General features: G+C 48.0%; 1 protein-coding gene, 1 long non-coding RNA gene and 2 pseudogenes across 2 annotated transcripts in view; 2 read left to right on the plus strand and 2 right to left on the minus strand.

Moving 5' to 3' along the window:
- LOC149356190 (uncharacterized) overlaps positions 1 to 94 on the minus strand; it is a 4,188-nt gene extending 4,094 nt beyond the window's left edge. Inside the window, exon 1 of the mRNA XM_089584133.1 lies at positions 1 to 94. This exon is cut by the window's left edge and continues 250 nt beyond it. The gene's annotated coding sequence lies outside the window, so the exon portion shown is untranslated.
- Positions 95 to 13,917: 13,823 nt separating this feature from the next.
- Positions 13,918 to 37,637, minus strand: LOC149356191 (uncharacterized; annotated as a pseudogene).
- A 7,002-nt stretch (positions 37,638 to 44,639) lies between these two features.
- Positions 44,640 to 47,880, plus strand: LOC149356192 (uncharacterized; annotated as a pseudogene).
- A 21,451-nt stretch (positions 47,881 to 69,331) lies between these two features.
- The window catches only part of LOC149356193 (uncharacterized), a 3,839-nt gene continuing 1,081 nt past the window's right edge, over positions 69,332 to 72,089 (plus strand). Inside the window, exons 1-3 of the long non-coding RNA XR_016289797.1 lie at positions 69,332 to 69,678; positions 69,901 to 69,990; positions 71,077 to 71,188. This is a non-coding gene — a long non-coding RNA (uncharacterized LOC149356193). The remainder of the gene's footprint in view (positions 69,679 to 69,900; positions 69,991 to 71,076; positions 71,189 to 72,089) is intronic.

Raw genomic sequence — 72,089 nt, forward strand, 5'->3', positions numbered from 1 at the left:
CGCAACGACATACACGCCGGGCGCTTCTGGGCCGCCTCACTGATTGCACTCGGGATCCGCTAGGTGGCGCCACATGTAGCAGTAAACTTCATTGCAGGGTGCGCGCAGGAGTGACATTGCACATTGTGTACCACTGCTTCATGTTTGTACTGGGATGTATCTTTTTCTTTTCTCGACATCCTGGAGACATTTTTTGGAAACCTTACAACTTGTCAGAAAGAATCGCGGAAAGCATCGTCGCCCCCTCAAGCCATTCAACAAGCCCGTCAACCATCTTGCCTTTTCTGTCCCCTCTTTCTCTTCCCACTAGGCGCCCTTCTCAGTATCCGACTACTGATCACGCGTTTGTCAGGCGCGGAGAAGGCTTCACGCCGCATTGGTACTTTTCTTTCGCCCGCAGAGCCCTTCCTGCTCCCCCTCCTCCCACAATGTTGAAGGTATTCCGAACAAAAGTTCACCCGACTCCCCCCCCCCCCCCCCCCCCCACCACGCCGTGTTCCCTCCCGTCGGCCCGCGAGCGGCTACGCGATGCAGGAAAGGGGAAAAGAAAAGAGAGAGGAGGAGTTCAGGGTGAAGCGGCCCGTGGTGGCAGTCTGCCGAACTAAACGGCCATGTCCCGCAAAGCTGGGCTTGGTACATACTGTGCACTTTCAGACGGATGGCATGGACTGTGAAGCTGTCATTCTTGACTGTTCGCGAGCTTGAAATCTTCACGTCGCGAGGTCTTTTCTTCGGAGACGCCACAGGCCCGCACAGACGCTCCGCCTTGATTTTGGCAACGGTACGGGGAGATACTCCGGTGTCCCCACTCACAGCACTCAGTACTTCCCGAACAGACTTCTCCGGAAAACGGATCCTGGTACGGGAGTGCCTTGACAGCTTGGATGTACGAAGCTTCGCGAAAATGCATACAGGAGAGGTGGCCGCGGCCGCTGAGCAGGACGCATTTTCTCAAAAGTGAAAGTGAGCCGGACGGAAAGAGTAAACACGGCCAGGGTAGCCAGGGTTGCGGAGACAGCGAAAACGGGAAATGGAAAAATACGACAAACGCAAAATACAAAAAGCGTTTTTTGTCACGCTGATGACAAAAGTATTATTCACGAAGCCTGGCGGCAAAGCATTTGTTATTTTTCGCTCACCACAAGCAACGCACTCTTTTGTGTCACGGATGCAGGTTGAGCAGCAAAAAGGAGCGCTCTAGCTTTGGCAGCGTTGCACCTGATGTATGAAACGGAGTATAGAAGCCACTCTCTGCGCCTGACCAATGGGGACACGCGCCCGGCGCGAGAAGGAGATACCGTAGATCATGCCGTAGATACTTTGCCAATCTGCGCGCCTGCCTTGGCACGGAGAACGAACAGACGCGGAGCTCGGTTATATAAGAAGGGCGTTGACCGCTGTATGCCTACCCGAGCCGCCGTTTAGGCTTCCGAGAAGGGCGCCCGCTCGACTCCCGGGACAACACCACTCGCCCAGCCACCGACCAACGAGGCAGCGCGAACCATTCTGCGGGACGGCACTCTCGTGTACCTCTGGTCGTCGGACTGTCGCAGCGCCCGTTGAACCTTTTAGTTTGTTGCCTCTCTGTTGTGTTGGTGCACTTTAGGCGCAATAATTCATTTGTATTGTAATCTCTCTAGAGCGTAACTTCGCACGAGTTGCATTGTTTTGTTAATCACCTTGTATATGCTCGTACGAGTGATTGTGAAATCCTCTATATCGTCTGATTGTTGTATAAGTTTTGGTTTGTTTGTGAACCTTTGGCTCGACCCATTCTCTGGGTTGCGACCGGCGAAAGCTGGGCACCAAACGACCAAACCCCTTGTCACTTGGTAGCGGGTCTCTGGCTGAGCTTGCCACGATGAGTAGAGGGCACCTCCTTTGTGTCCGAAACCGCTACCCCCACACGCTCTAAGCGTATCTGAGAACGCACGCTTGAGTGCGCGAAGTGCTCACACAGGGGATGGCGTGGCGCTGCATTTCCTGAAAAAGCTATATAGCCGCCGGGTGACAGATTACGGGGCGGAACGTATGCCCTGATTTTTTTCCGGGGATGCTTTGCTGTCAACGCCACAGGAAGCAGTTTACTAAGTAGAAATCGCAACGACCACTGCAGATTAAATAACCAGGCTGCGTCGATAGTTTGCGGCCATACTTAGAGCGTATAGTTATAAAACGCGATAGTCGATAATCTGACAGCACGGCGAGTAGTTTGATGAGCAATGCTCGCAGAGTTTCCCCCTCTAATATGGTGTCGAATGAAAGACACATGAGTTTGACTGCTGGCCGCACGCTTTTGAGGATATGTCGAGGCTTGCGTGCACAATTCACGACAGCACACAACGCACCGAAGGCCTAATGCTGTTGCCGTCGTAGCCGATGTATTGACCTTACGTGTGCGAGGGCGATCAGCCATTTTACGTATTGTTAGAAGTGGGGCCACAATCCCACCGCTGGAACCAGTGTTAAAGATGGGGCTTCTATCCCACCGCTGGAACCAGTGTTGGAGACGGAGGGTTCCTGGAGATGACTAACTCGTTTAGCCCCGCAGGTACCGGCTCCGAATGACGATGTCGGACTGCGTTATCGAGGAAACTGTACAGAAGGGTTTATTCTACATATTTACAGATGAGAATCGAATCGAATGCGAATGCTCCGATCACACAACAACATCCCGTTAAATACGGTTCGCGTTCCCCAGATCCCTGACTGGGGAACTTAGTTCGAATAACGTTGTCCAATCGGATGGGCCATTGATGACGCTGGCGGTACCACCCGCGGCACGGGGCGGTGCTGAAGCTCTCTCGCTCTCTCACAGCTCGGGGGATGAGAAGGGGAAGATAGTCATCAAACACAGATGCGTCACCTTCACCACTGCCGCAAGTTTTCTGTGCGTTGCCTCCGTGGGAAAGCAGAATCCCGCAGTCTTCTCGCAGGTGGTTGAACCTCCTCGAACTCCTCCGCCGGATGGCCTAAGCACGAGACCCCTTCGACACAGCGTCTTTCAATTAGCAGCCTCGCTCAGCGTGACCATGCGTAGCATCATCCCGTCCGGTGACCCGAAGGCCGACTCGGCCAACGTATACCGCTGCTTCCGCCGTGCTTCCTGTGCATGTCTGCTTCCAGCGTTGCTGCTGCTGTCGCAAGCTCTCGCCGCATCTTTGCCTAACGACGACACTCGTCTGACAGTAATTTCTCCCAGGCCCGTGGGAGACAGCGTCCTTCGATCGGTTCGGAGGTTCGGTGATTTGGAGTGCAACAACCCCGTCCGTCGTCGTCTATGCTTCTGCCGCCGGCGCCAGGCCTCGTCATATCCCTTGCTTTGCGATGATTCACACCCGGCTCCCAGGACCACGTTGTCCACTCTTAACAGTATGTACAGTCGTTTTCAAAAATACACGGCCCACGGCTTCAGCCGGCGGAGCGGCCGCGGGGCCGCACCGCGGCGCTGCTGTCTTCCGCCGGCGCTTGCTGCGGCGCTTGCCCCGCGTGACGACAGCCTTCAGCCCTCACTCTCGAGCTGTTACGTAACGCGCCTGATAAAGTCTGTGTGCGGCGTTCGCCGGTTTCGCCGCTGGGATATTCCCGGGTATTCGCGGGTGTCTGCGCGCGCCGTGTGGGCGCGAAAATCGAGTGTCATGGCATGTTGCTCCCGCTTTGCCGCGCTCACTTGCCGCTGCTTTTGAACAATTATAGGCTCGCGCAGCGCTGAGATACTGCGGTTTGCGGCGGCGAGGCTTTGCTTCTCTGTTCTAATTGCACTTCGCACATATAGTTGTGCCAAAAGTACGGTTTAAATTTTTTTCAGTTCGCTTTAAGGCGCTTTAATGGCCCATTACGGGAAAAGTCGGTCGCGTCTGTGTAGGCAGATGGTGCAAAAAGGAGGGTGCCCTCATCGGCATTGCCTACATCAGAAAAGTAAAGCTGCATTAGGGTGGGTTATGTTTTATTGCTTTGGAACAGTGGATTCTACTGTGAATTACGGATTAAGTTGCATTACGGGCGTATTGCGGTGAATTCTGGCGGACCGCAATGGATTAAGGCTCGATTATGAGATTAGGTTGGATTACATTGAATTGGGTAATTAGGAGTGGGTGATGTGAGATTAGGTTTGATTATGGTATATTATGTAGGGCTTGTAGTGTTAAATTTTAAACTATGCTTTTGACACAACTATACGTGCGAAGTGCAATTAGAACAGAGAAGCAAAGCCTCGCCGCCGCAAACCGCAGTATTTCAGCGCTGCGCGAGCCTATACTTGTTGAAAAGCAGCGGCAAAGCGGGAGCACCTTGCCATGACACTCGATTTTAGCGCCCACACGGCGTGCGCAGACACCCGCGAATATCCAGGCACCCTGTTTCGAAGCGAGCCCCAGCGGCGAAACGGGCGAACGCCGCACATAGACTTGATCAGGCGCGTTACGTAACAGCTCGAGAGAGAGGGCGAAGGCTGTCGTCACGCGGGGCACTCTCGCAGCAAGCGCCGGTCGTAGACAGCCGTGCCGCGGCGCGGCCCCGCGGCCGCTCCGCCGGCTGAGGGCCGTTTCACATGCATGCGATTCTCGCCTGCGACGCTGCGAATTCGGTCGGTCTGCGACTGGGGAGGGCCGTCGGTCTAGCCGCAGACGGCCTGCGACCGTTCCGTCCGGTTGGAATCCAGTCGCAGCGTCGGTGTGGTCGCTCTGCGACTGACCAATGGGCAGCGCCGAGTCGGCACGTGGCGTGACGTCACGCGGGAGCAGCTGCCGCGGCCACGACCGGTCTCCAGGCGCGCGAGCGAGAGCGCACGTGCGTCGAGACCTGCCGCGGCAACAACTCGCACGTGACGTGACGTCACGCGCCGTCTCGGCGTGGGGTCACGTGGGAGCTGTTCCCGCGGCGTAAGCAAAACTGTTTATTCTAATCAAAACATACGAAATATTGCCTTGCATCTAAAAACAAGCTGGTCATTACATCATCAACACATTCCGTGCAGTGTTTCTGTTGGGTTTAATCGTGGGTTGCCTATGCGAACATCGAGCAACCTTGCGTGTCCCTCCGACCGAATTCGCTGGGTACGCGTTGCATGTGAAAGCACTGTGCGAAAATCGCACTGCGGCGTCACCGACTAGGCCGACTATTTTCGTTCTAGTCGCAGCATGTGAAACGAGGCTGAAGCCGTGGGCAGTGTATTTTTGAAAACGACTTTACCTGCTGTCTGCCGGCCACCCAAATAAGTTCGTGTCGTTGCTTCGCTCCCAAGGAGCGTATTTCAACCGTACGCGTGCGTAGCAACGAAACGCAGTAGAACGCGAAGCAACGTAGGGCATCTGCCTTTGCGTAGGGCTGAGAGGTCGTGCGCTCGGATCCCACCTGCGGCGTATATGGTTGTTTTTTCTTCTGCTTTCTAATCGGTTATCTTTCAGCGATACAATAATTACACTATTATTCTCCCAATGATTAAGCCAGGAAATTATAGCTATGCTATTTGGTTTCGCTGACTGTTTGCTGCCTTAATACACTATAAAGCATAATCGGGTCGTTTAGTCAGTCGAGCCCGGATATATAGAACCCGTCTATTCAGAATTATTCGCTATACCAAACACAGAAATTGTCCCCTTGCAAATCTTATGTAAAAGCATGGGAAAGTCGCAGAGTATTCTGAACTTCCGCCGCACCTCTGCATGTGACGCAGTTCTTCACTCACTTTTCGAGCGCGGAGACGGGTAGGCTGCTAGTCCTTGGGCGCGTGCTGGCAGCCCTAGCGCTGTGAAACCACATGGCGAGGTGAACGTGGGATCTGCCTGAGGGCGGCCTTCCGGCTTTTGTACTCGTTTTTCAAGCCACATAGTGGTAATGCAGTGAAGCCTGCCTAACTATCAAAGGCTTGCGGCGACGCTCGCATGGCGTCCTTCGATGCCGAAGCCATTGCGGAAACCAGCTCTTCTTTAATTGTAATGAGATTACTTTATTTACACTCTACTTGTAACAGGATCCCACATCTCATGATCGGCAGTGGCTGGTCACAAAGCAGTGTCCTCTGCGGCTTATATGAGAAGGAGGTTAGGCCTAACAACGCCTAACGAGCGGTACTTGCGCTAAATCACGCCGATGGGCTGCACCTAGGTGCAAGAAGCCCGTCACTTGCGTGGATGCACAGTAGTCTTAATTCTAGGCTAAGAGTCGCTAGTATATCCTATGATCGACGCGCCGCACTATTCTGTGATTCCCTTGGAGCTTGATATATCCGGGTTCGGCTGATTCAGTTCCGGGTGTTCCGTTCCGAGCATGGTAGCTTAATAAGATTACAACCTTATTACTCTTCTCAATGCCGCTGACCAGGAGTGGGCGCCACAGTAGATATACCTACTTATAATCATGTTCTAATTGTTGAAAACAAGATTTAACCTCATAACTATGTATTGGGTGGGCTTCAACATAAAATGTTGGCATATTACTGCAAGCTAATTATGTTCCTCTTTTTTGATTTGAAGGGAAGGTAATACCTCACGCTTGCGAAAAAAGCGCAGGGACACTGACATCAGAAGCACAGAGGGAGGACGCTGAAATTATGAGCTGAGTTTTTTTTTAGAAATTCGCGCATTTCACAAAGGGTGTTTCTGGGAATCCATAGGCTAGTTAAAGGAAAGGTTTTTTGAGGCAACATTTTTCTTCTTGCGTGGTCGTGACCGTGGCCCATCTTGACATTATAAAATCGGAAAATTAGCATAATAAGTTATCAGCATCTGTTTACCTTTTAATTGTGGCAGTTACGTATTTTGTTGTAATGAGAAAATGGGGGGGGGGGGCATCAGGTTGGACGCCGTCCAGTGGGCAGGTTGTGATGACGTCAATGGGTCACGTGACCTCTGTCAACCAACCAGGGAATTTCAGCACATTTTATGGCGAGTTTTACTCCTGACGAACTCGAATGCCAATTCTTTAAAATGGTGTCGTTGCATGCCGATACATATCTGCTCCCACAATTTCACTGCACGCACACAGCAGGAAATCATTTCGTCTGCAATACTGGCTAGCGCTGTGGTAATTCTGTCCTTGAGATCCTGCAGTCTTGTGGGCACTATGTGATACACATAATTTTTTATTGAACACCAAAGTAAAAAGTCCATAGGGGTCACGGTGGAGACTCGTGACCTCGGAAGCCATGAATGGATGGATGGATGGATGCATAGGAGCGCCCCCTTTGAAACGGGATGGTGGCAATTGCCACCATGCTCAGCTTTTCTTCTTTATTTTTTTTTGTTTACTGTGTTAGCAATTCTCATTAAGAATCGCCACCATCTTTACCTACGGTTTCCTACAATTTTAACCTCATGCCACATCTCTGCTTTTCAGCCACCAATCCTCCAATCGCTTTTTGCTGACTTCCACTGCAGATTTATTTACATGACCATTGTTATCTTTAAACCATAGGGCCTCAGGAAGAGTGACTGCGCCTGCGTCGACATCCGGATGGATACCGTCACATTTGATTATGAGGTGTTCAATTGTTTCCACAGATCTACCACACACTGCACATGTGTCATCTTCTTCGTTAAATTTCTTTTTGTAGCTGCGCGTTCTAAGACACCCTGACCTAGCTTCAAAAAGTAGGGCACTGCCTCTTGAGTTATCATAGAAAAATTCTTTCCTGATCTGCCTTTTCCAGCATCGATATAGCTCTACACTATGTTTCCTTTCCATTGAATTCATCCAATTTTTAACTTCCGCGTTTTTAACCTGTCGTTTAATGCTCTTTCTTTCTCCGTCCTCATGACCGGCATACTTACTGGTTAGTTTTCTAGTTCTTTTCCGCCACTGTGAGTCAACGCTCTTTCTGTATAAATATTTAAATACCTTAGCTGCCCACCTGTTATCGTTCAATTTGCTCAGGCGTTCTTCATGTAGAATTTTACTCTTAGCTTCCCGTGCTTCGAACGATGCCCAGCCCATATCCCCTTGTACTGCCTCGATTGTGGTTTTGCCGTGGGCACCTAGTGCTAATCTTCCAAAAGCTCTCTGATTTACGTCTAATCTGGACTGAACTTCTGCCCTTAAGCACAGAACCTCATTGCCGAAAGCAAGTCCCGGCACCATTATTCCTTTCCAAATACCTCTTAGTACTTCATATTTGTTGTACCCCCATAATGCCCTATGTTTCATTATCCCGGCGTCTCTTCGTCCTTTTGCCCTAAGAGCCTCTTCGTACTTTTCCGTGTATATCTGCCCTTCGTTTAGCCATATCCCGAGGTATTTGTATGCGGCCACTTTGGGTATTTCGTGGCCTTCTATTGTAAGCACCTGGTCAGTTGTATCGTTAAAAACCATCACACCTGATTTAGTTGCGCTAAAACTGAATTCTAGAGCGTCTCCTTCGTCTCCACAGCAATTAACCAAAGTTTGTAAATCTTCCTGGCTATCTGCTAACAGTACAATATCGTCCGCATACATTAAACCCGGGAGTCGCTGCTCAACTACATTTCCGCCTAATCTGTACGATAGATTATAACCTAGATTACTTTCTTCTAGCCTTCTTTCCATATTTATCATGTAAAGCATAAACAGCAGCGGTGATAGAGGACAACCTTGCCTTAATCCTTTGTGCACCCCCACAGTTGTGGTACTTTTTTTCCCTTCCCATGTAATTTCAACTTCATTATCTCGGTAGATTTCCTGTAGAAAATCAATTACGTCATGACCGATACTTAAATCTTTCAATATGCTCCACAGGAGTTCCCTGTTCACGTTATCGTATGCACCGCTTATGTCCAGAAAGGCTAAAAACAGAGGTCTGTTTTCCGCCTTAGCTATTTCTATGCATTGGGTAAGCAAGAACAGGCTATCATCTAAACGCCTACCCCTTCTGAACCCATTCTGAAGTTCTCCGAGTATCCGATTACCTTCTACCCATGCCTGCATTTATAATTTCACTGCCTGCATGGCCAGCCTGCACATAACAGATGTTATCGTCATCAGACGGAATGATTTTATGTTCATCTTATCTCCTTTCCCTTTATAAATCAAATTTATTTTACTCTGTCTCCAGCTGTGCGGAATTTGCTTAATTGTTACGACTATCTTCAATGCTTTTATCAGCGATTCCTTGCTTCTTGGGCCAAGTTCAATAATCGGCTTAATTGGGATTTCGTCTATCCCTGCGGATATGGTTTTAGAAATTTTTGCTTCCGCCTTTTTCCAATTAAGACTAGTCAGTTCAATGCTGTTCTCTATTGTGCTGTCCTGTGTTGCCGCCTCACCTGGGGAGATTACCCCATTGTCGTTGCTAAAAGACGCAGCTATAAATGACGTAATGTAGTTCGCAGCACCGTCTCCCGCTAAACATTTTTCCTCAGCATCTTTAATCTGTTCCTGCTTTCTTTGATTTGTCTTCCATCACGAGCTTATATGGTTCTAGAATTTTCTTGGCCCCCCTTTATTTGCCTCGCGAACTTCAGCCAGCCATTTATCAGAGGACTGCTTCATTTTAGCCTGGACTAGGGCCTGAACTTGCTGTTTCTTTTGTCGATGAGATTCCCATTTTTCGCCTATTTCCTCTTCAGATAACTGCGCCTTCTTTGCTTCTCTGTGTTCCCTTGAAGCCACACGTCGTTGTTCGAAGGCCTCCTTAATTTCCATATTCCACCAGCTTCGTGGCTTCCTCTTTCCTCTCCAGCGGTTTACTCCTTTCACTTGTTTCATTTTTGTAGCGATGAGCAGTTCTAACTGATTATAATCCCACTTTGCCATGGGGCGTTTCTCGATTGCTTGTTCTATTTCGGCTGATATTAGCGCTATTTGTTCATCGTTTAATTTTGCGTTGTCTTTTTGACTTCGCTGCATTTCTCTTTTGACTAGGGCTCCCAACTGTAGACTAATACGTTTATGATCACTTCCTAGGCTGTACTTCCCCTCTTCGTCTATTTCCATTATTGCGAGCTTGCTATAGATGCCCTGCGACATTAGACAGTAGTCAATGGTTGTTTGCCTGTTACGGGATTCCCACGTGATTTGTCCCTCACATTTAGTTTCTCTGTTGACAATAACTAGGTTGTGCCGCTCACACAAGTCTAGCATTAACTTCCCGTTACAACCTGTGTATCCATCCACATCCTCGATGTGGCCGTTCATGTCTCCAAGCAAAATAATATCGACACCGTCTCCAATCTGCTTTATATCGTCATTGATGCATTTAACTAGATCCTTGTTTTCTTGCCTGCATTTGTCCCCGGTCCCTAAATAAACTACCCCTAGCCATGTCCTTTTGCCAGCAATTGTACCTGATACCCAGACATGTTCTTTGCAAGTTGATTTTATCCTTTGCCAATTTGTTCCTTGATGTATCAGCATACCTACTCCTCCTCCCTTCTTCTCCGTTGTTGTTCTGTTGCACCCTTCCCAGATATAGCCATCGATTAAAGGTGGATCTTCTAGATCCCTCAGATGTGTCTCGCATAGAGCGTACACACCTACTGCTTCGTCATTTAACTGCTGTTCTATTTCTAGCCATTTCGCTCTCTTTCTACCCCCTTGCATGTTTATGTAACTGATCCTGGCGTTAATTTTCTTTTTCGTAGTTTTCATTCTGGGCCTCCTAGTGGCCACTTTTTTGGGCTCAGCCGCCATTGTTACATTTACTACATCGCTTCTACCTACCCCTACCTACCTCTATGGAACCTACCCCTATGGAACTGGCCCGGCGCATCCCATCTACTGGAAACTAAAGTTAGAGTCCAGAAAGCGCACAGTATCGGAAGGCGAATGGGGCGGCGCTCAATCGCGTTGCTATTGTATCGAACGCACAATACTGTGTCCAAGCGTCTCCCTACCGCAAGCATTCAAAATGCGTTTTGTGTACCGCTTTCCTGTAAAGTATTTTTGAAAAAAAAAATTATTGACCAACAATGCGGCGGCGAAACATTCCGAACTGCACTTTTGCACACCATGGCTTCTTGCCCTTTGCTCTCGCAGCCAGTGCGGGTTGCCGACTGACCAGCTATGCGCTTTGTGCAACTTCACTACCGCTCCTCTGTCGAGCTGCGCCTCGTCAGTCCAAAGTGCAGTGAGGCCGGAATGAAACCCAACCACGCACATGTCGTGCTTTTCTACCCGGCAGCGATGTATTCCGTTGCAACCAATTGTGAATGTGTACCTTGGCAGACCGTTTGCCCAGAAACATGACTCAGGTTAGCTGTACAGTGCAGAAGTGCAAGATGCCGGGCTAGTTGGTATTGCATAATGAAATAAAACAGCGCAAGGAACGGGACGAAACACGAAGGAGCAAAACCCAGACACGTGTCTGTGTTTTGCTCCTTCGTGTTTCGTCCTGTTCCTTGCGCTGCTTTATTTCATTCTAGAGTGCAGCTTAAAGTACACAGGTAAAATATTTTATTTTTGCAGGCGCTGGTCGTATTTCATTCGTGTCTGACTACACATAATTTTAGAAATCTTCGCCTCCGTCGCTCTGAATGGAAAATCAGTTCCGGAATCCGCTGGAAGTCGCTGTCGGTGAAACACAGGCCAGTAATACGTCATAGGGATAAAACTGGTGCTTAGAGAGGATACTTCGAATCGAACCGACACTAGCTTGAGATGCGTAAGCGACTTCTCTTACGCTCCCCGGTGGCTTCCAGTCGCTGTAAGCCCAGACGCCGGTCACGAAATGTTCGTCCAGGGCATGGCCACGTCTCCTTTGTGGCTGAAAATATACGGTACTGCGAAGGCGGTTGAACACCGTTTTGAAAGTACGAAGTGATGGTACGCGCCGACAGGTACGCCGTGTTGCTTAGAAACGGTCGACTTCATCATCATCAGCATTTATTGACCCTTCGAGACCCCTGGGTGGTGGGGCATTACATAAGGGGGGGGGGGGGGGGGGGGTTACATCGCAATAATAGATTTTGGTGGGGTTTTCCCCCGCGTTCAAATAACCAACAACCGTGTCGACTTTCTCAGCCGTCGAAAAATGGCCAGACGCAGCTACATTGATTGTAACTGGCGGAAAGAACAAAGCATCCGATACTACTGCACTCGAAGAGATTGACATGGCGCGGGTTTTCATGCCTAAAAAGGGTTTCAATTTTATTTTTTCGTGCTTCGCGGTCGCGCTAAGGGGAGGTGACGAAAGTCACATTTCGGCAGCCGAGGAGATTGCAGCAGACGGTGGCCGCGGCACGCCGCATGCCATTCCTCGAGCAGGAGAAAAACCGTAGGGTGCGTGTGACGCGTGCACTTCCCGGTGACGTCGCCCTGTGGGCGCGGCTCTGCGGCCGCGGTATGTCCGGTGTGCGCATCTGGCAAGCTGGAATTCTGAGCACCATGCCGCTGCAGGCAATTATATTTCCTAGTTCTAACAACGCATATCGGGCGCATCGATCATCCTTACAATTTCCTCATTATAATCAGCCCCGCCGCGGTGGCTCAGTGGCTATGGTGCTCGGCTGCTGACCCGAAAGACGCGGGTTCGATCCCGGCCGCGGCGGCTGAATTTCTTTGGAGGAGAAATTTTAGAGGCCCGTATACTGTGCGATGTCAGTGCGCGTTAAAGAACCCCAGGTGGTCGAAATTTCCGGAACCCTCCACTACGGCGTCCCTCATAGCCTAAGTTGCTTCGGGACGTTAAACGCCAATAAACCAATAAATCATTATAATCAAGCGTCTAACTGCCATTAATAAAATTTAATTACACATGGCAGCCAATTAGTCCACTAGTTATCATTCGTAACCCGTTTGATAACATCTTACACAATACGGTCTTGATCGCGCACGAAGAATGTTACCGTGAAAAGGCTATTTTTAAAACTTACTTAGTCTTCCCTTAAACACCCTAGACAGTACACGTGCATAAAGAAGATAAGACAGCTATCACAGCAATGGCGCATGAATAAAACCTTTGTGTTGTTATTAGAAACTGCCACTCAGAAATGACAGTTCTTTATCGTACTCGACAGAAAACACAGTACTTACCCGCCATGGTGACTTAGTGGTTAAGGCGCTCGTCTACCGAGCCGTAGTACCCGGGTTGGAACCCGACCGCGGCGGCCGCTTTTTGATGAAGGCGGAACGCAAGGCACCCGTGTGCTGTGCGCTGTCAGTGCACGTTTAAGACCCGCAGGTGGTCGAATTATTCTGGAGGCCTCCACTACGGCACCTCCTTCTCTCTCTTCTTTCACTCCCACCTTCATCCCTTCCCTTACAGCACGGTTCAGGCGTCCACCGAGATATGTGCGACAGATACTGCGGCATTTCCTTTCCTCAAAAACAGAATTATTATTATTATTATTATTATTATTATTATTATTATTATTATTATTATTATTATTATTATTATTATTATTATTATTATTATTATTATTATATCAGACTCCCAATTTGGTGCTTTTCAAGTATGCATGCCTCGATTACTTATTTGATTGTTTTGTAAGAGCTAGCTGGTTTCCAAAACTTTATACTGGGTCTAGATAGGCAAGAACCGCACTGCTCATGTTTAAACACTCGCAATCGAAGCTTTCCGCATCTGCCCATTTGCCCATGAGAATCTCCTGCCGCATGACAAAGGCACAGAATATAGAACACGGTGCAACTCACGATGTGCTCTCGGTGTTTCTTCTGGTTATCTTGATCTTAATGCACGAGTTGAGCGTATTGCAGAGTTTTTACGGCTTCCCGACCGCAGAGAACGCATAGCAGGCAACACATAGATCACATAGCATGTAGTCCCACCCTTGTTAGGTTATGGGACAATATATGTATGCGTTGCAGCAGTGAAGTTTTTTCTATTTTTCTATTTATATGGCACAAGCGTAGCGGAGTCTTTTCTTAAGAAAGTTTGCTGCAGATTCTAACAGACATGTGGAATAACCTACCGTTTCGAGCAGCTGTACGTCATTTTGAAAGCCGCTAAAAACTAAAAAAATCAAAAAAGCAACAATTTTATGAAGCTTAACGAGAGCACACCTTGGCGGTGCCCCGATTGTAAGTTCCGAATGGACTGCAGGAAAAGGTGTTGACATTGCACAGTAAAAATCAGACGTACAAGTGTACTCGATGCCAGAGGGCCTAGCTAAAACCAGGTGTTTCGCATCCACTTACATACCTGCGACAAGTGAGGTAAATAGGCGCCGTGCACCTGTACATTTCTCGATTTAGGTCATACGCTGAAATAGCTGAAACAGTGGGACGCCGGAAACTTTGCAACTAAGTAGGATAAAATTCACTCGAGTGAGCAATATTCAGCTGGCCTCTAAAACGGACATTGTCAGAAGGGTTGATTAGGCCTAGTGCTCATTGTTTTGTCCTTCCCTTTCTTCGTACGTTTTTGACTCAGGGGTTTCTTCCGGAAGTCATCGTGGAATCTAGTGAGGTCAGCGCAGTGGTCCACGCCCTGGAAGGCAACACCTTGCAGGCAGTCGCGGTCGACAGACCAAGCCTCATTCCAGACTCCTGCGAAGAGCTTATCGGTTTGCTCGAACCGCGTCCGTCGCTTCGCAAGATCAGCCTCAAACCCGAGCGCCGCTACAACCTCCTTAAATTATGTCAGCAGCACCCGGACGAAAGCTCTGCTCCCCTTCTCTCCCAGAATAATCTGCCCTGTGACACTGTCGCCTTCGCTGCCACCATGAAGGAGGGTCATGCTCAGAATACACGCTTCCTCGTTGTCCCCTCGTCCTTGTGGCAAGAAGAGCAGAGTCCCGAGGCCCCACCAGTCGCCAAACTGCTCTCTTTTGCAGTAAAAATGGCCACCGTTGTCGGCGATCCGGGACAAAACATTAATATTCTGAAGGGTGCCTGCGGGAAAACGTGCCTCCTTATAGTTTTGAGGAAGCATCACTTCCCAGGTGTCTACGCGCGTAGAGTCCTTAGAAAGAACGTCATCAGCATCGAGGTCGAGGGTTGAGCGGTTGGGCTGGTGGACAGAGCGGGGCTAGATGGCTGCGACAGGTTGCGGTGTCTGTCCTACCAGGACACGGACATCATCCTGATGTGCTTCAGCATCGACTCACCGAGCTCACTGGAGAACATCAAAGACAGTGGACGCCCGATGCATGCCACTTCTGCCCTTCACCGACCCACAGGCGCTGCAGAAGCTCGCTAAGAACTCTTTCTTCTATGTATTCTTCTTTTTTTCTTCACATCGGCTTCCACAAGGACCGCATGAATGTGTGCTCGTGTGTGTTAATATTTATTTCTTTTATTGATTTATATCCTTCACAATGCAATGACCACTTGAACATCACGTGTGAGAAGCAGCAGTCATGGTTGCGTGATGAAGGCCACTCAAGACACCACGCCTTTTTTTGCCAATTATTGTCTGAAACATGAAAGGGTGTAGCCACAGTAATGTAGGGCTTTTATTCTATGCTATTCCTAGTCACCAGCCGTGGGCGGCACTTTACACCCCCGCACCTCATAGTTCAAGTCATTGTATTAAAGGTTCAGTGCGAAGTCAGACTTGACGTGAAGAAAGGGGTATTAGACTTATTTCGGCTAGGGGCGAATATGAAAGGAGCCGCACCTCAGTAAAGATGCCAGTGCGTGAAAAATGGACAAAACTTTGATACCCGCACCGTGGCAAACTCTGTGTCCCTAATCAGTTGCGTGAGCCTGCTGAGAAGAAGGTCGCATAATAAAATGCCGTCCGGGGAGTCGGAATTTTGGTGCAGGTGAAGTGAATGCCCGTTTACTGCGGGAGGTGAGCGCGTGCAAAAAGACGCCGTGGCCAACGTTATTCCGGATGCCTCCAGTACATTGTGTCTTGCCGCCAACGCGCAGCTCTGGGAGGTTACACCGAATATGCCACTCCTTGCCACCATGCATTGTTCACGCAACAAGGAGCGTTCACTTCGTAATGTTGAAGGAAGTGAATTCGCGCGTAGGACGTTTGCGAGTGCTTGGACAAGCGTTGCGGGCATTGCAGGTGCACCTGCGGTCGTGTCCCGATAGTTTCTTGCACGCTACAGAACAAGTGAAAGTAGGAGGAAACTACAGTTCTCCAGTTAAGAAATGGTTGCGTCTAAGCCAGGTATATTAGAGCACATTTAGACAATTTTGGGAGCTCTTGCTATGCTGTAAGTTAATGCAACGCTTGGAGCTTCTTTTCGCTACAGGAAATTGCGCTTTGAAAGAGCCTGAATGAGTTAATAAGCAAAAAAATGGCTCCAACTGCAACCAATATTTCATGGTGTAGCCCAAGTCCTGCGTACTTACCAATGATGTCGCCAATTTCATTGTCAAGCGATGATGACTCGCCAACTTATACGGCTGAGCGCCAAGCCGCCATGCGATTGGCTGAAAGGTGGGCGACCGCTTCTTCAGCGCGTGACAGTGCAAGTTCGGCGGCACGGCCACATACCTATCACTCGAGGCGAGGCTCCGCGTGAAAAAGCGTTCCATGCGAGCCGCGCTTCACTTGCTTGAAAAGCAGCGCCCGCTTACTTTCCACGACGCATAAGCAGTTCCTGGCGCATATCTCGCCACTGCCTCAAAACGCCGAACCCTGTACGGGGCAGCGTTGCAAACGCAAGCGGATGTCGTTGCTTGACCGGTCATTTGGGAGCGCTGAAACTGGTTCCCTGTCACGTGGTTCCTTTTGTATTTCGCGAGCTTTCTTTTAAGGCAAATAAATGAAGCTGTATCAGCGGTACCTGGTTACAAACACGGCAAATGGTCATTTTTCTATGGGATCTACAACTCCTGCATTGACACTTTCTTCCTGAAGGCAATAATTAAAAAGTTATCTAATTAGTATCTGCTAATTAATTACTTTTGTATAATGAAAAACTACCGCGGACTAGGACACGCGACTGTCAACAACCCTCAGTTGGTCTCACTGGGCTAGAGAACATCCTCTTTTTTACAATCTTGGGTTACATTTAGCTGGGACACCCCTTATATAGCAGTATATGCGGCATATCAGGCTTCCCATGGTCACATCTGGCCGTATTTACGATCATATATGGACCTATATAACTGTATATGATCCCATATGTAAGTATATACAGCCATATATAAAATATATCCAGCCCATATCTGCCATTTTCGTAAGGGACGTGGCTTTCACGCGTCTGCTGTTTTAACAAGCCTATTGCACAGGTCTGCAAGTTGGCGGCTTGCACCCGTGGATATTTCTTCGTGGCCAAGAACAGTTATTCTCGAAGTACCGCTGATGCGATGCATGGCAGATGCTGCAAAGTGGGCTTAACTTAACAAGAAAACTAAATATTTGTCTCATAAGTGTCTCCATTCCGCAAACTGTTTCCAAGCCTTGTCCGAGCTCTCAAAACTTGGAGCTCCGAATAAGAAACGTCAGGGGCCCTGTCGTGACCTGACTAAAGCAACATGAACTGGCCGTGAGAGGATATCCTTAGTTGAGAGCTACAGCATTAAAACTGAGCATTGCTAAAGCCATGCAGCACTGCGGAAACGAGTTAGTTCCCGTTTACCGGGCTTAGTACAAGTTGTTCCTACTCAAGAGCACCTCACAGTTACCCAGCTTCCTTGTTGTTGTATAGCTTTGTATAGTTTGCTGCCATGATTGTTGAGCTGGTTGCTGATGGCCAATCAGGCGACGAACTAGCCAATCACAAACTGTTGTGCTTTGGACTCTTCCAGTCTGTGAAGGGCTTTGTGCGTTGAGCCTATAATTGATAAACACCACTTCTTGTTTCCAGAGCACTGCATGGTTTTAATGAGACAAAGTATAGAGTGTTATAAGCTGTTGCCTATCGATGAATCCATATCAGTGCATTAAGCTCGAGCTTGCTCTGCGTAAAATGTGCAATGCTGTGTTAGCTGCAGAAATCTGCCAGTAGCTGGCCAGGCTGACTCCTAAAAAACATCTTGCCACCTCCTGGGTGCATCTTGGAACGTTGCAACATGACCCACAGTGATTTTTGCACAAATTTGTAATCGGTGGCTTGCACAACTCTTCCCTTAAGCTCCGATTTTGTTAGCTTTACTCATGTACGTAAATGTTCATTTCCATTGCCACGCTCAGGTTAAAGTTTTCATCTTGCTAACATCCCATCTTGTTCCTCGGGAACCTCCGCTTTCTGATCTCCCTCTAGTATGCACCCGTAAAATCTGCCTATTCTGGATAGTCATTGTACTAGATTTTTTTTGTGCTCTGTAGTTGCTCTATGTGTGTGTTATCGGGGGTTTTTCCCAAGGTGTGATGCGTGTGCTTCCAGTGTCGAGAGACGTATGTGCGTGTTCCGTCGTCGCATGTTTCAGCATGTGAACACTGCCTGTCCATTTTCGCAAGCGCCAATGGGTAAATTATTTGACAAGGGTCAGCGGTGGTACCAAGCGTGCTAGTCAGCCTGCTGCCTGTGGGTGAACTTGGTGAGAGTATAACAAAAACAGTTTAAAGAATGACTTCACCTCTTTTTATTTTTTCCTCTTCTGCAGCTTTTATTCAATCTGAACACATCTAGGAACATCTGAAAGGCAGTTTGAGAATTGACGTTATGTACATCGAAGCCGAATTTTATGGAGGCACACTTGAATCAACTCCGATTCATTTTGAGCTGCATTTGAACTGTTGGCACTATTCGTGTTTGCTTTGTATTGATTTGTTTTGGTACAGTTATAATGTGGGTGAAAACACTGTTTATTGGGGGAGCGAGAGGGTGGTAGGGCCTCCTACTTTTGCTCTAAGTGGTCCAAGAATAGTGTGACGGAAAAAGGAGATAGTCTGAACACGTAGAAAATGGGGTCGTTGAGATGTCTAATATGCACACAAAAAATGGAACAAACAAATGCAAGTGAGCACAAAAGTAGGACTAGAGTGCAGTCTCAGGAGTGAAGCTCTTTTCCTACATGATGATCTAAGTTCTGAAAAGTAAAACTGTGGCAATGAACTCGCCTAATAAATACACTGTGCTGTACCATTTGCCCACACAATTCTGTTATCATGGAGCTGATATGACTTGCTTGCGGAGTAATTGACGGAGCTCAAAAACATCAAAGAATAGCCTTGTTATCATGAAGAGCATCTAATCAGACAGGGTTTTCTTGTAGCACTGTCTTCACATCATGTAAATTTAGAAAACTCGTTCTGTGCCAGCCAAGACCTACAAAACACTAGCTAATCATCATGTGTGGCACATTTTTTTTCTTTTCTCAGCATACCTTAGATATATCTAAGGTAGTGCACTAACATCAGCTGGAGCAGTTGACTTTTCCTACCAATAGTCATGGAAGTAGCATTATGTTATTAGTGCTACCCCTCCAAGTTGGTGAAATGTATTTCAGAAAGGTTTTTAATTTCTGACATCAGCTGACACACTAGTGTAAAAAGGTCATGCACTTACAAGGTTGACAAGCTATGTGGTAGGCTTAAATGGCTTTACATGATGCAAGACATACATGCCTTTGCAGTGTCCACTTATGCCCCTAAGCTTCCCTGCAGTTTCTGGCTAATAAAATAATGCAAAAAAGCAACGACCCAGCCAAAATACTGTTCTTGCAGCAACTTTAATGGCAGTGTGTTAGACTATTTTGTGTAGACTTTATTCTACTACCTTATGATTCAGCTAATGTGCACTTCTGATTACGGGCAGTATGGTACTATGCTGGTTTTACCTAGAATTTAACTAAAGATTTTAGCGTGGGGGAACCAACTGTAGTGAAATTAACCAATAAGTGTTGAATTATCCAAGCAATGCGATAGTTCTGAAGCTGAAATAACTTGAAAAAACTGGCACCTGAACGAGATCTTATAATGAAGTTGCATAGCCTAGGATTTACAGCTAATCAGCTAATATTGGCATATCACAGCGTCTTTGTTGCTGTAACGGTAAAATTAAGCAGCGTTTGCCCAGGCATACACTGCCAAGAGCATTCTACTTGGAGCTCTTGCCATTGCTATTGCGCGGTGTGTTCTTGAGAAGGCCCATGTTGTACGTGTCCTTCGGCCTTTGGGGGCAGTAGGAGCGCGTGTGGCTGTTGTCACCAGTAGCACCGCAGATCTCGTAGTGATGCTCGCGCGGGATGAGGCACACCACGGCGTTGTTCAGCGGGTCACGTAGCACGTGAGTGCGGGTGAAAGGGTGTGTCTCGCTCAGGCCCTGCTCTTGTTGCTTGTGGTCACCATGGTTCAGCTCGCCAGGCCTCTGGTCACCATGGTTCTTGTGATGCTGTCGTCTTGGCAAAGTGGCCTTCGGCCTCTTGCTTGTTGCTTGTTCTGTTGCTTGTTGCTATATGTTGCTTGTTCTGGAGAACTGCCCTTTGCGCCCATCTCGACCGTGTGCTGCTCACCTGCAAGGTATCAATGGTTCAGGTAAAGAATGGCGTGTATATATCGGTCATGAATATTACAAATCAGTCATTCGGAATGGCGTGCTTTTTATTTGAGGTGCTGTCATTTAAATAGTTAATTCTTGAGGTGTTGATGGGAAGATGATTCAGATGGGCATTGTACACACTACACATTACACACTGAAAAGGTTATGTCTCTAACAGTCAGAACATTAACAGCGTCAGAAGTGAGGTGTACTGCCAGACCTGTATCTGGGACTGCTCGATTGAACGCAACCGTGATGTCAGAGATCAGGTGACCGCCCCTGCACATAGCCAGGTGCTACCAATGTTACCACCTTCATCTTGGGGGCGGGGTGCACACTCTCGGGTGGTCATGTGACGGACCTCTGGAAGCACCCTGCACCACCCAAGCCTCGTGCTTCAAGCAACCATTGTCCATTGCCATCGGGTGGGACGCATAGTCGTAAGGCGCCGCCAAAACACTTTGAAGCACCTCTCAAATGCTGCACATTGCCGCTAGGAGAGAGCCCGCAAACATGCCGTAGGTTGAGCCTCGACCGGCTTTAGTGCAACTGAACACGGAGAACACACCAGATAGCAGCGAGCATAGAATAATGTTATAAAATTATGTCAAAATTAACAATGTTATACTTTGCATCGTAAACATGAAATTATACAAAATGGTGATGCTGTGTTCAAAAATGTTATGTTAATGTTAAAACATAACTATAAAAACACCAGAGGGCACGTCACCAAAATGCTTGAACTTATATCAACATATTTCAGTCTTTATTGAACATGTCCATATCAGCAGCGAGCAACACAGTTTCCGCCGAGGCCTGTCAACTGTAACGCAACTATTAGAAACAGTCCATGACCTTGCTTCCTGGACTTTGTGAAAGCCTTTGATCACATATTCCAAAAGAATCTATTTCCTAAAGGCAATCTTTAAAGGATTATAAACGCCAATTATTAGTTGCATTTTTCTTCGTTCAAATGATGCATTAAAATTTACATAATTCACCACATAGTGTTCACTAAGGACTGCTAAATATTTTATGACTGAATTTTTTTTTGGTGCTGTTTTGGCTTCATCAACAATACAATCTCTATGACATATAGCTGATGTGTAGTTCACGTGAGACGTGAAAAGAACTGCAATATAATCGTTTATGCGTGGTTTTAATTCACTACAACTCTAGGTAGCCTGCTTCAATAGCTGGAATGACATAAAAAATGCATCTGTAGTTATACTGCTCTGGTTTTTGCATGCCTCATGCGACATAAACATCAACTACACATCACAGCCGTGATTTGATTGATGAAATCGAAACAGCAGCAAGAATAAATTCAATTGTACATTATTTAGAGGTCGTAGGCAAATAGAACTCCATGTATATCAATGTCTAATGCATCATTTGAAAGAAGAAAACATGCAAACAGAAATTTCATGTTTACACTCCTTTAAAATGACTCCATATTTGCATGGATTAAAGCATAACTTTTATAGATACCATACCATTAACATCAACAATGTGCATTCAAGATTTACTCCAGTAGAATCGGGCACAGGGTTGAGTCCTGGGTCCAGTCCTGTTTCTGGTTATCATTAATGACATCACTGCTGACATACCTCTAAAAATGTGGCTTTTTGCAGATGATTGCACAGTCTTCCACAAGATATCTACTTTAGATCACCGAGCAAACTTAGAAACGTCACTCACTAAAATACAAACTTGGTGTTTTATGAGGCAAATGACCATCAATGCAAAAAAAAATCAAATGTTGCGTTGACTAACTCAGAACAGTCCCTAAGCTTCAGATATCTAGTCGCAGCACCAAGAATTAAGTTCCAGTGGTCATCTTAGTTGCAATCAGCATATAGATAATATTAAAAATTACGCAATCCTGATGCCTCGATATCTTTGAAGAACCCTGGGAAGTCCCTGCCCAAATTAAAATTGTTACCATAAAAAACGTACATTAGATCAATATTAGAATGTGCTACCATTTTATGGGGCACTTTTAAGCTGAAGGACATAGCGTAACTAGCAAATGTTCAGCACAAATCTGTAAGTTTTGTTTGCAACTGTTAAGGCTTGTAGGAGTCCCCCACCTGTCTTTTGCAGTCTGCTAACTTGGAAAAAATGGAAACAAGTCGATACCGTGAGGGAATAAAATTTTTATTTGCGGTACAATAATAAAACAGGGATAGACAGAAGCTTGTGCATTCAATGTACAATTGTGCATATGACCTGATCATTCCACAGCAGAAAGGTTAGAGATTTTTCATATAAAACCAACATACCCAAGAACCCCTTTTTTTTCCCTGGATAGCACATTACTGGAATGCGCTAGGCGTCGACGCTACTGAATGTTCCATTCATGCTTGCACTTGTAAATCAGTCGTCTTTTTAATCTCTTGTGTACCTGCTGATGTGCTTTGTAATCACTTTCTCTGCAGGTTTTAGTATCACGCAACTATTTTTTCGCTTATGCTGTATCTATAGGACAGCTCTGCATATTGAAATGTGCATGGTTTTCGAGGCTGGTTATTTTCTTATTATAGCTTCTTTGTCTTCAGATACCTATTGCTCCATAATCTATACTCCCACTATTTATATTGGTGCTTCTCAAGCTGTGCTTGATGCGCTATTTTTGTTAGATCAATGATCCTGCAGTACGTTTATCTCAAAATAACGTTTATCTTTTGTATGACGTGTTCACCTTCTTCTGCTTAAGATAAACTTGCATACCTGCCAGCTCTTATGAATTTTCAGTAAAATGCAAAAATTTGGACCCACATTATAATTTTACGAATATTGCCTCATATTTTGTGCAAATTAAACACAATTTGCAAATATCGCTTGAAATGCTGTAAAAAAAACACACTGTTGCCGGCGGTACCTTGCGCCACCGTGAGAGAGGAATATATACCTTCTGCGAAATTAGCACCAGGAGCTAAAGCATTGTACAGTAAGACATCGTTAATTCGGCCCAACTGTATAAACGCTTATTAATGCGAAAGAAATTTCTAGGCTATGTCGGCCGGGTCGTGCACACAGCATGTGTGACATTCTAATGCAGAAGAGGTAGCGTCAAACGAATGGTTGTGATCGATAGAGGACGGTGTGAGGATGCTGCGCAAAAGAGATTGTCGATAGGATGATTAGTTAATTATTTGAGGCAAAAATGTCGAAATAGAGCGGACGTCGATATAGTGAGAGGACGGGAAAACAGCCGTGGACAGAAATATAGTGGAAAAGCAGGCAAAGGAGTGAAAATAAAGTTTGAAATGAATTGAAATGTGTTTGATGAGTGATAAATATACGAACAAAAAGTTTCATTGAATAAATAAATTAGGTAATTAATTATCAACAAGAAACATTGGACGGTTGACTAGGCTGGACGGAGATATAGTAAGTGTATGTGAAAGCAACCATGGCGCCTAATTTGCAAACCAATATGGTTGATTGAGATAAAAGAAGGTATAATCAGAGTAAATAAATCGATGTCTTATTAAAGCATAAGATAATTACGCTACTCAAGTAGTTAAATTAACAAACACAAGTTAGCAAAGAAAAAACTATAGAGAGGCGACGAGTGCCGAGGAGGCGTCAGTGCTTCCGCATTCTCCCAATGCGGGTCCCCGCAGTGATCTGCAATTTTTTTCCTACTCCTCAACCCACGTTAATTCAGATAATCCGGACTGCGGCCTGAGTCCGGCCCGCCGTCCGTGACTATGTGACCTCCGGAGCTCGTTTATTCGTACGCCGAGGGACTGGCATCGGTCAATATGGACGGGTTCCTGAAGTGGTGTCTTGTCGCGGTATGACATGCTCGACAAACCGATCGCCCAAATATTCGTGCTTTGAACTGCGTATTTTCGAAACTGCAAGTGTTTTGACGACCGGCAGGCACCCGGCGATAGACTGAGAGCCTGGCTGCTTAGTTTCGTTTTCGGAGCTTCGTGCTTCGTCGCCAGGCCGGAGCGGCGGCGGCTATCGGATGCGCTTGTAAGTCAGTCACGCGCCGTTTAGAACGATTGAGTTGTGGCGGTAATTTTTTTTGTTCGTTTATTTCTCGAAGGCGTCTTAATTGGCGCTGCGGCAAGGCTCTGAGACCAATGCGCGCTTCCCTCGAATCCGTCCGCGTGTTACTTCCGTTCTTACGGCGCGCCGAAATTCCGCGCTCGTCACGTGCTGTTCGCCGTTTTTGCGCTTCCTGATGTGCGACATCACGTGTGAAGAACCTCCAGCGCTTTCGCGTCCTACATAGAGTTACTGTATATGCTACCAAAGATAGCAGAGTCAAGCGTAGGTCCGCCATCTTGCCTGTCAAGCAACCGAAGTTATGCGGCGAAGCCACACTCCGTTTCTGCAGGCGACATGCCTAGCACATCATCGATCGACCGTGGGCGCTTTTCCGATGTTTGTAAACCACTTTTTCGCTTGATCGCAAACAAAGCAAGAGCATCGAAACAGCTGACTGCGTAACCCAGTCAAAAAAAAGATGCCCAGGCTTAGCTTGGTTAAGCCAAGAATGCGTTGCATATTGCGCGGTCTTTTTGCGCGAGGTATTGCTTGGCGGCACTCGATTTTCTCAGCAGCTTTTCCTCCGTGACGTATGGATGGATGGAGGGATGGATAGGAGCGCCCCCTTTGAAACGGGGCGGTGGCAACCGCCACCATGCTTAGCCCTTTGTTTGTTCTTCTTTTCTTTTCTTTTTTGTTTTTTTTCTTTGTTTTTTATTGTTTTTCACGTGGTTTGGTGACGTCACGTCACCACGTGACGTGACGTCACCAAACCATCGGACGTCACGTCACGTGGTTTGGTGGCTGCCCGGCCGCGCCCAAGGGCTGAACTGAGTGATTGCAATATGCTACGCATAAAATATAGTCAAGAAAAAGCACTCCCCTTTCTAGCGGGCGCCGTGAAGTGCGGGGGCAGCCGATTCCCACAGTCGCCTTCCCCGAACTGTTTACCTGATAACTTAAGGGCAGTGTGAAGTTCGCTGAGCTTTCTGATGCGCCATTCAGTCTCCAGCACAGAGTGTCCGGCGTGAGGTAGCTACTTTGAGATGTGCACCTGTCCCCGGTCGAAGGGTTACCAAATTGGTGGGACCGCGGACGCTCGACGGAGGCTCGGTGGCTGCTCTATTGTTGCTGGCGGCACAGCAGCCAGAGCGCTCGTTCCGTCTCTGTCTTGCCTTCCTACCACAGATATCTTTCCAGCGCGCAGCTTTGTGCACTGGTCGGTGTTTGAATGCCTGCAGTCGTCAATTTTGTGGCCAGTGGACGTTTTTTTTGTGTGTCTTCTCGTTTCCCTACGTGTGAGTCATTCGCTCTGCTCATACATAGCTTACTGTGAAGACGCAGGTGTACGATGGCTGATCGGTACGCGATGTGGCGCCAATGGGTCGTTTGTGGTTTGGGTGCTCAGAAGAGGCACCTGCAGAGCTCTGTTCTAGCGTTTAAACAGCGTACACGAAAAAGCGCAGAGCCGCAAGTCCAGCCTGTGTTCGGTAAAAAAACCTCAATGGAACTTGTAGCAAAAAAACAAAAAAAAAACGCGAGAGCTACGCGCGTGAACAGCAGCGAACGTAAACAGCGGTTGGATAGAGGATACACTTCGAACTTGGCCGGCTGTCAATCCAGTTCGCTGCAGCGGGGCATCGGGAATTACAAAAAAAAAATTGCCTGGGGCTTAGCTAAGGTTAAGCCTGGATATCCGGAAGCGAAAAGCTGCGGTGATGCTTAGCACTTCCGTATCGGTAGTGTCACTCTCTTCTCCTTCCATGTTGAATGCGCACGCGTAATCTCTGGCAAGCGGTTATATAGCCGGCCTCCACGATAAACACGCGCTTGCGGCGAACGTCAAACGACGCATAGTGCGCGGCAGCGTGCGCCTGTTCTATGGGCAAGTGCGCCTTATATACTCCTCCTTTCAAATGTGCACTGCGCCTACACCCTCTCTGCGCACGGCCGCGGTGAAACGTCAAACGGTGGCGAGGAGGAGAAGCGGCGGCGCACATCAAAAAGCCACATGCGCAGTAGCCTGCACCGTGCGTGACGTCACTCGTGCTTCGACATAGGCCGGCTCACGCGAAGCGCGTGTTGACTAGCGAAGTGAAACTCTTCACTTCAGAATAAAGCCCCTAAAAAAACTAAAGTAGCGACACGACGCCCTCCCTCTTCTCTCCTCCTCCCCCGCGCGCCGCGCGAACGACTTTTGTTTTCTTTGTGATTTGATGTGACTGCGGTGGCGACCTCTAGCCCGCTCTGAAGGAACTAACGCCCCTTTTCAATTGGTTGCGCTGGATTCCCGTACTTGCCGAGTTCTTCTCTATGCCTCCGCATTATTTCACAGCCGGTCTCCTCTCCGGCGCGGCGGCGACGGAGCCGGGAACCGCGGCCGCAACGGAACGGATTTGTGTTCTAATCGAAAGAGGCGCCGGACACCGGCAAACCAGTTTGGGCGTCAGCTCGCTGCTCCCACGTGACTCTACGTCATTGCCTTTTTTTTTTCTTCCGCGCGAAAAAAAAAAACGCTGCTCGGCGGTGTCCGAGAAACATGCCGAAGTAGCGATGAAAGTCGTTTGCCGTCTGCTTGCGCTTTGGTTCGCTTGGCTGTTATCGCAGAAAAAAACCGATGTGATCTCGCAAGCGGTGGACAAAGTTTGAAGTTAATTTATTAACTCTACGCAACTACCCAGTTTTTGCAACGAAACACCACGTGTACAGCACCAAAACAAATATATATGAGTATAGCAACTACTTTTAAAGCCGCTGCAGAAATGAGTGCTGCAGTCACAGTATTCAGGCCGATATGCACGAAATTGAACATATGTAGGGTGGTAATGAACTTTGTTATCAATAGCTTGGGAGATTGGTCTTTATACAACCATTCAAGAATTAAGCTAGCAAAGGAATTTAAACGGCTAATAAAAACAATGAGTCCTCTAGAGCTAGCAACGGGTGAACAGAATTTTTGTTTTTTTCTGCTCTTTTCGTTATCTCCGCAGTTACCCCTCTCGCCCCTTTCTCCTTTCTTCACCTGGATGGTTCCCCTTTGCATCAGCCATCCCCTTCACTTCGCTTTAAACCTGGCAACAGTCTTTTAGTCCCCCACTTCGTTACCCTCCCGAACTCCCTCTGTTCGTCATGTCCCACGGACCGTGTTTTTTTTTCAAGGTTTTTTCTACCTTATGGCTCGCCTCTGAACTGTGGATCCACATGTTGAGCCACCGTTTCAACCTCCCAGGCTTTTCCTGATTTGGGGTGTCTTGTGTTTGCGAGCTTCTTGTAGCATGCAAGCGGAGTGCTGCAGTCGGCACTGTTTGCGAACAGGCTTTTCCTTCTGGGCTAAATGTGAACGAGTGTGTTGACCCGGCGTGCCGTTTTCTGTATTTCTCTGCACGTGGAGTGAACCTCAGTTGTTAGCCACGTCCCGTGTTGTGTCATTCACTCTACGTTTTCAGTGCCGTTTTCCGAAAGTAATATCGCACCAGATATTCCAGCTTCAAAATATCGCGCGGTGTGCTTCGTTCCCGCTAGCGGTATTCAGGCAAAAAACACGGCAAGGCTATTTCGCGTCAAAAAAAAAAGATTGCTTCCCCCCCCTTAAAAAAAAACATGGACGTCAGGAAGTCCTCTTGGAAAAGGCTTTGGTGCTGTATTTTCATTCTTCTGACTGATTTCTAGAAAAAAGTGTCGATTTAAAAGTTGTAGATCACTTTGACAAACGGCCGGCTAGAGTGTTCGCAACAAGGTATCGTCCGAGTAGTTTTTTCTTAAAGCTCTAAAAGATAGCGCATGAAATTCAAATACATAAGGCCACATTCTCACAGCCGGTTTTTGGCTTGCTCCGTCGCCTCCGTCACGCCTTTAGCCGACGGAGGGGGCTGCATTTGGACCGTTTTCCCCCCCAAATCGGGTGGCCGGTGCCGCCGGGTCCTGCTCTACGTTTCCGTCGAGCGGCAGCGACGGAGCCCGCCCCCCACGGAGAGCGAGCCAGTCACAGCGCGAGCTCGCCTCACGTCACCCGCGGCTTGCTCGCTGCGAAAAAGAGATGGCGCTGGCGAGCGTCGGCGGCGGCAGCGCTGCGCGGGTGCGCGGGCAGGGCGAAAAAACAAAAAGCCTGCTCACTTTTTTACTCTCCGTCGGGAGATGCACGCGCATTGCGCCCCCAAAGGCGCCCGCTGTCGAGGAGCAGAGAGCGGATGACAGTTTTATTTCATATGGCAATATACGAGGTGTTCGAGCCAAAACGGGTCTCCGAATGAGCATTGTGTTTGCACTAGGCATGGGATATACGATAAATGATTTTTTTTCTGGGACGCTCAAGTAGCACCACTGTTATGTATTTGAATTTCAGGCGCTATCTTTTAGAGCTTTAAGAAAAAACTACTCGGACGATACCTTGTTGCGAACACTCTAGCCGGCCGTTTGTCCAAGTGATCTACTTTTAAATTGGCACTTTTTTCAGGAAATCAGTCAGAAGAATGAAAAGACAGCACCAAAACCTTTTCCAAGAGAACTTCCTGACGTCCATGTTTTCTTTTTTTTTGGAAAGCAATCATTTTTTTTTTCACGCGAAATAGCCTTGCCGTGTTTGTTGCCTGAATTACTGCTAGCGGTATTCGTTCTGTCCGGTGGCGTCTCTCCGCCCGCCCGTTTTTTTTTGAACCGCTGATGTTCCGACTTTAGAGCTTTGGCGCTATCACCGAACACCAGCCAGCCGCACTGTGGCAAACAACTGACGTTCACTCCACGCACAGAGAAATACAGAAAACGGCACGCCGGGTCAACACACTCGTTCACATTTAGCCCAGAAGGAAAAGCCTGTTCACAAACAGCGCCGACTGCAGCACCGCGCTTGCATGCTACAAGAAGCTCGCAAACCTAAGACACCCCAAATCTGGAAAAGCCTGGGAGGTTGAAACGGTGGCTCAACATGTGGCTGAACAATTCAGAGGCGAGCCATAAGGTAGAAAAAAACTTGAAAAAAAAACATGGCCCGTGGGTCATGACGAACAGTGGGAGTTCGAGAGTTTACGATGTGGGGGACGAAAACTGTTGCCAGGTTTAAAGCGAAGTGAAGGGGATGGCTGATGCAAAGGGGAACCATCCAGGTGAAGAAAGGAGAAAGGGGCGAGAGAGGTAACTGCAGAGATAACGAAAAGAGCAGAAAAAACAAAATTCTGTTCACCCGTTGCTAGCTCTTGAGGCCTCATTGTTTTTATTAGCCGTTTAAATTCTTTTGCTAGCTTAATCTCTCAAGCCATTGATAACAGAGTTCATTACCACCCTACATATGTTCAATTTCGTGCAAATCGGCCTGAATACTGTGAGTGCAGCACTCATTTCTGCAGCGGCTTTAAAAGCAGCTTGCTATACTCATATATATTTGTTTTGGTGCTGTACGCGGGGTGTTTCGTTGCAAAAACAGGGGAGTTGCGTAGAATTAATAAACTAACTTCAAACTTTTTCCACCGCTTGCGAGACCGCATCGTTTTTATGCGAAGAATATTGCTAGAGCTACCACTCACGCCGTCGCCGTGGGACCCCCACGTGACTCCGTGACGTCACACCACGTGACATCGGATGAGAGAGCCGGCCTCCACCTCGCGCCGTTGCCGTGGGACCCCTAGCCGTCACACCCGCACATTTCGAACGCGCGTTCACACTCGGTGTAGGTGAAACGCTCGCTCCACCGGGCAGGCAGACGCGGCTTCCGTGGCAATCCAGGCGCTCACCCAACGCGCGTCTCGGGGTTAGTCGGCGTTCCGCTGTAGCCATGCCGTTGTCTTCCCCCACGACGAAGGCTTCTAGTGGTTGTATTTAAATGGCCAAGTATTCAACCAAGGAAAGCCATGTATTACCAAGCCTAGCCACTAATACGCTTCGCATTCCCCAGGCTTAGCCAAGCTGAGCCTCGGCAATTTTTTTTTCTGCGATAAGAGCCAAGCGAACCACAGCGCAAGCAGAGGACAGACGACTTTCACCGCTACTTCGGCATGTCCCTCGGACACCACCGAGCAGCGTTTCTTTTTTTCGCGCGGAAGAAAAAAAAAGGCGCAGAAGTAGAGTCACGTGGGAGCAGCGAGCGCCCGCCCAAACTGGTTTGCCAGTGTCCGGCGCCTCATTCGATTAAAACACAAATCCGTTCCGTTGCGGCCGCGGTTCCCGGCTCCGTCGCCGCCGCGCCGGAGAGGAGACCGGCTGTGAGAATGAGGCCTAACAGTGGTGCTACTTGAGCGTCCCCCCCCAAAAAAAAACAATCATTTATCGTATATCCCACGCCTAGTGCAACCACAATGCTCATTCGGAGGCCCGTTCTGGCTCGAACACCTCGCATATTGCCATATGAAATAAAACTCATCCGCTCTCTGCTCCTCGACAGCCCGCGCTTTTCGGGGCGCAAGGCGCGTGCATCTCCCGAGGGAGAGTAAAAAAATGAGCAGGCTTTTTGTATTTTCTCCCTGCCCGCGCACCCGCGCATCGCCGCCGCTGACGCTCACCAGCGCCATCTCTTGGTCGCAGCAAGCAAGCCGCGGGTGACGTAGAGCGAGCTCGCGCTGTGACTGGTGCGTTCTCCGTGGGGCGGGGCTCCGTCGCCGCCGCTCGACGCAAACGTAGAGCAGGACCACCCGGCGGCACCGGCCACCCGATTTGGGGGGGAAAACGGTCCAAATGCAGCCCCCTCCGTCGGCTACCGGCGTGACGGACGCGACGGAGCAAGCCAAAAACCGGCTGTGAGAATGTGGCCTTAACCGTGCGTTCCGCTGCATAAATACATCGGTGACTTAGGAGAAACATTTGCATGCTTCACTGAATCGTCTAAAGGCAAAAATGAGCACGCATAGATGGATTGTTTTGGTAGAGCCGCACGCGCACCGTGTACGGGTGCGCCGGGCTTTACGCGGCATGCCAAGTTTGATATCGAGAGTGGGGCATGCATTGAACGTCACCGTGTATCACGAGGCCGTATAATGAATTTGCGGTGATCTGTTTTGGTGAAGAGGAGTGTGCAAACAGAACGACCGCCCCCGCCGGAACGCTGGACGTGCTACAACGGATGCACAGGTTTGACATTCGACAAGACACCTGCAAGTGAAGGCATTCTAAATGCCCGTAGTTCATCCGCTCTCCTAGTGGCTTTAGGTTTTGGTCGGCTGCATTGTATCGCGGACCAGGTAAGACGCTTGAGTGCTCGCAATACGGTATGAAGGCCACGCTACGTGTGTACTTATCTGTGCCTCCCCTAATGTTCTCTCGCGTGCATGAACTGTAACGATATAGACTCCCGCATTAAAATTTTCTTTGGAATAGTTACTTAGTAAGGAGAAAACCTATATCTCGCAAATATCCTTCACCTGCCAGCAAAGGGTAATAAAGCTCTACGTAAATGTTTCATCGGCATCAGTCATTTAGTGAGGAGCAAAACCTAGCTCGCTTTTAACACATCTGTCCGATAATCTTCCATATTCGTATAGTTGCTATTAGAGCACTGCACCGGCCTTAATTATTCACGCGTCCCGAGTCCGTCAACCTTTTTCGTTACCCGCCCCAGCCCGGCCTGATTTTTTGGATACTGGCCCGAACCCCGGCCCGGCCCGCGAGGTAGACATGCCCGTCTAAGGCTCGGAAACAGCCCGAGTACTAAATGCACATCGGTAAAGCCGAAGCCTTTTGTTATACGGATCTCATTTAAAAAAAAAGTGGCTACAAAACTTTTAAAAATGGAGAGAATGGAGGCCTCACTGTGGGCAACGTTAACAAAAAAAATTACCGACGATTACGTTACTTCCTAATGCGAAATTTGAGCGCAGCAAATAAGCTGTTTCACCTTTTCGATAGATTGAGGCAAAGAAATCGAGCAACACAAGTATGCGCTATCACAGAAATTTTTTTTTATTTTTCACACGTATTCCTTTAACAAAGACTCCACTAACAGTTCTTGACAGTCATGAAGGAAGCTTTGTGGTCGGAGAAATAGAGTGATATATGTTCGAATTGGTACACCAATGCTTGTTTCTCAAAGACGAGATCTATACAAGTGCCTCGCGAGGTTGTCACAGCCGTGGGACGCGTTACGAGCGAGAGGAACGGGATGTTCTCCCGCATAAGTGTTAGGAAATTGCTGTTTGTCTTTATGTCAACATTAAAGTCCCCCACTACTAACATCGGTGTGGATCGATGGACGGTTAATGCGAGTTGCAGGAAGTGCACGACGTCTTTCGTGAGTGCGGTATAGGGCGAAGTAGGCAGCTACTACCAGCAAGCCGTTGGGCAACTTTGCGGCGCACAGTTCGCCAACTTCATGTGACGTGCCAAACATTTCGACTGGTATTGCAGAGAGACCTGTGCGCAAGTAGATAGCGACTCCCGCCGCTGTGTTGTGGTCTCTGCGAGCACCACAGCAGTATAGGAAATCTATGATTTCAAGAGGCTCTTCGGGATCCATCCAGGTTTCAGCAAAGCAAAGTACAGAGGAATGGCGCAGAATGTGATCGTGGTGTACGTCCTTGGCATGTGCGGCAAGGGAGCGTACGTTAAGAATGTGGTTGTGAATGATGAATCAAGTGCTGCCAGCGAATGACGCGTCCATTGGCTGTCTGCGTGTGTTACTGATGTGTGGTTAACATGTTAAGCTTCGCCTGTAAGAGTGGAACGCGACAGCGTCTTGCAACGCTGCCAGGGAGTCCACAGAACGCCATCGCCAATTCGGCTGTACGCCTTGCTGGACGGTAAATTTATTTTTTGAGGAAAGGAAATGTATCTCTCTCTCGCATATCTGGGTGGACACCTACACCTCGCCGTAAGGGAAAGGGGGAAGATGGGAGTGAACGAAGACGCCGTATTAGCTAGACGCGCCTTTGTTCATTCCAAACCATTCAGCTGGCATTACGGAGTGTCTAGCGTGCTCGTATCGCACTCCGGAGACCCTGGTTCGATTCCCCAACTCGACCAATTTCGTTCTCGGTTTTATTGATTTATGCGGTATAACTAGAAAGGTTAATTAGGCTATTTCATATTTATATTATTGTATTTATATCCATCGTGTTCTGCCATTAACCTGTCAATTGTTGGAACTGTCTAGGATGTTCGACACAACGTATATGAAACGAGCAACGTCTTACTGAGTGGGGAAGTGCGTGGTGGTGGAGGGAACGCGGCTTCGTACTTATGTGTTTTTTTCAGCAGCGTCTCCTTCCGCGGACGCTGTTGTCGCTGCGGCGCGCGTCTTTCTTTTCTTTTCTTCTGACCTCTTCATTCTCCTCTATATTAATTAGGCTAATTGATTAATTAAGCAGTTAACTAAACTCAGTCCAACTTAGTTGCAGCATCACTATACGATCCCTTTGATTGGTTGCATTGTTACTAGCCAAAGTACAATTGGCCCCATTTGAAATTCGCGCACTGTGACGTCACGAGCATTTCGACCAATTGAAAAGCGTGACATTGGGGGCGGAGCTGGTTACGAGGCCGACGCCGACGCGAAACCCAGGAACGGACGCCAAAGAGCTGCGCTCTAAAATAAAACGTTTTAGCATTGATAAAAGAGGTTATCACAGATTTGCTCGTATTCTTAGCCTCCTCCTAACTAGTTAGGCGTCAAGGGGAAGCGAGAACGCGGAAGTGATGTTACAAAGTATGTGGCAGGAAACGCGCGACCCACTTACGATGGGCACTATCACACATACCCACAGCTACTGGTCATATTTCGAGAGTAAACGCAAGCCAGCGCGCGCTAGCTGGTGTTTCCACCAACGGTGCCTACGGTGCCTTGACGATGCATATCGGCGCGATAATTCTATTTTTGTCTTTTTCTGTAATATATCTATATATAATATACAAGCACGCACGCGCCCACGCGTGCGCTTCACCATGTCAGAGCGCAGTTTGATCTGTGCTTATAGAGTACGCATGTATGTCTAACTGCGGCATGCGTTCAAATTTAAGGAACGTCACTCTACAATTAGACGTGTGCCTCGCGTCAGTTACACGTTTGCGTGCGAGCAATCACGATGCGCTCAACGCAAGCGCCCTTATGTAGAGCTTACTGCGGCCATACGCTCGATTGCGAACAAACCACTGCACAGCGTAGCTTGAAAAAAAAAAAGGAAAACTCAGCAGCTATTGAAAGCACGTCCCTGACCTCGCAAAGTCTGGTCTATGGCGTTGCGTTAAAATTCGCGCGGCCAATTCTGTGTAACCAAACCTTCCTCCGGCCCGCGTCGGTTTTCGATGATGGGATCGCAAAGAACCGCTTTCCACTGTCGGGACGGTTCTTGCACCCGAAGGCGCAGCAGCCCGTCACGCCGCACAGATAGACGGCTTGAAGTTAGGTGACTGACACACGTTCCGAGCAAAACAAAAGCCGCTGTTCTTCACAGCAAGCAAAAGCGCAGTGTTGTGTTCTTGTGACTGAGAGAAGGATGAAAAGGAAATTGCACGGGCCTGCCTACTGGCTCGAGCCAAGCCACCACCGCTGCCACGTGCAGATAGAGGAGAGTTAAAAGATCAGAGGAAAGAGAAAAAGGAAAGAAAAGACGCGCGTCGCAGCAACAACTGCGTCCGCCGGAGCGGAGAGGCGGCGTTCTGCAAAGGTTGTCGTTACTTTAAAAAATTCCAGGGGCTTTACTTCAGAAGTGTCCCGAGCGCCGCCTTCTCCGCAGTTCACGGTTGCTTGGACACCACGTGATGGCGCTCTACCAATGGAGTCGCGAGCGGCGTTTTAATAACAGACGCGCAACTCTGCTACCCTTGGTAGCATATACAGTAACTCTAGTCGTACACTCAAAGAGGCGACGCAATGCTGCAGTTTTGTTAAGAAAATAAAAAAAATGTGCCGGCGTGCAGATAGGAGGGGGAAAAGAAGGGTGAATAGAGATGCCTCCCGATTGCTGCTCGGGTGTTAATCGTTCGCTCTCCCTTGGGCAGTGTTTGCTCCCTTTCTCCTTACGTGGGCGGCCACCGCGGTGGCATCCAGGAAAAGGGGGAGGAGAGGCGGGTGTAAAGTTACTGTATATGCCACCAAAGGTAGCAGAGTTGCGCGTCTGTTTGATAAACGCCGCTCGCGACTCCATTGGTAGAGCGCCATCACGTGGTGTCCAAGCAACCGTGTACTGCGGAGAAGACGACGCTCGATGGGCAAAATCCTCCACTTTCGGTTCTGAACCGGTTTTACCGGTGTCGAGGGCTCCCCCGACGCCTCTGTTCCCCGATTCGAGACACCCTGCAGCCTTTCTTCTCCCTGTGAGAGCCTCCTCGGTACGGTGCATGTTTTGCCCATCGGACCAGAAACACGTGCGCTGATGACGTAGGCCGGCAGCGAACTGGATTGACAGCCGGCTAAGTTCGAACCGGATCCACTATCCAACGGCTGTTTACGTTCGCTGCTGTGGTGTGTCGCCTTTTTTTTTTGCTAAAAGTTGCATGGAGGTTTCTTTACCGAAAACAGGCTTGACTTGCGGCTCTGCGCTTTTTCGTGTACACTGTTGAAACGCTAAAATAGAGCTCTGCGTTGCGTATTTATCCCTGTTGGCTTATCCTGAATGGCAAACAATTTTTAATCGAGGGAAACATGTTTAGGCATCTGATTGTTTACTTCAGATGGTAACGTTTTATAGTTCCGGCTCATAACTTTTTGCAGGGTTTCGTATTTAGTAAAGGAGACTATAAAAAGGTTTTTTAACGCAGGTCCGGTGAATAAATGTTGCCGCAAAGATGAATGAATGCTGCATTTGCACGGCGTATTTAGAATACTGAGTCTGCCCTTAGGTTATCAGGTAAATAGTTCGGGGAAGGTGATTGTGGGAATCGCATGATGCCGCAGCTCACGGCGCGCGCTAGAAACAGCACCGTTTTTTCTTGGCTATATTTTTTGACTAGGTTACGCGGTCAGCTTTTTAGATGCTTTTTGTTTGCGATCCATCGAAAAAGTGGTTTAAGAACCTCGGAAAAGCGCCCATGGTCGATCGGTGATGCGCCAGGCATGTCGCCTGCAGAAACGGAGTGCGGCTTCGCCGCATAACTTCGGTTGCTTGACAGGCAAGATGGCGGACCTACGCGCAACTCTGCTACCTTTGGTAGCATATACAGTAACTCTAGGCGGGTGTGTCCTCCACCGCTCCCTGGTGGCGCACGCGGATCGCCTTGTGATGTTCGCCGCTGACTGGGGGAGGACAACAGGGAGTACGCTGTATCCCACACGTGGCGGAAAATTTTTCGAATTGAGATCTCTCAGTCATGAATGGGTCTTTTTCGTCCGGTGGCGCGTTGACATACCCAGAAAGAGACAGAGAATCTTTTTTTTTTTTTTTTGCTGCGAACAATAATTGGATAGCGTTGTCCTGCTAAGGGGGGCGGGGGGCTAGCGTTGCAGCGCAGCCTCTTCATAGAATTGGTGAAGGGATCAAATATCTTAAAAATCGTGGCAGAAATAACTGATACCAATGCTTCCATGTTTTTGCGCATTTAATAAGTCTAGAAAATATCACACGGTGTAGAACTATATCAGTCCGAAACCAGGAAAGCAGTGCATGCCGCTGCTATGAAAAATGTAGAGGCCATGACATGAGCAAGTAGAGGACAAATATTTTAATCTATCTCTGTCATTCAAGAACCTCCACATTTTTGCACATATGCAACGGCCAGGGAAAGATCTCAATAATGCTGTCCTTCGTTCCAGTGCACTGCGCAGCAGCAGCTGTCACCGGTCATGTATTGCGACTAATTGGACCGAAATTTTAGTCGCAAGAGAGAGCACATGTATAAATGAGAAAATGTGCAAAATACAACGGACAAAAAAGTGTCACTGGAAACAAGGTCACTCTATGTATACACAAAACCTCGCAACAAGATATTTAAATACACGTATACGTCTCCAATAAATCTACGTAACTAAGCAAAAGTCACTCTATATAATGCGCCAAACATGGCAAACATATTGCGCAATCACAGATAGTAAACTTTACACACGGAAAGACAGACGATCCAGGCAGAACAAAACTATGGTAGCAGAAGTCGCGATATGTACTGGGGCCATGCTGCGGTCGGTGTCAGTTTGAAAAAATTTCAGGGGGGGGGGGGGGTTCCCCCTTTTGACTACGCCCCTGGTCGAGAGGGAGAGGGGAGGGGGCAGAGATACTTTCAGTTCACCTCGGATGTCCGCACGTTGCTACTGGAACTGTAAGGAAAGGAACATGTATGCGCATGCATATATTCACCCGGATTCTCTTCCATCTGCAGGCAGGCAGCCTCTTGCTTTCCAGGATCACCGCAACCCCGAATCGCGCGGGCACTGGGCGTCTGCAGATTCTGCTCGGGAACAGCGGCGCCCTCTGCAGCACTCCCGTCTTGCGGCCGTTCAAAAAATCCTGCGTCATCAAACGAGCAGATTTACGGACGAGCTACATATTAGAACGTTTGCAGCTAAAACCTGATTTAACGAAGCGAAGAGCTGCTACGAATTATTCCGTTAAATCGGCAAATTCGTAAAATCGAGAAAGGCATTTTTACACCTTTTGAAATGTAGAATCGTAACGTAGCGGCAGCCAAAAGCTACCTGCGCCTTCGCGTACGCAAAATCTGCGAACGTGGCCTGAATCACTTGTGCGTTAAAGTTGCATCTGGGAAAACGGATTCGCAGCCAAGGTGGGAAGCGCCACCATGAAGCGACGCATCTTGCAGTGATGTCATCGACATCGGGGGCGTGACTTGTGCGCCTAGATGTTACTGCTGGCACGCTGCCAACAGGCTGCGAGACATCGTGGACAAATAAGGTGAGAAGTAAGCTCTTTATTTTGCTCGTTTCTGCAGAGAAAGCTTCGTTAAATCGTGTTTAGTGGTCGTTGTTTCGTTTTTTGGGGTTCATGCTTGTCAGGGATTCAAAATTTGTTCCTTAGATTGAGAACTTCGTAAAATCGGGTTTCGTGGACAGGTTGCCCACCACCCTGTGGGCAGGTATATTCTGCGCTGACCGCTCCAAACAGGAGCACTGTGTTCCTCCAGTTGCTCTGCTGACAAGCTCGCCATCCACGCACTATAGAGAAGTAGATATTCACGATTGTAACCGTCTGTAAGCTTTCATGCGAGGGCCTCAAAGTTGGCAGAAAACATCGAGCAGCTTAAAATGACGCCGAGTATTGTCTGGGAACAGGCTGCCGCAACGCGAGGAGTCGACGGTCTCGCCCTGCCGACCCATCGCCATCCCATCGCACCGAAAACGCGCTCATAGCATCGGCGTCTTCCGTCGTGGCTTGTACACTGTGCTCTGGATGTGACCTTGACTGCGTTGTGACTTTGGTTTTGACTTGTTTTGTTTTGATCTTGTTTTTACTTCCCTGATTTCCGTCCTGGCCTGCTCACTGTGCTTTGTGATTGTTACTGAGATCTTGTGTATAATGTGACTGGTTTTCTCATGTTTTTTTTTTCGCGTCGTGCCTTGCACACTCTGCTTTGTCTGTTTGCCTGTGACTTTGATTATGATGTGCCTTTTGTTTCTTCTTTTTGGTTTTGTTTTTTATTTTACTCCTCTGATTTTCCTTTTTTTCGCTGGTGCATTTAGCTCCATTTCATTTCTCTCAACTGGAGGTAAGCCTGGCAAAGCGTTGATAGTCCAGGCTCCCTTTCTCTTTCTTTTATGTTGTTTTTTTCACGCAAAAGTGTTAAAGCCGTATAGACTACACTATTTGGTGGGATGTTTTGTTCTCTATAATGACGCGGAAGACACTGCTATGAATGAATCACCATGTCGTATCAGCCTAAGGCCGCTAAATAATTGATAATAAAATTTTTCTCTCAAGCGGTTTCGGTTTCAACCAGGCTGTCGAACCGGCATTTTTTCGGGTTCGGTTCGGGTTCACGCCTTTCGGGTTCAGTTCTGGGTTCGGCTCCAGAGGGCCATTCTGTTCCGGTTCGAACCGGTTCGAACCGTCTCGAACCGGTTCAAACGGGTTCAGGACAAAAAAAAATTAGAACGCAGATGGGTTTCAGTCAACCTTGCTAGGCGTTTTCTTTTTTCTTGCACATCTCTATACAAAATAAAAAAAAGCAAAGATTTGTTTACGAGAACATAAAACTAGGCTAGTTTGTAACGGTTGCTTAAGCACCGCAGTAAACAGGAGAAAAGGAAAGTCTGGAGACGACACAGACGCTGACTAACAACTGGTTATTACATTCTCGGAAAATTATATGAAGGCGCAGGACACAGTCAACAATCCAAAAAACAGAAGAGCAAAGATTAACACTAAAAAACCATACTGCGCATGCACATTATAGTCGAGTCATGAAATCTTTTTCAACGAAATTCGAAGACTATAATACACAGTAGACGGCACTCCCTTGTCCTGGACCTCACACAGTTGCCACGAAAGCCTGGCTCCTTATCTACGAAATTGATGTATGGTGAAGCAACACGTTCATCTGCATCCTTCCTGATCATAAAAGGCTCCACGTCTCCCTACAAATTCAATCAGGGTGATTAAACAGGAGACTTGTCTTTCTAAGTGGGGAAGCAATGAGCATTTGTTCGAACATCAAAGATGGGTGAAAAAATTAGCGGTGTCGTAAAACTTGGCTTTCCATCGCAGCGAGTGCAACGATTGCTTCCTCCAGTAGATAAGACAAGTGTCCTGTTTAATAACCCTGTTTGCATTTGTAGGCAAATGGTCGAGGCCAATGGGATCAGGAAGGAAGCAGATGAGTGGGTTGCTTCACCATCTATCAATTTGGTCCATAAGGAGTCAGGCTTTCGTGGCATTGTGTGAGGTCCAGGAGATAGGGGAGTGCCATCTACTATGAAAGATACTCTTCGAATTTCGTTGAAAAATACGTCACGACTCGACTGTGATGTGCATGCGCAGTATGGTTTTTAAGTTTTCACGTTTGTTCTGTTTTTTGGGGTTGTCTCCTGTGTCCTGCGCCTTTATACACTTTTCCCAGAATAAAATAACCAGTTGTTAGTCAGCGCTCGTGTCGTCTCCCGGCTTCCTTTTGTTGTGTTCACTGCGTTACTTGAGCAGGAAAAAATTGTTTAATTCGAGATGTTCTCACTTTACCAATTTTTTTTATTGTCCGCAGCAAAAATACCAATTTATGGTAAGAGCAGCAAAATGAAATGAACTCGAAATTATTGAAAATCGGCTATGTATGTACGCTATAATACACCTTATGAGGTGTAGGACGAAAAGCCGATGGATTTTGCATCTACAAGACCCTCCTGCTTGAGCAGTTAGGGAGACCCCGTAGCGCGAGTAATAGGTCTCCCTTGAAGCTTTAGTCAGTTGGGACTTTTTCGTATGCAGTGTACTTACGGGGCCCCAAAATTCCTGCCGCACGCGCCCTCTACGTTCCCGCGCACTACTGAGAAATGAAACTGTCATGTATCGGCACGTATACATACAGACAGATACCTTCGCGTCAACCCGAAACCGACTAGCCATCCCCTCCTCCTTTACTACATGGTAAGAAAATGTTCGAGAATCCCTCCACCGCCCTTCCCCCATCCAACGAGAGCCTCGTGGGAGCACTGGCTTTTACTTACCTGTACGGCCTCTCCACAAGGCAGATGACAAATGTTGCGATCGGTCATTACTTCCTCTACCCATACATCTACAGCCTTACTTAGACTTTCTTGATACTAGTGTATTACAGCGAAGTCAGGGATGTAAAGTGGAGCCCACTTTAATGGCCACAGATATAACGAACGCTCGCTTATTACGAGCGGGTGTGGTGCTACTGTGAAAATATGCATAAGGGCAACGGAAATTCGTCGCAGACACAGCGAACAACTCTGGCCACACCACTTGGTTATAGCGAACGAGGTGGCTTGGTGAACTACCACGAGGTTGTAGAGGTCGTCCTTCCGCTCAGCACGCAGATGAAATAGCGCCTCTCAACCTTGACGACACCGCCTCGGAAAGAACATGTCAACCCAGAACTGGAAGTAAAAAGCGGTACTGCTGTGCGCAGCGCTAATCGGAAAGCCTTCCTCCGGTAACACTGTAAACGCTAAAGTAAACACGGTAACGATATGTTATAATTCTCTATTGAAATAGTAAGTAACCGCCGGCCAAGCCCGCGTCGATGGCCAACGAGGGCAATCATTGCCTACGCGTTCGCCGGCTCGGCAAAGCATGTCGAGTAGAAGAAGCGCGGTGCGCGTGAGAAAGGGGCATCGTCAAAAGCGAAGCTACTGACCATGGTCGCGTATCAACTAACAGCAGCGATTAGATAATTCTGAAATCCTTGCTGGCCATGCCAGTCACGTGGTATGCATAGCCTGCCCAGTCGTCTCCATGTTTTGCAGCGCTGCCATGTGCAGGCATTGTTATATAGCGCACAGTGCAACGGACCCATTCTGTGCTACAAGCGCTGCACTACTTCGTCGTTGCATAAGCATAGTAACGGCAGAAGAATCTCGAAAACACGCGTGACCAGATGCTTGCAGGTTTCTGGCAAAGATTCGTTGATCCATAGCCGACCGAATGTTTCCTCGGATAACTACGTTCCTGCAGACCACAAAATCGCAGAAGTGCCTGCTCTGACGGAGACGTTGAACACCAAGTGCGAGCTTTCCCTACTGCCAGCAATCTCATTTATATGGCCAACCTGCCACCAGTTCCCGTGTAAACTTCAACCACGATTAGTTATACCCCTCCCTAAATTTGATAGTTGGCAGCAAGGTCTCGACGATGATTAAATGACCGCCCTAGATAGCCTGTAAACAGCCGCGGCAGGCTCTGCTTTGCACAAGTAGGCACGCATAACGGAGTGTTGTAAGAAATAATTGCCACTTTTAGCGGCCTTAGTATTTTTGGCTGTTGTAAGAAGAATCCACTTGCTACGAACATCAGATATAACGAATGGAACCCACGTGACCGTCAGGTTCATTATAAGTGGCCTCGACTGTAGTTTCAATCGGCCGCAAAAACCTTTTTCACCCTTCAGACATGCACCTTACATGTTAGGACGTACAGTGGTGAGCAGCCTTGTCTAGAGCGCTTGAGCAGTGCGCACTTGGTAACAAAAACCGAAATTAGAGAGCAGCCCCTCATTACAGGGCAAAGTTTTCATGCCTGCTTTGTTTACGAGGCTATCTGGCGCTACTTCCGTGCAATCGTTCCAGCTGGACCCTAGAGGCTGCCACAAAATCTGGATTTGTATGCAAGGAAGTGCACCGCCCGAGCTCTCTAGACAAGGCTGCTCACCACTGTACCTCCGCGCCAAAGGGGCGTTTGTGCTGTGGTCAGTGCATTTCTACCTGTGCGAGCAACGAGAAGCAATTTCAGCAATAAAGTGACATTTTTGTCATGATGCTGTATTCTTTTGGGACATACTTAAGCAGTCTCTTAAAAAACCCATTGAAATCATACATTTCGTTATAACATTTATGTCTGCGATGAAAAACTCGGGAATTCCGCGCGAACTCTTCGTGTTCATAGGACGCAGAACCGCTGCGTTCCACGAGGTCACTGTTCAGACAGCAGTGCACTTGAACGCTGGAGGAATATGCTGCGCAAGTTCAACCTCCTGACTCGTTCCCCTTTCATGGCCTGTGCACCGTCTGGAATTTTCATGCGCGGGCGGAGGCAGGGAGTTATGGTGGCATGAGACCTTATGCCGAGATCGCTGAATTCGAAGCGGTCAACTAAGGCATGAGGAGGGTCAGAGAGGTTCCAAATATTCCATGCAACAACCATAAAAAGAAGCCTACAAGATAGCCAAATAGCCTAAAGCACCTGCAAACAGAGTTTTCTGTTGCGCCGCCATTAGTACGAATCCCGCTCGGAGTCAGAGGTTCGACTATGCATACTCTTTTAGTTCTTTTTACTGCGTAAGCAGTATAGCCTGCTTTCCCAAAAATAACCGCGCTGCGTGCGTGCAGTCTCCATCCTTGATGCACACTCACGTGGGTGTACATCAGGGTATTCACTGGTAAAAGTGCACCTTCAAAAACTTTCACCCATCTCCCCACCCCCCATCACCCACCTGTACCCGGTATAGCCGAGGCAGATTGTTGTGAAGGCTCAACGTATTCTGTTACCCAAGCGTTCCACGAAAAAAAAACGCTAACAATCATATGCCTGTCGTGTCAGACACTAAGAACGGGAAATATGACTGCGAGAAGTAGATATAAGTCGCCAGACAGAGAATTGAAGATGGAGCAGTGCGAGAACAGCAGATGGAGCCACACGCTGGCGACTGGCAGCAATTTTTTCTTAGAAGCAGAACGGTTTCAGCGAATCGGCATAACGAAATCACTTCATCGTAGTTACATTTCATCGCAGTAGCATCTCTATGGGCGTAATCACTATCGCATGCCAGCGAGCGTATGTATTTCCGCATTGCCCATTTGCGTAATCGGTATTTAATTTATTGGCATGGATCCGGCTGGCGTAACTTAAAGATGACCGCCAGTTCAGTACCAATGTTGCCAGACTGCATGCGTCCGAAAGTGCAGACGAGTTTGACGACCACAGTGTTGCTCTCAGCGACCGCGCGGCGTCCACCCCCACTTCCTCCTCTCCACCTTCCTCCTCATATACCGTGTTGTTCGCTACGTAATGGGCGCGCCTGACTCCCGACTCCCTTTCAGATACCGCGCTGGGCGCGCTCGCTCTCTCCGTCCCCTTTGAGATATCGTGTTGTACGCTACGTAATGGGCGCGCCCGACTCACGGCCGTGTCCGGCTGGCGTTGCATAATTCTAGAACGCTTCCGACCGCCTTGGGAGCTCAGAATTTCGGCTCAACTGCTTTGCCACGACTTAAACACTGCCTATGCGCGGCCAGTACAGTCGGCATCCATACGTGTCCGGCTGGCGTTGCATAATTCTAGAACGCTTCCGACCGCCTTGGGAGCTCAGAATTTCGGCTCAACTGCTTTGCCACGACTTAAACACTGCCTATGCGCGGCCAGTACAGTCGGCATGCATACGTGTCCGGCTGGCGTTGCATAATTCTAGAACGCTTCCGACCGCCTTCGGAGCTCAGAATTTCGGCTCAACTGCTCTGCCACGACTGAAACACTGCTATTCGCGGCCAGTATCAACACCCTCAAAAACTCTTAAGGCCTCTCCAGGCCCTCCTTTCCACACGTGCTACGTGACGCTAAGTGTCCGGCTGCTCGCCGAGCGCGGCTCCGCTCGGTTGTCTCCCTCGATGTGCTCGCGCTTGCCCGGGCAAGCACAGACACGAACGCGGTCTTGCAGTGAGCGTCTAGCTGCTGCCAGAGTCTTTCAGTCTGGCGTTGATTTTATATGTTTTCGGTCCTCGCACGACTGTATCGGTTCCGTGCGGCCGTTCCTTGTGTGGCGTGCGTACCAGTGCTAGCTCTCGCCTGGAGTTAATCGCTGAATGCCTGCCGTGTTGTGAGTACAATTTTGTGAAACATGGGCCGGTGCTGTGTTCCCAGGTGCCGCGGAAACTACCAGAATGGCCCAAAAGTACGTGTTTATTGCTTCCCAAGAGTCGAAGCACGAAGAAAAGCTTGGTTGCGAGCCATTCCACAGAAGGATTTCACTCCTACAGTGCATTCGAGGGTAAGACTCTGAAATATTGATTAGTAGGCGCTGGTAATTATCTTAGTTGTGAGCTTTCGCGATTGTTAAAGGCTGTGACTCCGGGAAAGGCATGCTGGCTTTATAGGCAATGATAGCACTTTAACTTATGTATTAATTGTCGAGGAAGCATTTTATTTCTGTGGATGTCCATAAGGCTTGCGATGCATTTGGTCAGGGATGTGAAAATTTTCGCTGCCGTAGCTTAGACGAACGTCATTCTCATGTTTTAGCTCGTATAACTTGATGTTTGTCCTGCTTGGTATAAGTTTTCCTGTTTTGGCCTCCGCGCTGCGATTTTTTCTTGTTTGTGTGGCAAATGTGTAAAAGCTGTGCACTATTAACTCTTTTTACTTAGTGTTTAGGCAATGGAGAGTCATGGCGAATGGCCTTGCGTCATTTTCTCGTGCAGGTGTGTGAACAGCACTTCCACGCAGGCGACTTCATTACGACGTTGTCTCACCAAGATGAATTGACAGGGAAGACAATAGAGGTGAAGCGTGATAGACTGCAGCTGAAGAATGATGCTGTGCCTTCTGTGTTTGCAAACTGTCCAAAATACTTGTCCTCAACGCCAGGACGGAGTGAATCGCCAGATACAAAAAAAGCAAGAAGGGAAAACGCTGTTTTGTAGGAGGCTATGAGGAAGTCACTTGTGTCTAATGAACTTGAACAGAAAAAAAAAACAAAGTTTCATCTTACGAGGACTTCAAATCTAAGCTGCCTGGGATCTGCAACACGAAATTCTGGACCGTTTCTGTCGATGAGCAGTGCGTTAGGTTCCTTCTCATCGAGAATGATCCTTCACCGAATGTGAAATACACCTTCGTAATTCTCCCTGATCTGTCACTTTCTGTTTTCCTGAACGGAGTGAAGCTTCTCTCTTCCTTCGGGCAGAATTCTGCCAATTCAAGTATGTGACATCTCCAGCCTGTCCTTACTGCTAGAGGAACTCGAGAAAGGCTTGAGTAATATACCTGAGCTGACGAAAGTGTCGAAACATACTAAAGTATTGCAGTTTGTCAGTTCACTGCTTGCAGACCTCATTGAGGACAGTGATACGACGAAAGAGCACTCTGCTTTGCTGAAATTTCTGGTTGAGCAGATAGATCTTCTCCTCGCGAAACAGCCTGTGTATAGCGCAGAGCTGCTGGTATTCGCCAGTATTCTGAATTCAATTTCTCCTCACGCATATCACTTCACGAGAGCTGCATCAAGAATCATTCTGCCCCATCCTTCTACACTGCGCCGTGTCTGCTCAAATTACAAAGCTGACCCTCTTCTGGAGCAAAATCAACCGCACTCTCTCTCCTACATCCGAGAACGAGTCAAATCAATGAAAGACCACGAGAAGACAGTGACCCTGATGATCGATGAGATCCACATAAAACCATACTTCGACTACAAAGGGGGCACAATCGTAGGATCGTCGGCACATTCCACGGAACCAGCGACAACAGCCCATGTGTTCATGGTGCAATCACTTCTTTCTGCAAACAAGGACGTCATTCACATATTACCTGTGAGCAAACTGAGCGTAGAAATTTTGCACGAACATGCTAAAAACATCATCATTAACGTTGAGAAAATGGGGCTTAAAATTATCGCTGTGATAACCGACAACAATGCTCTGAACCGCAAGATGATGTCGTTATTTGCTGCAAGTCCTCAGGTGAGCATTGTCTATCCCCATCCAGCCGATAACGCTCGCCCTCTTTTCTACGTGGTCGATCCTGTGCATCTCTTGAAGTGCATCAGGAACAATTGGATTAACCAGAAAAACCCTGGAACATGCCTCTATTTCTCTGAAATGGACTTGAGTGGAGCAATGCCTGAAGGGCCTCCTCGTATGAAAGCTGCTTCTGTCGCAGGTGTGCGGCAGCTTTATTCTTCAGAGAAGACGTCGCTTGTGAAGGCTGCTTACAGACTGAACGCAAAAGCCGTGAATCCAACCTCAATGGAGCGGCAAAATGTAAAGCTCGTTCTCGACGTCATTAACCAATTTGTGTCAAATGCCCTCAGAACACATGGTTCCGCGTTCAAGATTCCTCAAGCTGAGTCGACCGCTCTCTTCATTGACATCATACTCAGATGGTGGCAAATAGTCAATGTTAAGACCCCTTGCGAAGGCCAGAGGCTAAGGGACAGCATGCAAGACCCTGTAAGGTCTGTTGATGACACACAGTTGGCTTTCCTGAGTGGCATTGTCGACTGGTTGGACGCTTGGGCGAGAATCAACATCACCAGTGGCTCATTGACGAAAGAGACACACAGTGCTTTGCGATTGACATGCTATTCCCTGGTAGAACTCTCGCGATACTGCTTAGAAGAGCTTCACTTCAAGTACGTGCTGCTGGGCAAATTTTAGACGGATCCGCTAGAAGACCGGTTCGGCCGCTACCGCCAGCTGGCAGGAGCACAGTACCACATTTCCGTGCGTCAGCTCTACGAATGTGAAAAGAAGCTTCGTCTTCAAAAACTTCTGACATTTCCATGCGAGGAAACAGAATCTGAAGACGTAAATGAGGATCCTGTGGCGTGCAACTTTTCTGTGGCTGTCAGCGACGACGATATTACACGCGCCCACTCTGACATGGATGCTATTGTTTATATTGCAGGATATGCTGCTCATGCTGCTTTAAAGAAGCTTTCATGTTCTGCTTGCTTCAGCACATTGGTGATTGAAAATCGAGAGATCGAAGCGGAAAACACTGCCATGATAGCTAACCCGTCAAGAGGAGGGCTGAAGTTTCCCCAGCCATGCACAGTTCACATGGTACTGATGACAAAACTAGTTGCAGAGAAGTTGTCTTTGGGAGCAAACGCGGAAGATTTTCTCTCCTGTAGGAATCAACGCGGTGTCGTGATTTCACAGACGATTTCCCTCCTGGAAGAACATGACATTGAGACATGTGAAAATGGCCACACTGCACAAACTCTCGTGCGCTTGGTGGTTCGCGTTGCAACCAACGTTGTTTTAAACAACTTTTGCAAACTGAGAAATGACGCCATACAAGACAATGCGCAGCAGAAGGCTGCCGCCCGGAAAGCAGCAACGCTTAAGAAGAAGTAAGTTTTATTCCCAAAGCAATAAAAATGCTTTGCGAACACTTCATTGCTGGTGTCTCGTCGTTTGTTATTGTAGGAGTGAGACTAGCTGTACAAATACTCTTCAACAGGGCAACTTTATTGTGAGCATCATTATACCTGTACGTGAAAGTTTTAAGCAAAACATAATAAATAATAAAACTATCACAATGCGCAGTAGACGGTGTTTTTTTTAACATTCACGAACTGATCAAATGATATTCTAAGGCGCGCACAAACTCGCACATTTCTTTCCTGCAGCAACGAAAAAAATAACAATGAAGGAATCACTTATAAGACAGCTAGGAACTTTTTAGCAGTTACGTGCGGCAGTACCCAAATAGTGCAGGTGGGCGCGGCGCGCGGCCCCGCTGAAATCGCGGAGCGCAGCGCCGGCACGGTCCTTTGGCGTGACGTCACGCGGCTCGTGGAGAGGCCTTAGTATATTGAGAGGGTGTTGCCAGTATAGTCGGCATGCATACGTGTCCGGCTGGCGCTGAATAATTCTAGAACGCTTCCGACCGCCTTAGGAGCTCAGAATTTCGGCTTAACTGCTTTGCCACGACTGAAACACTGCCTATTCGCGGCCAGTATAGTCGGCATGCATAAGTGTCCGGCTGGCGTTGCATAGAACGCTTCGGCATAGTCGGCATGCATGGAAGCGTTCTAGAATTATGCAACGCCAGCCGGACACTTATGCATGCCGACTGTACTGGCCGCGAATAGGCAGTGTTTCAGTCGTGGCAGAGCAGTTGAGCCGAAATTCTGAGCTCCCAAGGCGGTCGGAAGCGTTGTAGAATTATGCAACGCCAGCCGGACACGGCCGTGAGCCGGGCGCGCCCATTACGTAGAGTACGACACGATATCTCAAAGGGGACGGAGAGAGCGAGCGCGCCCAGCGCGGTATCTGAAAGGGGGCCGGAGCCAGGCGCGCCCATTATGTAACGACCAACACGGTATCTCAAAGGGAGCGAGCGCGCCCAACATGGCCCAACGGGGTATTTGAAAGGGAAAGGAGGGAGCGGGCGCGCCCATTACGTAGTCTCTAACATGGTATATGAGGAGGAAGGTGGAGAGGAGGAAGTGGGGGTGGACGCCGCGCGGTCGCTGAGAGCAACACTGTGGTCGTCAAACTCGTCTGCACTTTCGGACGCATGCAGTCTGGCAACATTGGTACTGAACTGGCGGCCATCTTTAAGTTACGCTAGCCGGATCCATGCCAATTTTTTTTCTTAAATACATCGCCACCGTTGCCAAGAACCCGCCTTTCGTTGCTTATTTCCGTCGCGCGCAAACATAAATATGCGGATTCTATATAAAAAAAAGAAGCTGCACCAAATTTATACATCCTTGTTTTGTTAATACTAGTAGTAATATCTCGGGTTTAAAGGGCCACTGCCCAGGGTCCGGACATTTTTGAAAAACAAGCCCACTACATAGATGAGGCATCGAAGATAACCTCTGCAAAATACTAGAGCCATGCGCGCCCCGAAAAGCTGCGAAAATTCAAATCAAAGCCCGTTCGTTCTTTCCTTCCTTCAAAAACGGGCCCGGTCCACTACTCTGCACCCCGCTGACGTCAAGGGGGGCTACTTTCGCTAAAGGCACTCCATTGGTGCATCGTTCTGACTGACGGGAGAAGGTTGGGCGTAGCCTTAGCGTCGCGTCGTCTGCACAAGGCTTTCCGCAGCGCCTTCTGTTCTGGCTCATGCCTACAAACCCGCATGAAGGAACAAAAAAAAAAAACTGCGGAGGGAGCGTGCGGCGACAGCCTTGAACCCTAGCCATAAAAAGTAAAAAAACAGTAAAACTGAGGGAGTTGGTTCGCCCCCCCCTCCCCCCCCCCCCCCCCCCCCGCCGTGATCACGTCACGAGACGCTCTGCGTGCGCGCTCCCTTCTCAGTTTCTTTTCTTCTATGCGAGCCCCCCAAAACAAGGTTTTAATTAGTAGTGCAGCAGAGCCTTTCCCTCGCTCGCCCACCTGACCGCTCCGCACACACACCGCTTATCTTTCGTGCATCTTGCGTACGCCTTGACTCCAATGAATGACATATGCTTTGGAGCGGAGAAAAGACACAAACACACAGAACACAAACACGCATGGAGAAAAGCAAACGGGCGGTTGCCGAGTCCGCGCTTCGCCGTGTGTTTCGAACACAACCGACTTCCGCCCCTCCGCTCGTGAAACGGTGGGGAGGCCTAAAAGAAAATGAAAAGGTGGCTCGTTAAAGGCCCCCTGCCCACCCGCGGCCAGCAGACACTCTCTACCTCACTTTGAGCGAGCCTCCTCTCCTTCCATTCCCTCCTCGAAATTTTTCTCTCCCGCTCCTCGTCGAGTAGGCTCGGCAAGGCAAAATCACCCCTTCCTTCTCCGGTGTAAGCCGGAGGCGTGGTGTCTGTGGAGTGCTTCACAGGGCGACGTCATGGCCCCGCCTTCAATAGAATTCTTTTCTTGGTTTTTGCATTTTCTCCGCACACTGAACGATCGAGAGGCGCGATCGGCTCGACCACCTAGACTTGTTAGCGAGCGCATCCTTTCATACATCTGTTTGTCATTCCCAGTTAACGAGCCACCTTTTCATTTTCTTTTAGGCCTCCCCACCGTTTCACGAGCGGAGGGGCGGAAGTCGGTTGTGTTCGAAACACACGGCGAAGCGCGGACCCGGCAACCGCCCGTTTGCTTTTCTCCATGCGTGTTTGTGTTCTGTGTGTTTGTGTCTTTTCTCCGCTCCAAAGCATATGTCATTCATTGGAGTCAAGGCGTACGCAAGATGCACGAAAGATAAGCGGTATGTGTGCGGAGCGGTAAAGTGGGCGAGCGAGGGAAAGGCTCTGCTGCACTACTAATTAAAACCTTGTTTTGGGGGGCTCGCATAGAAGAAAAGAAACTGAGAAGGGAGCGCACACGCAGAGCGTCTCGTGACGGGATCACGGCGGGGGGGGGGGGGGGAGAGAGAGGGGGGGGGGGGCGAGCCAACTCCCTCAGTTTTACTGTTTTTTTACTTTTTATGGCTAGGGTTCAAGGCTGTCGCCGCACGCTCCCTCCGCAGTTTTTTTTTTTTTGTTCCTTCATGCGGGTTTGTAGGCATGAGCCAGAACAGAAGGCGCTGCGGAAAGCGTTGTGCAGACGACGCGACGCCAAGGCTACGCCCAACCTTCTCCCGTCAGTCAGAACGATGCACCAATGGAGTGCCTTTAGCGAAAGTAGCCCCCCCTTGACGTCAGCGGGGTGCAGAGTAGTGGGCCGGGCCCGTTTTTGAAGGAAGGAAAGAACGAACGGGCTTTGATTTGAATTTTCGCAGCTTTTCGGGGCGCGCATGGCTCTAGTATTTTGCAGAGGTTATCTTCGATGCCTCATCTATGCAGTGGGCTTGTTTTTCAAAAATGTCCGGACCCTGGTCAGTGGCCCTTTAACTGGGAATGACAAACAGATGTATGAAAGGATGCGCTCGCTAACAAGTCTAGGTGGTCGAGCCGATCGCGCCTCTCGATCGTTCAGTGTGCGGAGAAAATGCAAAAACGAAGAAAAGAATTCTATTGAAGGCGGGGCCATGACGTCGCCCTGTGACGCACTCCACAGACACCACGCCTCCGGCTTACACCGGAGAAGGAAGGGGTGATTTTGCCTTGCCGAGCCTACTCGACGAGGAGCGGGAGAGAAGAATTTCGAGGAGGGAATGGAAGGAGAGGAGGCTCGCTCAAAGAGAGGTAGAGAGTGTCTGCTGCGCTGGGGTGGGCACGGGCCCTTTAACGTGTCTAGTAGACATTGGGGCTATATGACAGACGGTGTAGTGGGGCTCCAGACCAGCTGGGGATTTTCGACGTGCGACAGAGCACCCTGGTTATGTATTTTTGGAATTATCAGCCGAGCTCCACAGCCATTAAGCCATTTTTTTTCCTTACTGCCCTACAGACCCATCGTAAGGAGTTTTATTTAGAACTTGCTGTCTAAGACAATGAGCGCCTACAAAAGTAAATGCTGCACCACCCACTGCGGTTGCTCAGTGGTTAAGGCGCTCGGTTACTTATCCGGTGTACCCGGGTTCGAACTCGGCCCCGGCGGCCACGTTTCGATGGAGGCGAAACGCAAAAGGCACCGTGTGCTGCGAGATTTCAGTGCACGTTAAAGGGCAACTGCGCCACTTCTTGAGAATTTCGCGATACTCAAAAATTTAAATCTATACAGGCTGTAGGTAAAGCATGCTAAGTTTTTTGCACTACCATTTAAAATAAGGACGTAATCGACGATTAAATTTTGCACTTCTCCTCAAAGCAACAAAGGCTTGCGGGGAAGTCCAGTGTGATGTCACGGAAAAAATGATTTCAAATTACTGCTGCCGTCAGCCACACCCTGCCGGGCCGCGTTGGACGCTGCCAAACAACGTTCGGCGGGTTTAAACTTCGGTCGCGTAGGTTTTTTTTCCTTCAAAGCAGGCGTTTATGCGTTGGAAATGTTCGGATGCTTTCGATGACGCCATCATGCGTCCCCCCCCTTAGCGTTGTGCGCTGCGGAGAAGCTTGAAGGCCGTCGCAATTTTAATTGGTGATTACGTAACCGTTTCAAATGCTAGACAAAAAGGAGTTCGCATAATTTTGCTGGAAGTTTAACACATTCGACCCTTTTAAGCTCGTCGATTTCTAAAACCTATGGAATTGCCCTTTAAGGATCCCCAGCTAGTAGAAATTATTCCGGAGCCCTCCCCTACTGCGCCTGTTTCTTTTTTCTTTCGCTCCCACCTTCCTCCCTCTCTTACGGCGCGGTTCAGGTGTCCATCAAGAAATGAGGCAGACTGCGCCATTTCCTTTCCTCAAAAACCACCATCACAACACTGTTGGGCCCTCGCGCTAATATTTCGTCTATTGGTGGGAAATGACGCAAAGAAAATGAAGGCATTCTCAATCGGTACTAAAATGACTATAGACACCCAGTTTTGTTGCGTGTTTTCTCCTTTCAAAATGACGCCATAGATATTAGAATACATGGATCACCGTGTGGTATTCGCCTACTGCCATTAAATAATTTAGAAAATAATTTTTTCTCTCATGCTGTTTCATCAACCGAATGATGGCGGTGACCTGAGTTCAACATTAGGTCACATAAGGCACGGGAAAAGTAATACAAACGCTGACACGATGTTTTGACTCAATGTAGCAGTTAAATCAGCCGGCTTCAAGACCTATAGTTACAACGAACGACGTATCAGCAGTTATATTGCCGTTTTATAGCACCTCACGCGGCCTAATTTCCACTACACGTCACAGCCATCGTAATGTTGGTAAAACCGAAACAGGGTTAAGAAGAAATTCAAATATAAATTATTTATTATGTGCTGGTGAATACCACGCGGTGCTCCATGTATACGACGTCTAACCCATTGTTTGAAAGAAGAAAGCACGCAAACAAAAGTTTGGTGTCTATAGTACTTTATTGAGTAAGAGCAGTCTTGACATTTGGTTAAAGATTTACGCAAATATGTAAAAGGGGAGGAGTAATAACTCAAGATTTCACATAAACCTGACGTACAAGTGTTTAGAATTGGTGGTAGTACATCATAAAAGCGTCAATTAGGCTTCTTCCCAGGCACCAGACCTCCTGTAAGTTTGCTGTCGCATATACTTTGTACCATTTTCGCACTTCCCAGCGTAGACAGCTACGGGTGGGTAAATCTATGCGATAGATCACCTCTTTTTGTCGGAAAACAAGACGTATGCCGGGATGCAAAAAAGTGGGGCTGAACCGGGTCCCGAACCGGTTCGAAACGGTTCCTTTGAATCGTTCCGCTTCCGGTTCAGTTACAAGATGGCGAAAAAAATACGGGTTCGGTTCGGTTCCGGTTCCGGGCGAAAACTCGGGTTCGGTTCCGGTTTCGGGTTCAGTTCCGGTTCGACACCCTGGTTTCAACAGCCGAACGATGGCTGTGACGTCAAAGAGAGGTTATAGGTCACCTGAGGCATGGAAGAACGCCGATATAATCGCTGCTTCATTGTGTTAATTCACTACAGTGCTGAAGCCAGCCTTCAAGAGCCGGAATGACAACGAATGTAGAAGCACCGATTATTACTGCAGTTTTTCCATGCCTCATGTGACCTATAACATCACTGATGTACAAGCATAATTGGTACAAGCATAAAAGAAAACTTTGCATACATTTCTCAAGAACTTTCTAAAATGTCAATTGCTCAATGAGCTATTTCCCACGTAACATATTTTACGGTATTACCCCAAATCGAAGAACATAACTGCCAAAATCGGGAAGGTCAGTCTCGGCTTTCGGACCTGTGCGGCGGACTGTACCGACAGCTCCTCTGGCAGACCGGCCGATTTTGGTTAAACACATTAGGCGGGCGTTACAACTACAGCAGGGCTAAAAATAACGGGACAGGCACTATAGACAATGGGCCTAGCTTTCGGAACATCAAATATTAAATAAAGTGTTGTTTTTTCTCCCCCCCCCCCCGCGTTACTTGGCGGCGTTGCCGTCTGCGCCACTGACGTGAGAAATTGCACCCATGAATTTGCTATGACAAGCACTTTTTCACAAGCACCAAACATCAATAAAAGCAGCAGAGCACTTACCCTTGACGCTTGGCTTTGGTGTACCCAGGAGCCTAATGATTTCCTCGTTGAGAGGCTCGTACGGATATCGCGGCAGGCTGTCCATTGCGACCGTCGAAATACTCGTCGAGCCGCGAGCCAAGAAGCTTCAACTCCGGAAGGGCGCTCCCGCAAAGACGTCTATACCGAACCGTTCTCCGCGCGCTGCTCGCCGCGTTTGACACACACACACGCACCGGAGAATACGAGCAGTGTTCGACAAGACACCCACCCTGCAGCTGGGAGCGCGCCTACTGAAAGTCGGGAAAGATAACAGCTTGCGTGGTGCTCGGTAACCCTTTGCGCTTGGAACATATCGTCTGCTTTGGGATGCCGCAACCGACAACCTTCCCTCCCCCTGTCCCTGCATCTCCCCCAGCCCGGCTTTGTGGAAGAAGCTTTGCACCATTGGAGATGTGCAAGATTAGACCGCTCTCTCCTCCCCTCCTGGCCCCTCACTTCCCCGCGAGCTGTCTAATAACCCTCTGGTAGCGTCAAGGTCTTCTCGTTTCGACTCTCGGGAAACAAGCGCGCTGAACAGTTCGTGATACACTGATACTTGCTGCGGTGGCCGCTGGAGTCGACGCCAAGCCACTGTGCATTGGTTCCAGATGGCCTGCACGCTAAGTTGCAGGCGGCACGATAATGCACTGGGCATAGCTTCCTTATTTCAGATTCAAATCCAGCTTTCTTGGGCAAACATTTTGAATATTGGAATGTTTTAAGGTATGGTTATGAAAATATTGAAGGTAATGGTCCTCTCTTCTGATAGGTAGCGAAATGTTTATTTCAAAGTACTATAGACAACTAATTTTTTGCACGTTTTCTTCTGTCAAACGATGCATTAGGCATTAAAATACATGAATTACCGGCAGTATTTGCCTGCAACGACTAAATAATTTGTAATTTAATTTCTTCTCTCATGCTGTTTCGATTTCATCGACCGAACGACGACTTGACGTCAAGTTGATGTTTTTGTCACGTGATCTACTAGAAAAGCTAATATAATCGCTGATATGTAGTTTTCATTCTACGGCATTTAATCCAGCCTCTTCCAAGACCTGGAATGACAAAAAATAACCTGTCAGCATTTATATAGCCGATTTTATGCCTCATGTGACCTGAACACCAACTACACGTCGCATTCATTGTTCGACTGATGAAATCAAAACAGCGTCACGAAGAAATTCAACAATAAATTATTTTTTAGCGGTCGTACACGAATACTACAGGTTCCTCCACGTACAGGAATGTCTAACGCATAATTTGAAAGAAGAAAACACATAAGCAACAATTTGAGGTCTACAGTCCTTTAAAGTGTTTCTAACGTGAGCAGGGTGTGTTGCTGGGCAAGTTGGTTTGACATCCTGAACATGCAGCGCTGGCAGACGAGAGACGAAGGAGAGACGACGCACACAGGGCGCTGAACTAACAACTTTAATTTCGAAGGAGGACGATCCGCACGTTTTATACCGCACCAAAAATCCGTGACTGTAAGGCACATGCGCAAGTCAAGGCAACTAATAATAATGGAGTGCATATTGCAACCGCGCAAAACGACGCAGGACGAAGAGAGGAAAGCACAGGACAAGATGCGGAACTTCAACTAAAGTTTACTACAGGAAAACCACATTTATACAGGAATCGTAATAACACCTGATAAACAGCCGACACCATCAAATAACACGGGCACGTGGGCGCGCGTGGGACAAGCTGGCATTAGATAGTTAAATTCTTTCTTGGATAAAGATACTGAAGTAGAGCTAATGCAACGGGATTTTGTTTTTTTATGCAGTAGGCTCCGAAAATTTCCCTGCTAAGCTGGGTCGGCAAATTTTCAAGACAATAGTGTCGCGGAACCTGGGGGTGGAGTTACTACAATGGCGACAATGTTTTGCCAGTTCCCCGCCCCCCGCCAATGATTCAAAAGCAGCGCGATGCTCCTGAAGTCTGACATTCAGGCAACGTCCAATTTGCCCTATGTAGCAATTCCCACATGTGAGGGGTATTTTGTACACCATTGTGTACACCATTGTGTACCATTGTGCACAAAGCGTTTGTACACTGCTTTTTTTAATTTTTTTTCAGCCACCGAGACTAAAAGCAACGGTGGGTATCTGTCACAAGTGCGCGCATGCCTTATTTTTCTTCTTTCTTCTCCGACCAAAGTGGCCGCGGCTGGCCACGGTGCCGGTTGTATGCGGGCATGTCGCGACGCAGCGGCGATGATTTTGCCTCCCCCCGCGTGAGCGGTTGACTCCTCGCGACGGTGGGGGGTCAAGGCTACGCCGCCCCTCCTCAAGATCGCCGGGAAGCGAGTGCTTTCACGAGATACAGACGGTAAGCGGCCGGTTGAATGCCCCCACCCCCTATTCCCGACCTTCGAAGGCTTTTCGTTAGGACCATAGCTCTCCTTCACGTCCCCTTCAGTTTCTCCGTGTTTCTTCTCCCCTTCTCAACATCTGTAAATCGTTGGTGCACGGGGCCGAGAGGAATCGTTTGCTTTTGTTTATTTTTTTTGTTGTTGTTTGTCACGGGAACGCGGTGGCGGGAAAATTACGGCCTAGTTAGTTGGCCTGGAGATTTCTGTGCGTGCGGACGTGTGTGTGGTCAGCCAGGGAAGTGGTCGGCAAGCGAGCCTAGGCGGGTGTCTGACGCGTAGAGCGCGGCGACGGCGGCCCCGAAACACGCGTGGAAGACGCGTGACCCGTGGCCCAAGTTCGCCCGTATCCGCAACCCCCATCAGCACCGCGCGCTTCCGCAGCCCGACGCTCCCTGCGACCGGACTTTGCCACTACGCAGCTAAGCCACCGTCTGTCACCACTCGCTCTACTCTTTTCTTTGTTCTGTCGCTGTTCTCGTCCTATTCTCTGTACATTGCTTTAATTGTGTAGCGTTGCTGTATAGTCTCGCCTGCTGTTTTCCTCTTCTTGTTAATAGTTGTTTGTGTTGCTTTCTCATTCTGTGTTTGTAATTTGCGTCGCGCTTGTGTAATTTCACAATATTGCTTGGTTTGTTTTGTAACCGTTGGTTCTTGTTCTTACCCAAGTAAAAGGGTTGCTAAAGAAACTTGCCTATACGCCTCATGCCTCCGGTCAACGCCTAATCAGGCGTGGCCCCTATCGCCGGTCAGCAGTCAAACCTCATCTTCCGCACACGGGGTGGAGAAGTTTGTCGCTCCACCCCCTCCTAACTTACGGAGAGTGCAGTGGTGGGCAGGTTGGCCCGATTAATTATAATTTCGGCGCCAACCAAAAATCAAGCCGCCCACAATATCGTGACAGTATCCGGATTGACTCAGTCTTTGCACCTGGTTCCGAAAACTGGTTTCCTGACAGTGCTCACAGGACTTGGTGAGCGCATTGTTAAAAGCAGACTGGACTATGTTTCGCTTAAAAAGCTTCGAATGTGCGGAGTCGTATGGCAGAACTGGCTTGTTCGCCCTAGGCTGGAACAAGCAGCAGACATGTTGCGGCGAAAAAAGCAGCTGTAGCTCGTTAAAGCGGATAGAGCCATTTTCTGGTTCTTCGTGCGTCAAGACCAGGCAGAAAGGCATCATTTTGACAATCTAAGAATATCAGGTAATCGTCCACATATCGAAATATTTTAAGAACTGGCAGATCTGTAAGCTTCGGCAGAGTTTCGTGAGACGTACCAGCCGTCTGCTATCCCAGTGTTGCCATACTGTAGTGTTGCCAGACTTGCGCGACTCCCAGTGTTGCCAGGCTATAAGGTTGCCAGATTGTGAACTAAAACCCAGTGTGGCTAGACAATTTGTTCCCACTCCCTTTTACATTCTCCTCCGCCTACAGCTACGCTGTCGCGCCGGAACAGCCCAGCTCGTAAGAGCAGCCTTGCCCGGAGTGGCCGCCGCCTGTTCGCTAAGCGAAAGAGCACGTCCGCGGCGGTTACGAAATTGTTTTTTTAGTGACTTGTCGAGCAGACGGGTACCACAGACGAAATCTGCCGATGCGTGGCCCCAGTGAGCGTATTAAGACGAGACAAATGCGTGATTTTGTTGAAATAAGCGTGCTATGCTCAAATTCACTTGTCGAGCAGACGGGTACACCACACGAAATCTGCCGATGCGTGGCCCCAGTGAGCGTATTAAGACGAGAGAAACGCGTGATTTTGTCGAAATAAGCGTGCTATGCTCAAATTCACTTGTCGAGCAGACGGGTACGACAGACGAAATCTGCCGATGCGTGGCCCCAGTGATCGTGTTAAGACGAGAGAAACGCGCGATTTTCTTGAAATAAGCGTGCTATGCTCAAATTCACTTGTGGAGCAGACGGGTACACCAGACGAAATCTGCCGATGCGTGGCCCCAGTGAGCGTATTAAGACGAGAGAAACGCGTGATTTTGGTGAAATAAGCGTGTTAACTTGAAACACTGGTCATACTCATCCTGGTCACGGCATCAGTTAACTTGAAACTCTGATCCTCCTGGTCACGGCGCCAGTTAAGTTTCTCCTCCGGATTGTCGTCGAAATGACCGGCTCGTCTATGCATGTGGTTAGCAGTTCGAAGGGCACTTCGCGCCAGTGGCGGTCCCAGAGATTGGTTTTAGGGGGTGCGGACGAACTTTCGTATAAAAAAAAAATAGACACAACATTTTTTTTATCTACATTTTATTTGTACAACTTTTGCGCGTTTTTTTTTGAAAATTAAATGATGAACGATATAAATGTTATACCATAACTCTTGCCTTGAATGTTAACGGCTACGTGAGCAATATTCATTTCGATGCCAGGGGGAAACAGGTCGTCGGATGAGACATCCCGCCACGGTGGGTCTAGCAAGGTCAATGCACCTGTCCGGGCATTTCACGAGTGCGATTGGCGGCCCTCATTACCCAGTTCGGGGAAGGGGCTTTGTTCCGCCCTTGGTCACCTCTGACAAGGCGGCTGGGCGGTGCGTCTTGTGAAGCCAACCGAAGGGACGATCCCCACGCTGGCGTCGCTGCGTCTCATGGTGGGATAGGTGGTAGCGGTTTATTTTAAAGAAAAAATAAAAAAGGCGAAGGAAAAGAAGGTTGCCGGCCGCGTCAATTGCCATCTAGTATCGTAAGCACGCGAGCTGCAGCCGGCGGAGGTGAAAGGGAAAATATAGCGAGGAGAAGGACAGGGAAGAGCTTTGTATGCTATTTATAAAATACAAAAAGTAATCAAGTTCGCGCCGCTCGCGCGCAAATGTCCGGGCTCTGTCCGAAAGCAAGAGCGCGCGAGCGGCCACTGTGCACAATCGTTTGCAGAAAACGACAAATTGTACGTAGCGTCCTGTCTCTAACTAATCGCGCGCGTGGCACACTGCACGAGCGGCCGGGGTGGGGCGCCCGGCCTCGTAGAGTCCGAGCTTTCACCTAGGGAGCGTGCATGCCACGCGTGCACTACCTAGCGAAGAGCAAGCGGGAAGTCAAGCCCGCCTGCCCGCCCACGGTGGGATAAAGACATGAATGAGTGGCTCCACGTCGCCCCGACGAGGTTGCTGGCCACCGCAACCGCATGTGAATGGCACCGCCGTCGTCGCCGCGCCGGCGCCAAGGCAAGACAACAGCGGGGCATGGCAGGGCCCCGATGCCTCGACAATAACTACGAATTTTAGAATTGTGTGGAATAAAACTGCCGCTAACACGTTGAACGTACAAGGTAGGGGACTACTGGACACATCACAGACGAAAAAGGTTTGCTGATTTACGTCAAAAATCACATCTCGCCCTGTGAGAGCCCGAAAACGGACGTTCGGGAAGATATGCAAAGGCTTTTGGGGAAGGGGGGGGGGGGGGGGGGCGAGCGCCCCCTCCGCCCTTCGGACCGCCACTGCTTCGCGCCTTCGTCCACTCGTCCGGCGACACGTTGCCGGTTGGGGCAGCAACTCCAAACTTCTTGAGAAGCAAAACTAGTTTCTTGAAGATGGAAACAAAAATAAACGCAACAGGACAAAAAAAGGCGGTTAAAAAAAAGGCGGTTTGAAAAAGGGCTGTAGAAAAGCGGCCGAGATTGGGACTCGGCGCGCTCCTCTTCTTTGTTTGCAGCTGGTTTTAATACCGTCGATAATTGGGCGGAGCATTATTAAATCTGCTCTCGCGCAATTTCAATCAATACTGCTGGAGTGGCACTGTAGGTACAAGTGGGCGGCGGCCAGTGCTCGCCAGAACCCGACTCTAGAGGCGCCAGTAATGTCCGCTGCTTAGCTAGACAGTCCGGGTTTTCAGAAGTCGCCGACCTTACTGACCCCCACCCACTTGAGAGCTAATCTCTTTTTAATAGGAAACGGTCGTCGGCCCCTTGGTCCTCGTTTCCCGCGGCCTTGGAGAGCGTCCGAAGCGCGCGACGCGCTGTCACCATTCCTAACCCCTCTAGACTTCCGATGGACACGGTAGTTACCGTCGAGAGGGGGAAGGAACCTACTGGCGCCGTAGGCGTCTAGCTTAACAGGTACCAACGACGTGTGCTCAGATTCACGCAACATTGACACTTTTAATTGGGGTAGGCAGTGTTGAACTGAATAACTGATAACGACGAAATTGTAGGCTGTGCTTGGTGAGCTTCGAAAAAAGTGCGAAATTCAGGCGTCGTCAGAAGCAGCCTTGCAGAAATAATTACTTCATGTGCGCGCATCCTATTATTGCCCAGTCACTTCGTAGTGGCTAGATATTTTCTTCTGGCAGTTAAGAATGCTCTGCAGCTCGTGCTGCGTTGAAAGCCGCATTCAGAACAGTAATTGTAGGAACGAAAACATCTTCGACGAAGTCCGTCTTGATGGGTTTTTGAGATAGTTGAGAGGAAACTGACGCCAACCAATATTTTTACTTTTTTGCCCACCGTTTCGGGACCAACTTGGTCCCTTCTTCAGGGGTGACTACAGTGTGCCAGCAGCAGCGGGGTGCTGCCTTCGCTCTGCCTTTGTTAGCCCGTGGCGCAGTGCACTAACGCACGAGGAGGGAAGCGTTCCTGGAGTCCTATTCATCGCCGCCATTGTGAACCGGATGTGCCATGACTCCACATGTCGCCTCTTGAACGGTTTTTTTTTTTTTCGCGCAGATTTTAAAGGTTTATTAAAACGAAATACAAATGAGTTGTAAGTTTCATAAAAAAGTTAGTACAGTAGGAGGTCCCAAAGTGAAAACTGTCTGGGGGACCTCCCATCAGGAATACATAAGAAAGTGCACAAGTTTGGCAGGGGAGATGGAACAAAAGTATACAATTAAGTTAAAACCTATTAGTGTAATTTGCGCCAATGAATAAGTTATACAATAGTTAGCGGGCATAATTTAACAAAAATGCCATAAAACAGCACAGCATAAGAGCAAGAGAAAGAACACAAAAAGACATCGGATAGCAATGGTCATTGAATAAATGCAGATATAAAACATAGGCGGACGAAAAAAAAAGAGGTTCCAGATGAGTAAGAATATGACCGTTTGCTGTCAGAGTGGGGAACAGAAAATAAGATTAAGGCAAACTTAAGCATGGCATGAAGCTGAATGGGTTGATGAGAGATGTTTTTTTAGTAAAGTGTAGAAAGCGGACTGCGGACGTGCGGATTTGATTGCTAGTGGTAATGAATTCCAGGTTTTGATTCCGGGATATAAGCAGTTTGTTTTCCATAATTTGTACTCACTTTTGGTAGAAGCATATTGTTTTGTTCAGAGAATCTAGTGTTATTGCTATTAGCAAGGAAAGATGCGGAAAAACAGAGAAGTTGATTTCAACAAAATCACGCGTTTCTCTCGTTTAATACGCTCACTGGCGCCACGCATCGGCAGATTTCGTCTATTGTACCCGTCTGCTCGACAAGTGAATTTCAGCATAGCACGCTTATTTCAACAAAATCACGCGTTTCTCTCGTCTTAATACGATCACTGGGGCCACGCATCGGCAGATTTCGTCTGTTGAACCCGTCTGCTCGACAAGTGAATTTGAGCTTAGCACGCTTATTTCAACAAAATCACGCGTTTCTCTCGTCTTAATACGCTCACTGGGGCCACGCATCGGCAAATTTCGTCTGGTGTACCCGTCTGCTCGACAAGTGAATTTGAGCATAGCACGCTTATTTCAACAAAATCACGCGTTTCTCTCGTCTTAATACGATCACTGGGGCCACGCATCGGCAGAATTCGTCTGGTGTACCCGTCTGCTCGACAAGTGAATTTGAGCTTAGCACGCTTATTTCAACAAAATCACGCGTTTTTCTCGTCTTAATACGCTCACTGGGGCCACGCATCTGCAGATTTCGTCTGGTGTACCCGTCTGCTCGACAAGTGAATTTAAGCATAGCACAATATTTCAACAAAATCACGCGTTTCTCTCGTCTTAATACGATCACTGGGGCCACGCATCGGCAGATTTCGTCTGTCGTACCCGTCTGCTCGACAAGTGAATTTGAGCATAGCACGCTTATTTCAAGAAAATCGCGCGTTTCTCTCGTCTTAATACGATCACTGGGGCCACGCATCGGCAGATTTCGTCTGTCGTACCCGTCTGCTCGACAAGTGAATCTGAGCTTAGCACGCTTATTTCAACAAAATCACGCGCTTCTCTCGTCTTAACACGCTCACTGGGGCCACGCATCGGCAGATTTCGTCTGGTGTACCCGTCTGCTCGACAAGTGAATTTGAGCATAGCACGCTTATTTCAACAAAATCACGCGTTTCTCTCGTCTTAATACGCTCACCGGGGCCACGCATCGGCAGATTTCGTCTGTCGTACCCGTCTGCTCGACAAGTGAATTTGAGCATAGCACGCTTATTTCAAGAAAATCGCGCGTTTCTCTCGTCTTAATACGACCACTGGGGCCACGCATCGGCAGATTTCGTCTGGTGTACCCGTCTGCTCGACAAGTGAATTTGAGCATAGCACGCTTATTTCAACAAAATCACGCGTTTCTCTCGTCTTAATACGCTCACCGGGGCCACGCATCGGCAGATTTCGTCTGTCGTACCCGTCTGCTCGACAAGTGAATTTGAGCATAGCACGCTTATTTCAAGAAAATCGCGCGTTTCTCTCGTCTTAATACGACCACTGGGGCCACGCATCGGCAGATTTCGTCTGTCGTACCCGTCTGCTCGACAAGTGAATTTGAGCATAGCACGCTTATTTCAAGAAAATCACTCGTTTTTCTCGTCTTAATACGATCACTGGGGCCACGCATCGGCAGATTTCGTCTGTGGTACCCGTCTGCTCGACAAGTCACTAAAAAATTACCGACGATTACGTTACTTCCTAATGCGAAATTTGAGCGCAGCCAATAAGCTGTTTCACCTTTTTGATAGATTGAGGCAAAGAAATCGAGCAACACGTGTATGCGCTATCACAGAATTTTTTTTTTTAGCAGACGGAGGACTTCCATCGGTCGTCTCGCTCATGGCTCAGAAAGAACTGGCAGATAATTTCGCAGTGGCGAACGGCAGCGGCAATTTCGGCTCGGGCGGTGCACATATACAGATCCGCCGCCACCGATCTAGCTCTCTGATTGCCACCGCACAGGGCGAACGGCAGCGGCAATTTCGGCTCGGGCGGTGCACATATACAGATCCGCCGCCACCGATCTGGCTCTCTGATTGCCACCGCACAGGGGTTGCATTGGAGGAGGAGCGAAGAAAGGAATTAAGTTCGAGCCGGCGCTTTGACAACCGGAGACTCGCAGGAAGAGGGGGGAGGGGGGCGGCGTGTACACCCAGCGGCAAACGATGGGGGCAGAAGCGCGCGCAGCAAGCGGACAACACGATAAAGGGAGGAGGGAAGAGATAGCAGCGACTGACTGATGCCGCTGACGCCGATAGTGAGTCAACCCCAGCTGCGGATGAAAGGGGGGCGGAGCTGGTTACGAGGCCGACGCCGACGACAACGCCGACGCCGACGCGAAACCCAGGAACGGACGCCAAAGAGCTGCGCTCTAAAAAACAATTTCGTAACCGCCGCGGACGTGCTCTTTCGCTTGGCGAACAGGCGGCGGCCACTCCGGGCAAGGCTGCTCTTACGAGCTGGGCTGTTCCGGCGCGACAGCGTAGCTGTAGGCGGAGGAGAATGTAAAAGGGAGAGGGAACAAATTGTCTGGCCACACTGGGTTTTAGTTCGCAATCTGGCAACCTTCTAGCCTGGCAACACTGGGAGTTGCGCAAGTCTGGCAACACTGGGATAGCAGACGGCGGGTACGTCTCACGAAACTCTGCCGTAAGCTTCTCATTTAATGCTCTGTAATGCGTAGCTAGGTACAGATCACTCAGGATGGGTGCGATACAAGACCCTATGCAAATGCCTTGTTTTTGGATGAACAGAGACCCATTCCAGTAGGTGTAGGTGGATTTCAGGTAGGTAGAAAGCAGTTCTAAAAAGCCACCGACAGAAAAACCGCATGCATTTTGAAAGGCAATATCACTATGATGTTCAATAGAATCATTTACACACTGGATGAGGTCATTATGAGGAATCGAGTAGTACAGGTCTTTCACAACTATGGAGAACCCAAGGAAGGCTTTGTCTCGGTTTTGCTGCAGAAATTGAATGGTGTCGTTCGATTTTTTACAAGAAAAGGATCATTAACCGAGAGCAAGTCAAGTTTTGTTTGCAGAAACCTTGCAACACATTTTTGCCAAGTGTCGGCTTCTGAAACAATTACGCGAAGTGGGCATTCAGGTTTATGCTTTTTTGCACTGAAAAACATAGTAAGGGACAACTTGCTGCTATCATTTATCAGGCGGGAGAGTTTATCAAGGTTTAATCGTTTGCATAAACTTTTTTCAGCGCATTTAACCTTCGGTAATGATACACCTTGACATTTTACAAAGCCAGATTCTGTCGCACTAAAAGCCTTCGCTAAGTACACATCTTTAGGCAAAATTACGAAGCCACCCTCCTTGTCGGCGGTTAGAAAGGATAGATTATTGCTTCTGAAGTAGGCCACAGCCATGTCAAGGGGAGGCCTTTTCCTGGATGGGTTACTGCGAAACAGGACATTAATTTAGCGATTTGGTTCCTTACGCGGCTCATTGTCACCCCACAGCTCTTTCGCCACTTCTCTTTTAATATTTTGGGGACACCACTTCTATTCTTTTATCGTAGCTTTCATTCCTCTCTTCGCCTTAGCCATCTTTGTTCTTTTAGGCCGATTTTATGGTTTACCGTCATCCCCACTTTTTAGCCGAGTTCCTTGTTAGCTTGCATCGCATCTTTTTAGGCCGTGTTTGTTCGGTTGGCTTTCATCGCATGCTTTTAGACTATCAATTCTTCCCCCATTTCATTTCAACCACCCTTTCACTTCATTCCCTTTATGTGCGTCTTCACACCGTCTTATGAGTTTTTAAGGTCTTTCGTGTCGTTGCCTTTTGCATCTTATCGTTTTTTATCTTTTTATCTCTGTCATCACTAAGCTACACAGGACTCCCGGCGCGTGTAATCTCCCTTTTTCACCAAGTGTTGTCATTATGTCTTTACCCCTGCCCCCTTCACTGCCGATCTTTGCTGTTTGTGTCCTCAGCGGTGTACCTGGCACCTGGCCGACCAGAATGACTGAATCCTTCTTCGGTTTTTTTTTCCTTTGTGCTGTGTGGGTCAATACGCGCCTGCGCGCTTACCCTGTTTTCTTTGGTTTTATTGTTAGTTGCCTTGACTTGCGCAAGTGCCTTACAATCGCGGGTTTTCGGTGCAGTATAAAACGTGCGGATCGCCCTCCTTCGAAACTACACTCTAAGAAAAAAGGGTGTAAGAAGGGTGCATCTTCACGACTTATGCTATCTGAAGGCGCATGGACTAACGATGCACTTTGCGGAGTGCATCGTTACACCCGTGTGGAGGTGGTGGAGGCCGTTAGTCTCTTTGAGAAAACTTACCCCTTTTTTTACTCTTCAAACCAGCTGTGTTCCCTCTGCGCGAAGACATGTACAGCAAAGTATGCAGCCCTCACCGCCTCCCCTCTCGAAGACGGCCCTCTCCCGAAAGCGGGGTTATTTTGAGGACAATAGTTAAGAGCTACTCTGGCTCACGCTCCCCCACTGCATTGATCCTTTCATCCGCGCTGGCGAAACTGACCGCGCCTCCTCGCTTCTTCAAGGGACCAGAAGCTATTTCTTCGAAGAACACGTACAGCGATCTTCTGCCCATCTCCGCCTAACATGGTCGGCAATAATGGCGGACGAGGCGGCTTGGCGGATGCACAGAACGTTACTGAAAAAGGTGCATTGGCCGCGATAGGCCACGACAACCATCACGCCTGCAAACATGCTCTTGGTTGCTAACGGCCAAAATAATCACTAATATTCGGTGCATGTGCTCTCATACTCATGATTGGATATCATTTTAAAAAAGAAGTAAGTCAGCAAAGACAGACGGCATGATCGGTGCTGCTACTCCTTTGACCAATCGCAGCTCTGAACGAAATCAACAGTTTAGCGCTTCAACACACCAGAGGCATGAAAATTATTGCGCTTATAATTTCGGCTTGTGGTTAAGCTTTTATTAAAGCGGTAATAAAAGCTTTAAAAGGAACAGTTTTGCTTCACAGCCAGCGTAAGCGCTATTAGTCAGCGCTGTTCTTCATTTTCTAATAGCGTATACGATAAACACCAGGGGGCTTAATTCCCTCCGTACAATTTCGAATAACGTGCACTGCTTTTCGAATAACCCCTCGTTGTGGCACATGTTCCTGAGCAAATAACAGAGTAATAACAGAAAGGGTTCATGTTAACGTGCATACAAGTTAATAAATCAAAATCGGACGAACGAGCGAGATTGTTGACGACGCAGTAATTTTATGTTAGCTGAAGATGCAGTGTAACGCAAATCCCGAATAAATTGCACTCTCATATTTCTGCTCCATTTCAACAACAAAACAGAGCCCTACTCGCTGATAAATGCGTGATCTTCACCACTAATATTGACAACGCTGAAAAACAAAAATGCAAGAAACTAGGGAAGGAATAATTCTGCATCCGAACTGAGTTGTGAACGTGGCCTGAACATTCCATATATATAGGTACTTTTTTGTTTAGAGCACTTTTACCAAGACACGAGCCAGGCCTCAGAGTCGCACTTTTGCTGGTCTATATGAGATCACCAGCATTTGTACATCTGCTCGTAAATTCCTCAACGCAGCGTAAAAGACATTTCTACGTTTCCTTTCCAACAAATGTACGGATCCTTTCTCTCGGCACAAGATAGCGAAGCCCATAGTAATCAGTTTTCGAGATAGCTGCATTTCCTGATCATGTTTTGGCGCATACAAGTATTTCACATAGAAGCAGTTCAATTTCAGCTTATTTTAAATTTATAAACAGGGAGCGAGGTGACTAACGCGATTTAAGTCTATTCGAACTTCTCTTGCGTATGAAATTGTGCTGCACGCCTACAAGAGCAGAAATTAGCTTAAACTCAGTGTACGTGTACGTAACTTTTAGCTTGTTCCGCGCAGCTTTAATGCAGTCAAGTAGTACTGATAGTCAGAAATGAAGTTGACTGCCTCCAATTTTTTTTTTCGAACTGTGGCGCTATGGAAGCATCGAATTCCGCAACAAACCGGGTGCCAGAGGAAACAGTAATCAAGGCGCTTATATTGCGGCAGTGCATTGTGAATTATTATGGAATGGTTCATGCGTCAGGAAATAACTCTTTCTTTTAGAGGCTAATGATAAGCACTAAACAGTATATTGCACTAGATAGACGCAGCCCGAAGACCCAAGCTCGAAAATAAATGAAGCTACGGCGTATAAACTGGCAGGTTTTCCTTCATCATCGTAAGTTGCTTCGGATGACTGAGACTTTTGTCTTGTACGCACAAATAAAACTGAGCTAAAGGACACATTGTATCGCACTGACGAACCAATCTTTAACAAAAGCATAAATTCAGCGGTGGCAACTGCCTATATTGAATAAAATGAAAGCGCGTATAATAGACGGAATCGCCCGAATAACCAGTCGGTTGAAGCGTCTTAACGGGTGCTTGCTGCCATAGCGTTGCCAGTGCTCCATTTCTGCTCTGTTGACCCATTTTGAAAATATTTTGAGAACTTCGCGAACTCTGGAACGATGAGAGGTGAGAACTGCTGCATCAGCACTGGTCGACTGCCGCTTGAAACCCTCTTCTGCGCCAATTCTTCAAAAGTTCAAATCTCGTGAATCCCCTTTTTTGCCTGAAACTTCTTTCTACTCGGTGCGGCTTTAATAAATCCATATTTCTATAGCTGTGTCTATTTCGCGTGAACTAAAATATTTTTGAACTAGAGCTGGTTTTTTGCTTTTTTCGAATTCTCCTAACACGTGCGGCCTCATAAGCAAAACGAAAGCTGAAATGTCATACCAATATTGCAAACTGTATGTATCTGACGTGGAATCAGTAATGCTCTAGCATTTACATCGCTTTTTTAGATAGTTCTATGAATGACTTAGCAGTGCAGGAAGGGCAGTTTATTGATATATATTTCGCAGTGCCTTCCGCGTGCGGCAGTAAATGAGAGCTGACGAGAACGTACGTTCCACTACTCTGAAAACTATTCTGTTGCATACACCGTAGATTTACGGCAGCATCTGCGTAACAGCCGGCTGCACTAAATATTTCAAACGCATACTGCAAGGCGCTCGTTGTACCCGAGAACGAAAGAGCTGTGAGCACGCGGAGAGCGCGGAAAAATCAGTACCACATGGACAGAGCGGCGCACGCAAAAAGAAGCGAACCCGCACATTGCAAGCTCCAAAGGCTGTTGCCCCGCACGCGGGCGGCATGACCTTGGAGCACTGGTATAGAGGCTATAGCACTGGTTCCCTCAGTCAGCGGAGAAAAAGGAAAGAGGGGAATCGCGTTGCCTCGCCGAACAAAAGAAGGCGCAAATCAATGGCAGTGGCTTGTAGTTTTTTCCTTCTCTTTTTCGGTCACGTGCCTGTCTATTTGGATTGGCTATTTCCTCCCCTAGAGTCGAAGACGAAGCCGCTGCTTACACGTGACGCTCGTCGTAGTTGTTGCAGGGTGTCGTGCGTGCGAGTCAGGGCGCGCGTTCCTCATTTTGAGCTGTGTGGCCCGTGTGCGTTCGTGTTCGCTTGTGCTCAGCGATTACTTCATCGTGCACGCTTCATCGATGTGTGACGCTGCAGTGGGCGACATCTTCGCGAAAGAGTGAACGCCTGGAAGAAACAGCGCACGCCAGGTCGTCGCGGCGCAGCTCATCGTACGGATTCTTCGCGCCAAATTTCAACCCTACAAGTAAGTGATCTATTCGTTTGGTCATTCGGGTTGTTTCCTGCCATCAGATTATGGTGTATTCTGTAAAGATGCTTTATCATGGATTGTGCGCGCGAGCCGCTACTTGTTGCTATTTCTTGTTTTGAGCCGGTTGCGTGCGGCCGGAGGGAGCCTATCGTGTACAACACACGATCGCAGCGGCGCAATATGCAGGCGTCTTTCTCATGCTTTCTTTCGCTGCAGGCTCTGATCCTTCGTCTGCTGTGCGAAAGAACATTGCCGGTCGTCTCTTCAACGCAAAGTATTCGTCCCTGCTCACGACCATTCAGTAAGGTAAGTCCAAACCGCAGTCTCCGTTCAAAAAGGGGCGAGTAAATTAGTGTGCGCGCTTCTGTGGTACGTACTGCGCGCAGTGCTCACATCTACCGCAGCACTGTATGTGATTCTTATTGGACAGTAATCCCTTTATAATTTTAGCGCTACAAGGCAACTCCTTCTGCCAGGCCGCTTTTTTTTTTGCGAATGGACGGCGTCAATTTTTTTTTCTCTTTACCACGGAGTAGCAAGCAAACGATAAAACAGTAAACGTGAAATTTATTTATTCATAGGCAAGAAATTAGCAGCTCATTTGTGCTCTGCGCTTCCTGGCATGCGGCCGTTTTCGCTCACACCGTGCAATATTTTTGCTAACCCAGAATGTGACTTATCATGACAGCAGTTTTACTGCATTCGAATGGCAAGATGCGAGTGCTAATGATGTTAAGTTGATATGTAGCTGGCTCTTCACTCAGGCTGCGAACTAATAGAGAAAAGTAGACTTGTTTAGTTCTTTTTACTAGTGAAAAGGTCGGGGCTAGTTGGTGGCCAAACATTAGCTCACAAAAGCGTACAGTCTATGTCACCTCTTTTCGTGCTCTTGTATTCTCTTGTGAAAGAGAGACGTTAAGTTTGATGTCGCTGTAAGAGCTTGAATAGAAGAATACGCTAGTTTCTAAGCTTTTCTGTTTAGAACAATAAGGATTTTGGTTGCACTGCTGTAATCTGTCGACGAAAAAAAAATTCTGTAATGAATACTGTCCATCTCATAAGCAGTAACAGTATAGTTCTTTCTTTTTTCTGCAGTGGCTGTTAGAAAATATGTTAATTATGTTAGGCACTTTGTGACAATTCACTGGTAATAGGCCATTGTGCTGTAGAAGTTTGTCTAGGCTTATTGTGCCAGTGCATTGCATCAATTATGCCTCTTATAAATATGTGGCAAGTGCTGTAATGGATAAAATTTAGAATAAAAAGTTGTTTCTCATTTTCAAACCATTCCTGTCGTTTTTTGAGCATGTGTGCTGCCATTACGTGGTTTAATGAACATATAAGTTATCACTAACCATTACACTAATACTATAAATGACGCTTCTATTGCAGTGCACCTGGGAGAAGGAGGGATGCAAAGGTGCACAGCCATTGTCACTCCTAGCACCGAAGTTCAGCCTGGATTCTTCAAAACCGTACAAGTGGCCGGGAATAGATGTGTGTGGTATGTATGTTTTTATGTAATTGGGACATTGTTGCAAGTTCATCATCTCTTGATATCCATCCGTGAACATAGTGTTCTATGTTGCACAGCTACAGCCATTCTATTAGAGATTTTAGAGCTTTTCAGTGTTTTCAAGGACTTAGTTCTCAAAGAATTTTTAAATAATGGTTTGAATAATCGTGATCACTTTTTATGGCATGAAGTATAAGTGCAGTTTTTTTTCTGCAAAAGTAGGCTGGACTTAAGCAAAAATTTCATATTGAATTAGTTTGAGAGGTGCTGCCTACAATTCATGTTGCTGGCGTCAGAAAAAAATGACACACAGTTATGGTAATGCTTGGCAGGGTGGCATGCTACCAAGCTTATAGGACTAGCACCGTTTATGCATGTGAAGCTTAATGTGATACGCAGCTACGTGAGGCTGTTAATCTTCTTTGCACTGTTCACACTTCTTTTTGAGTAGGAAGGTGCTGTTCGCTGATGTGAATAATTTCCAATAACTAACATGAACCCATATTAGTTTTATTTCACATCGGAGTGAACTTAAAATTTAATTAAGCTCACGTGCCCTGCATGTGACAGCAGATATGGAAGGCAACTGTTTTAATAGCCATTCTTGCATGCTGTCACTCAGTGTTTACAATTTCATTATGCTGAGCATCTGAAAAGATGTGTAAAGGTTACATTCTATTGTGCCGGCAAAATGTAATTCATGGGAATTACTGCTGCTGCATATGCTGCAAGCATTGGATGAAGCAGCACTGTCTAAATAAAAAAGACGAGATTTGTAATTTCCTCAAGCAAAAATAGTGCTTTAGAAGGACTGTTCTATGCTGCTTGTGTAGTTAATGTAGTCTGTCAGTGAAGGCCAGTCCATAACAAAAGCTTTTTGCATAGGCAT

This window comes from Amblyomma mixtum, chromosome 3, assembly GCF_055824585.1.
Source record: "Amblyomma mixtum isolate Tamu chromosome 3, ASM5582458v1, whole genome shotgun sequence".
Classification (NCBI taxonomy): Eukaryota; Metazoa; Arthropoda; class Arachnida; order Ixodida; family Ixodidae; genus Amblyomma; species Amblyomma mixtum.